Here is a 72,089-nt window from a genome sequence, read left to right on the forward strand (position 1 = left end):
CAGGGAAGGTGAGCTGGATCTCGAGGGAGAGCAGAGTTCGGAATTAATGTTCATTGGAAAGGCAGTATTTGATCTGTGAGAGTCAGGGTGGCTTTGTATGCAGGACATCTGCCACACTAATTTCAGGAGGTATTTTGAGGGGGTATTTCAGAAGACGGAATAAGTCAGGATAGTTGATATTGTCCGGCGTGGGCTTTAAATTGTAGTGACATGACCCTTATGGTAGGCTAGCCCAGAAGGTTAAATCACATGGGATAAAAAGTGAATTAGTAAACTGGATCCGAACTTGGTTTAGTGGAAAAAGACAGGAGGTGATGCAGGAAGGGTGATTTCGTATTTGGAAGTCGGTGACCTGTGGTGGGTCGGTTTGTCTGTGGTGAAACCTCTGCTACTTGGGGGTTCAGGTTAACGATAGATGGAATATGGTGGTACGATCAGAGAGTCTGTGGATGACAGGAAAGCTGGTGACGTTGAGGACAGAAAGAAAGTGTATCTAGGGCAACAATAAGCGATGGAACAGTTGGCAATTGGTTTTCCATCCAGTTAATCATGTGGTGATGCGTCTTAGGAAGTCAAACCCGTATTGGTCATCCACATCGAGTGGTAGAGTGCGAAGGAATGTAGATAAACAGAAGGGCCTAGTTGTTCAAGTCTAGAGTCAGAGGGTAATACGTCATTGAAACAGGGACTTCCGCCAAAACTGTTCCATGCCGAGAGAGTTTCTCATCGAAGCCATTCTCATAAACCATATTCCTCTAACCAGGGGTTCCCAACCTTATTGATGCTGTCGACCCCTACCATTCGTGGATCGCAAATATGAGGCACCTGCTCGGAACCTTCCTACATATATATCTGTCCACGTGTCTTGATAAGTGACGTTGACGTATCTGCTTCTAATAGCAGACACAATATGTAAAATGTGGCCTCAACAATTTCCTTTACTACTCCAACGTCCGTATTCAGTGCCCTGACGGATAAAGGCCGGCAAGCCAAATGCCGCCTTTACCGCCCTGCCGACCTGAGACATCCCTTTCAGGGGACCGCGTACTCAAACTCCTTTTGATAACTTGCACAAAGAATTCCAGCCATGTGACAGCTCTGGAAGATCATTCCACATAAATGCCATAGTTTGTGTCAGGAAAATTTGCCTCTTCAGTGTCCTCTCAACTCTTCCCCCTCGTCTTAAACCTGTGCACGCTGGTTCTTGATTCCCCAACCCTGTGAAAAAGACTTTGCATATAATCTACGAATGTGGGCCCCCCGTGATTATGTACACGTCTATAAGATCAGCTCTCAGTCTCCTACACTCCTGGGAATAAAGTCCAAGCATGACCAACCTCTTTCTGTGCCTGGAATACTGGCAGCGCCCTTGTAAACATTTTTGTCCAGTTTAATAATATCCTTCATATAGCAGGATGACTAAAACTGAACACAACATACCTCACCAACGTCTCGTACAACCGCACGATGACTCACTAACGCTGCACTTAGTGTCCTGCCTGATGATGATCCTCATCGCCACCTTGTCTACCTCTGTCGCCACTTTCAGGAAGCCATGAACCTCTACGCCCCTCTCTTCTACAAACATTTCGCTGATCACCACAATTGGCAAATAGAGTTTAATCGGGCAAACTGTGAGGTGATGTAATTTGGGAGTCAAATCAGGAGCAGAGGTATACAGTGGGGTGCTGAAGGCTGCTGATGAGCATAGGGATCAAGGGTTTAAAGTCCATGATTCCTTGAAAGTAGAAACACAGTTCGATAGATTGGTGAGGGTGTAGGGCGTTCTCGCTCTCCTACGTCGGGCAACGTATAACACAAAATACTCTGCAGATGCTGGGGTCAAAGCAACACTCACAACACGCTGGAGGATCTCAGCAGGTCCTGATGAAGGGTTCCGGCCCGAAATGTTGACTGATCGTGTCCACGGATGCTGCCCGACATGCTGAGTTCCACCAGCCTGTTGTGAGTGTTGCTCGGGCAACGTATATACGTAAGAGACGTTATCAAAACTCTAAGAGTTGGGGCGGGACGGTAGAGGTGTAGTTAGCATAGTTAGGACAACGCTTTACAGTACCAGCAACTGAGGTTCAATTCTGGTCGCCTCCTGTAAGGAGTATGACTGCGTGGGTTTCCTCAGAGTGCTCCAGTTTCCTCCCAAAATCCAAATACATATCAAATGGTTGATTAATTCGGCGTTGTAAATGGTCCTGTGATTAGGCTAGGATGAAATCGAGTGGATATATGGGCGGTGTGGCTCAAAGGGCCTGAAAGGTCTGTTGAACGCTGTAGATAGATCGATTAGATCGATAAGACAGATTTAATAGATAGATAGGTTAGACAGACAGTCAGACAGACAAATAGATCGGTAGATAGGCAAGATAGAAAGATAATATGGATCAGATAGATAGATAGGTAGGTAGGTAGGTAGCTAGATACAGCTGAACGGACAAGATACAGAAAGATCCGTGACAGATTAGGCAAATAAGATTGGTGCATATGGAGAAGGACACAAGGGCCTCAACGAACTTACAAATCAAAACATGAGCAGATAAGACGGTGGGGAAAGCGTACAGTTGCTTTCTTTACCCAGAATAGAGAAAATATGGGACAACAGCAGAATCAAAAGGGGTAGCAAATACAATACTCAAAGTTTTATATCTCAATGCACGGAGTATAAGAAATAAGGTCGATGATCTTGTTGCACTTTTACAGATTCTCGAGTATGCTGCTGTGACTATCACTGAATCGTGGCTGAAGGATGTTTGTAGTTGTGAGCTGACTGTACAAGGTTACACATTTTACCGGATGGATAGGAAGGTAATCAGAGGTGGGTGTGGCTCTACTGGTAAAAATGGCATCAAGTCAATAGAAAGATATGATATAGGATCGGACGATGTTGAATCCTTGTGGGTTGACTTAAGAAACTGCAAGTGTAAAAGAACCCTGATGGCAGTCATATATAGGCCACCCAAAAGTAGCTAGGATATGGACCAAGGATTACAACGGGAAATGGAAAAGGCGCGTCAAAAGCGCAATGTTACTATAGACATGGGATATTGCAACATGGAGGACAATTGGGAAAATCAAGTTGGTAATGAATCTCAAGAGAGTGAGTTTTTTGAATGCCTACGAGCTGACTTTTAGAGCAGTTTGGCGTCATGCCTTCTGGGGTTTCAACTCTACTGAATTAGGTGTTATGTAATGTACCGGAGACGATTAGGGGGCTTAGGGTAAAAGAACCCTTAGGAGGCAGTGATCACAATAAAACTGAGTTCAACTTGAAATTTGATAGGGAGAAACTAAAGTCTGACGTAGCAATATTTCAGTGGCGTAAGGGAAATTACAGTGGTATGACAGAGGAGCTGGCCAAAGTAAACTGGAAGGAGCTGCTTGACAGGGGTGGCGTGAGTTTTTGGGGGGTAGAAAATGAGGAAGGTGCAAGATAGATGCATTCCAAACACACAAAAAAATACTCAAATGGCAAAATGGTACAGCAGTGGCTGACAATGGAAGTCAAAGCTGATGAAAAAGCAAAAGAGGAGGTAAACAATAAAGCAAAAATTAATGGGAAGATAGAGGATTGGAAAGGTTTTAAAAACTTACAGAGAACAGTTAAAAGAATCATTAGGACGGAAAGATGAACTATTAAATCATATTAGCAAAGACTATCAATGTGGATAGTAAAAGCTTTTTCAAGTATGTTAAAAAAAGAGAGATCAGAGTGGATATAGGACCGCTAGAAAATAAGACCAGAGAAATAATAACGAGGGACAAGGAGCTGGCAGATGAACTAAATGAGTATTTTGCACCAGTCATCACTGTGGAAGACACTATCAGTGTGCCAGATGTTGTAGGGTGTGAGGGAGGAGAAATGAGTGCAGTTACTATTACAAAAGAAAAGATGCTCAAAAAGCTGAAAGACCTAAAGTTACATAAGTCACCCAGACCAGATGAACTGCACCCTAGGACTCTGAAAGAGGTACAGGTAGAGATTGTGGAGGCATTAGTTATGATCTTTCAAATATCATTGGACTCTGGCATGGTGCCAGAAGACTGAAAATTGCAAATGTTACTCCACTCTTCAAGAAAGGAGGAAGGCAGCAGAAAGGAAATTATAGACTAGTTGTCCTGACCTCAGTGGTTGGGAAGATGTTGGAGTTAAGTGTTAAGGATGACGTTATGGAGTACTTGTAACACAGGACAAGACAGGGTAACATCAACATGGCTTCCTTAAGGGAAAATCTTGTCTGACGAACTTGTAGGAATTCTTTGAGGAGATTACAAGCAGGATAGATAAAGGGCGTGTAGTAGATGTTATATATTTGGACTTTTGGAAGGCCTTTGACAAGGTGCAACATATGAGGATGCTTACAAGTTAAAAGCCCTTGTATTAAAGGAGAAGTATTAACATGGTTAGAGCATTGGCTGATTGGTAGGAAGCAGGGAGTGGGAATAAAAGGATCCTTTTCTAGTTGGCTGCAAGGGACTAGTGATGTTCGTAGGGGTCAGCATTAGTACCGCTTCTTTTTATGTAGAGTATCAATGATTTAGATTATGGAAAGGATAATCTTGTTGTCAAATTTGCAGATGATACGAAAATTGGTGGAGGGGCAGGCAGTGTTCAGGAAACAGGTAGGCTGCAGAAGGACTTAAACAGATTAGGAAAATAGGGTTAAAGTGGCAAATGAAATACAATGTTGGAAAATGCATTGTCATGCACTTTGGTAGTAGAAATAAATATGCAGACTATTTTCTAAACAGGGAAAAATCCAGACATCTCAGATGTAAAAGGACTTTGTGTTATCATAAGTTTGATGAGTCTGGGTCTGTACTCGCTGGAATTTAAAAGGATGGTGGGGGATCTCACTGAAAACTTTCGAATGTTGCATGGCCTATCTAGCGTGGAGAGGGTGCAAAGAAGATTCTGGGTGCGGGGGTTGGGAGGAAGGAATGGTGAGGGAATGCCGCACTGTTGGAAATCCGGTGAGGATGTGCCACATTGTGGGCGGTAAAGGTAGGGCGGTGAGGAAGCACAGCATTTGAAGTCCGATTGCTTTGTCCTCAAACTCTTCCGCCTTCTTCCCCCTTTTCCTTCCTTCCTCACCTGTCCAACCTCTCTATCGCTTTTCACATTCACCCTTTCTCCTGCTTACCTCTTGTCCCTCTCGCACACATCATCCCCTACTTCCATTCCCCACATCTCTCACCTCCACAATATCTCCCGTACCAGACCCAGTATGTCGCTCTCCGAGGACCTGGCCAACTCCACTGTTGGTGGGAATGTCTCTTGCAACAGTTTCATGCCTGAGGACTTCGAGTTAGCACCCGCCAACTTGTCCACGATTGCGCTCGCTATCACCTTGCTGCTGGGCGTCCCCGGCAACTGCGCAGTCATCTGGATGATAGGCTTCAAGATGGAGAGAAGAGTCCACACGGTGTGTTTCCTGAATCTGGCTGTGGCGGACCTGGTGTACTGCCTCACCCTTCCCTTCCACTTGGCCCTGTTTTTCGATCTGGGTTCACTTCCCCAAGATGAATCCTTCAGCATATGCGTCGTCATCATCAACATGTCCGCCAGCTCCTTCCTGTTGACCCTAATCAGCATCTTCCGCTGCCTGGCCGTCATTCGGCCCATTTGGTTCCGGCAACATCTGAGCCTGTCTTGGGTATATGCGTCCTGTTTCGGAGTCTGGGTCCTGGCCTTCCTCATGTGCCTGCCCAGCTTGATGCTTGAGCAGATTACCCTATATTTCGAGGATAATACCTGGATCTTTTTGGATGTAACTTGGGATGTCTTCATCTTCGGCCTCCCCATTCTAATCATGTCGATCTGCTATATCATGATAGGCCGGATTCTGCAAATGGATGATTTAGCCAAATCCCGGAAGCCCGTCCGCCTCATAGTGACCGCGGTCGTCGCCTTCATCATCTGCTGGCTTCCCAGTATTGTCTGCAACCATCTCTGAGGCCGTTCTCGATGGGTGGCTGTACGTTACCTTTAGTCTGGCCTCCTTCAACAGCGCCCTTAACCCCCTTCTCTACGTCTTCACCGGCCGTGATTTCCGCCGGGTCTTCAGGCGCTCCCTGACGGCCTCGCTCCACCTGACCTTCGCCGAGTTGGGGACGGATCTTCCACACCCCACAGTCACCGTGGAAAGACAGGCTTAAGGATACCCCTCGCGAACTCTCTGCCCAGCGACATGCCCTGACGACTGAGAAAGGGAATCACACACAAAGTGCTGGAGTAACTCGGCAGGTCAGGCATCATCCACGGAAAAGAACAAACAGTCGACGTTTAGGGCCGAGATCCTTCTTCAGGCTGCTCGCAGCGGAGGTGGTCGCCGTGAAAGTGTCTCCAAGGTGGTTCCCTCCACTTTTCTTCTGAAATAGACAGTATTGCACAGTGCATGAAGAGGATAGAACGTAAATCAGTAGAGCACAGAGTAGGCCAAATCTGTGTTGAAAAAGTTATTAAGCTCCTTCTGTCCCCACAAAATCTATGTCCCTCTTTTCTTAGATTTTCATGCGTCGGTCTAAGTATCTCCTAAACTTTGTACCGGGTTCCACCTCTGTCTCTGGGAGCTTATTCAAACCGTCCAGCGCTCTGTGTAAATGCTTGTCCTTCACATTACCTTTAAGCTCCCTCCCCGACCTAAGCTTAAATGTATTTAAGAGTATTTAACATTCCTAACCAATATTCCGAGACCTGGGCTTCGGTACCTCCCTTTGCAACTGGATCCCAGGCTTCCTCGCTACAGACCCAGTTAGAACGGATTGACAACAATATCTTATCCACTCTCGCTATCAGCACAGGTGTGCCCAAATATTGCGTGCCTACCCCCCTGCTCTGCTCAGCTTATGCCTGTGCTTGTGTGGTTACGAGCTGATCCAAAGCAGTATTTAAGTTTTCTGACGACATCACCGTTGTATGCTGATAGGCATATGGGAGGGAAATTGAAAATCTGGTAGCGTGGAGCCATAATTGAAACCTCACTCCTCACAAAACCAAAGAGTTGATCGTCGACTGGAGGAGGAAGAAAGCCTGAGGTCTATGAGCTCGTCCTCATTAGGAGATCGGAGGTGGAGCGGGTCAGTAGGTTTAAGTTCCCTGTCGTTATCATATTGAAGGATCTGTCCTGCAACCAACCCATTAGTGTAATCACAAAGAAGGCACAACAGCGCTACTTTCTTAGAAGTTTGCGTAGATTTGGTATGTCACCAGATACTTTGGTTACTTTCCATAGATGCACAGTGGACAGTATCTTGACTGGTTACATCACTGCCTGGTATGGAAAAACCAATGTCTAGGAACGGAGAAGCTACAAAATGTGGTGGGTGCAGCCTGGACCATCACAGGCGAAGCCCGCCCCACAATTGAGTCCATTTACACGAAGAGGCATCCCTTGTCGGAGAGCAGCCGAGATCACAGAGGGGGAGCAGTGAGAGTGGGTCTCACTGAACTCCCGTCGAAGGGAAGATTTAATTTTCTTCTTGGTAGGCATCCCTATCCTGAAGGACTCCATTTACATGGAAGACTGCCAGAGGAAAGCAGCATCTATCGTGAAATACCCCTCACATTCCAGCCCATACTCTCTTCTCGCTACTGCCATCGGGCAGGAGATACGGAAGCTTTTAGGTCGATCAACAGCAGATTTAGGAAAAAATATTGTCCTACAGTAATCAGGATCCTCAACTGGCTTGAATAACTTCAATCACCTCAACATGGCAGTGTTGCAGTTAGTACAACAGTCGGGGCGACACGGTAGAGTAGTAGTTAACACAACGCTTTACTGTACCAGCCACTCGGGTTCATTTCCCGTCGCTGCCTATAAGGGGTTTTACGTTCTCCCCGTGACAACGTGGGCTTCCTCGGGGTGCTGCGTTCTACTCCCACAATCCAAAAAGATGTACCAGTTTTACGCTAATTGGTCATTGTAAATTGCCCCTAAATTAGGCTAAGAATAAATCAGGGGATTAAAGGGCGGAGCGGCTCAAAGGGCCAGAAGTGCCCACTCCGTGTTATATGTCAATAAATAAATAAACATTGAACTGATGGACTGACTTCAATGATAATTTTCAATGATCCTTTACCACTCATGTTCTCGCTCTTTTTTCATTACTTGCACCGTGTCTCTTTGCACATTGGCTGTTCGTCAGTTTTGCTTATTTGTAGTTCTTCATAAATTCCATTGCTTTTCCCTCTAAATAAAATGAACCTCGTAGCAGTATATGCTACGAAATTTGTACTGCGATGATAAAATTGCTTTGGAATTTGATTTGAGTAAATTTCTCTGACTGTCTGACCTAACCCCGTCTCTCGTAATTTTCTGATCATCTACACTGTCTTACCCAGCCTTAACGCTCCAAAGAAAACAAACCAAGTTTGCTGAACCTGACGTAACACCAAAATCCCAAATTGTGCCGAACTAATTAAACGAGTGACCAAATGTCCAACTACACTAATCCTTTCAGGCTACACAATGTCCATATCCTTGCTTTCTTTGTGCATGCAAAAGTAAATTTATTATCAAAGTACACATATGTCACCATATATAATCCTGAGATTCATTTTCCTGCGGGCATACCTTGCAAATCTTTAGAATAGTAACAATAGCGGGATCAATGAAAGATTAGCCAGAGTGCAGTGGACAATAAACTGTGCACATGCAAATATAAATAAATAGAAATAAGTAACGAGAACACGAGATAATGAGATAAAAAGTCCTTAAAGTGAGAGCATTAGTTGTGGGAAACATCTCAGTGACGGCGCAATTGTATATAGTTACTCAAGAACCTGATACTGAAGGGTTAGAAATTGTTCGTGAACCTGCTGGTGCGAATCCTGGGGCTCCTGTACCTTCTACCTGATGGCAGCAGCGAGAGGAGAGATTGTCCTGGGTGCTGCGGATCTCTGATGATGGATGCTGCTTTCCTACGACAACATTTCATGTCGATGTGCGTAGTGGTTGTGAGAGCTTTACCCGAGATGTGCTGGGCCGAAACATCGGTCGGATTTTCCGTTCAAAGGCATTAGTGTTTCCGTGTCAGGATGTAATGCAGCCAGGCAATACACTCTGCACTACACAACTACAGTCGTTTGTCAATCTTTTAGATGTCATGCCGGATCTCCGCAGACTCCTAAGGAAGTAGAGGCGCCACCATGCTTTCTTCACAATTGCACGATGTACCTATCCAAGAAAATCCTCAAACGCCTCTATCGTACCTGCCTTCAGTGCCACCCTGGACAGCGCATCCCAGATATCGACCGCTCCGTGTGTGAAGAATTCTGCCGCCACATATAGCCTTTAAGCTTGCCCGTTTTACTTCAGGTTGTCGGGGTGAAGATACGTCTCTACCAAAGGAGGTGTAAGGCACTCTTTCCCTCCGCTAGCCTGCAGGTCACCCTTGGGCAAGGTGTAGCACCTGCTTAGCCACCCCGATCAGGGTCACGTGAAGCCATGGAAGCAGCTGGTGCATATCACAGGTCCTGGCTAGGCGACCACTGGCGCCAGGCTGACAAATTCTGAAGACTATTGATAATAGCTGGTGGCGCCGGTCTTTTAGAGACGCTGCCCAGAAGATGGCAAAAACAAACCACTTCCGCAGAAAGATTTTCCATGAATAATCATGCTCATGGAAAGACGGTGATCGCCCAGGTCATAGGAAACGGCACATAACGAACGACCGTCTGACTTTAAGTGCATGCCCTCTGCTACGAAACATTTTAATTCTGGGACAGGGATACCGTCCGTCTACCCTATCTCCACCTCACATTCTTTTATAAGCCTCGATCGGCTCTCCCCTTGGCCTCCACGACTGCAGCTTGTCCAATCTCTTCTCGTCACTCATATCATCTAATCCAGGTAACATCTCTGCTAACCCTCTTCTGCAAACTCTGCAAAGCTTCCAAGTCCTTCCTGTAAAAAGTCACCAGGATAAAACTCTACTCCAAACGCGGACTTGCTCTTGTCTCAACTAATGCAGACAAGCATAGAGTGTACTTCCTATCGGTATGATTTCCTTTCACCTTTGACCTTCTAAAATGCAACATCTCACACTTGCCTGGATTAATTTGCGTCTGCCATTTCTCCGCCCGTGTCTGTAATTGATGTAAATCGCGCTGTATCACTTAACAGAGTTCTTCACTGCCAACAGCTCCGCCTATTTATTTGTCACCTGGAAACCTAACAAGGTGCCAATCGACATTTTCGTCCAATTGAGTTACGGATATCACAAACAACAGAGGTCCCAGGGGAACACCAATGCAAACCTCCCGACGGAATACCGCCGCACCGACACAATCCTCTGACTCCGATGAGCAAACCAATTCGAATCAATTGTTGGTGCCTTTCATGTTGGATAATGAAAATGATGTAGAAGAGATTGCAGCAGTGTAATAGTACGCAACTTAACCTTGTAATAAACTTCCTTGTGAAAGTGCACGATATGACTCCGAGTGAAACTCCCTCCACACCGTCTCATCATACACTCCCGGGATCAGACATAGAGTGAAGCTCCCTCCACACCGTCCCATCAGACACTCCCATGTTCAGATACAGACTGAAGCTCCCTCTCCAACGTCCCATTACACACTTCGGGGATCATACGCAGAACGAAGCTCCTTCTACACCGTCCCAACACACACTCCTGGATTCTCACAGAGAGTGAAGCTCCTCCACACCTACTACACACTCTTGGGACAAATGCAGATTGAAGTTGCCTTCACGCAATCCCATCACACTCTCCCAGGGTTAGCCACACACTGAAGCCCGCTCCACACCGTCCCATCACACACTTTCGGGGTCAGACAGAGAGTGAAGATCCCTCCACACCGTCCCTTCAGACATTCCCTTGGTCAGATACAGACTGAAGCTCTTTGCACACGGTCCCGTCACACAATTCCAAAGTCAAGCACAGAGAAAAGCACCTTCCACACCGTCCCTTCACACACTCCCGATGTCAGAGACAGTGTGAAGCTCTCTCCACACTGTCTCAATACACACTACCGCGGTCAGACACAGAGTGAAGCTCACACCACACCGCCTCTTTATACACTCCCTGGGTCAGACATTCAGTGAGGCTACACCGTCCCATCGCCTACTCCTGGGGTTAGACACTGAGTAAACCCCCTTCACATTGTCCTATGATACATTTGCGGGGTCGGACATAGAGTGAAGCTCCTTCCACACCGTTCCATCTGATATTGCCATGGTCGGATATAACTTGGTTCTCCCTCCCTCGACACCATCCCATCGCACCCACGAAGGCTTAGACAACAGAGTAAATCTATCTCTGCACTATCTCATCGCACACACCCATCTTTAGACGCAGAGTGAAGCTCTTTTACACCGTCCCATCACACCATCCCGGTGTCAGACAGAGAATGAAGCTCCCTGCACACCGTCTCATCACGAAATCCAGTGTTCAGACAGAATGGATCTCCCTCCACACCGTCCACTCCCGGGGCAGGCATGAAGTGAACTTCTCTATGCACTGTCCCATCACACACTCCCAGGGTCAGACGCAGATTAATTCTCCTCCATTCCTTTGTACACAGCCGGGGACAGACACCGAGTGAAGCTCCCTCTACACCGCTCCATCACACAACTTCTGGTTAGAGGCACAGAGGGAAGTTCGCACTGTGTTGTTCCATAACACACTCTCGAGGTTAGACACAGTGTGAAGTTCCCTTAACTCGATCTTATCACACATTCCATAGAACGAGTGAGTGTCAGAGCTTCATTTTCCATGTCACTTTTCTGAGTCAGTATGATATCTCTCGTGACATCGACACGACGTCCTAAAACGGATTTTGGCATCTGCTGACTCCTCAGCACTGTTTGTAGCCAGGTCTGGTCCTTCAACCATCCTATGCTCTGGAAGTGCAGCTGTGTCATCATTGGACTGCCCTCCTTCAAAAGCAACCTCATGCCCCTTCTTCACATGTTCGCTGGCCGCGTTCTCCGCCGGGTCTTGAGGTACGTCCTGGCCATCCCTCTCTCTCTGGTATTTACCCAGGAGGGGCTAGAATTGCTCGAACCGACACTCTTCGTCGCGAAGAGTGTGTGCAGGAACCCCCCCCCCCCCACGCCCCCACCCACCCCCACAGATGGATCCTCGTCAGAGTGCATCTCCTGTGGATGGAGAAGGAGGATGTTCGGCAGCAAGCAGTGTTCGCAATAGAGGTCCCTACGCGAAAGTACTCCCGCTTTGCATACCGGATTTAGGGAGCAAATATGTATCTATTAAATCGTTAAACTAAATAAGTAACTCAAAAATAGAAATAAAAAAGTAGCGAGGTCGTCTTCATGGGTTGAATGCCCATTCAGAAATTCAATAGCAGAGGGAAATAAGCTGTTTCTGAATCGTTAAGTGTGTGCCTTCAGTCGTCTGTGCCTTCTTCATGATTGTAGCAAAGAGAGCAGGGCATGATCTGTGTGAGGAGGGTCCCTAATAATGGACGCCGACTTTTTGAGGCATCGCTTCCTGAAGGTTTCCTGGATACTACAGAGGCTGGTGCTCATGATGGAGCTGACCGAGTTTACCACGCTCTGCAGCTTACTTTGATCCTGTACAGTAGCTTCGCAAACCTCCCCCCACCCCTCGCGCGCACAGACACACACACACACACACACACACACACACCCATACCAGACGGTGATGCAGCCAGTTAGAATGCCCTCCACGGTACATCTGTCGAAATTTTCAAGCAAAGCTGGAGGCATATCAAATCTTCTCAAGCATAGCAGCTGCCTTGCCTTCTTTGTAGTTCCATCGATATGTTGGGGCCAGGTTAAATCCTGAACAGATATTGACGCCCAAGAACTTGGAAGTACTCCACGTTTTCCACTTTAGATCCCTCTATGAGGACTGGTGTGTCTTCCCTCGTCTTACCCTTTCTGAAGTCCACAATCAGGTATTTGGTCTTACTGACGTTGAGTGCAAGTTTGCTGTTGCGCTCGACTAGCTGATATATCTCACTCCTGCACGCTCTCTTGTCACCATCTGAAATTCTGCCAGCAATGGCTGTATTGCCAGCCAATTGATAGATGGCGTTTAAGCTATGCCTGCCGCATCTGCTTCTGCCCACCGTTCTGGCACCCAGAAGTCTGTGTATAAAATCAGGCATCGTAATACCCCTTTAAACTTACCCCTCTCACGTCAAAAATGTGCGCTCCTGTATTTGAAATTCCCAACAACAGAAAAGATCACTGACTGGCTACACGACCTTTGCCTCTCACAATTGCGTAAAGTTCCATCGGGGTCTCCCCTCAGACACCGAAGCTCTTGAGAAAACAACTCGAGCTTGGACTGTTCTGTGCAGTTCATGTTGCCCCATTACAGGAAGGATGTGGAAGCTTTGGGTAGGGTACAGAAGACGTTGGACAAAACTCAAATCCAGGAGCATCCTGGTGAACCTCCTTTATTCATTATTTTATTCAGATACTGCACGGAATAGGCCCTTCCGGGTATTCGAGCCACGATATAATCTGAGCCTAATATTGGGACAATTTAGAATGACCACTGTAAGAGGAAACCGGAGCAGCCGGAGGAAACCCACGGGGTTATGGTACAAATTCCTTAGAGGCACCAGTTCCAAACGTCCACGTCCTTCCTGTACTGGGACATCCGATACTGCACAAAGCACTTCGAATACAGGTTATCAAGGTTTTACACAGTTACTACGTGACTCCCTGACTATTATACTTAATCCCTCGACCAATAATCACAAGCATGCCTTACCAATCTATTGGGTAGCCAATTTCAGACAACTATGGATTTAGATCAGAGTATCACTCTGTACATCCGTGCTGTTAAGGGTCCTGCCATTAACTGTCTACTTTCCGCACAGAGTTGAATCTCCCAGCGTGCAACAGCTCACACTGAAGCAGATGAACCGTCATCTGCCATTTCTTCCCCCGCCCCCATCTTTAGCTGATCGTATCATGAAGGATCACATCCACCCTGCTCATGGACTGTTTGTCCCTCTCCCATCAGCTTCTAAACCAGGACAATCAGATTCAAGAACAGTTACTTCCCCCACGGTTTAGAAGAGCGCACTACTGGAAACAGCAAGGATATTGTGCCGTACCCTAAATTTCGCAGACCTCTGGCAGAGGACCCGATATTGAGGGGAAAATACACACGACCGATAAGGGGATATATAAATAAATATTATATATATAATTAATTTATTTATTTGTTTGTTTGTTTGTTTGTTTGTTTGTTTGCGCTGCGCCAGATCCGGAGTAACAATTCGTCCGTTATCCTTTACGCTTGTGCACTGGAAATCACATTAAACGGTCTTGAATCTTGGGTCTTGGATCTATATCCTGCTGTATCCTCTGACAATCTTCCTCACCGGCTGCACTTCCGCCAGCCTTTGTGTCATCTGCAAACTTACGAAGCCACCCAGTCCTGTCGAAGGGTTTCTGCCCAAAACGTCGACTGTACTCTTTTCCAAAGGTGCTGCCTTGCCCTGCTGAGTTCCTCCGGTATTTTCTGTGTGAAGACACCCATCTAGAATTTCATTCGTCATTTATACATCACACAAACAACAGAGGTCCCAGCACCGATCCCTGCAGAATGCAGCCAGAAAATCACCTCTCCGCAAGTGTCTATAGAAAATCTCATTCTAACTCCACACTACCAAGTCAACCTGGATCCCACCCAACTTGCACTTCTATTGAATATGAAGCAGAATAAATTCCAGCAGTGTAATATTTTGGGTTTTATCTTTGTAATGAACTGTATTTCGATTAAAGAAAATTTCAAGGATCAGATACAGAGTGAAGCTCTTTTACACTGTCCCATTACACATATTGGTCATGATAGGCCCGTAAGATATAGGAGCAGAATAAGGCCATTTGGCTGAGCAAATTTCCCTCTCTGCCCCAAACTTCTGCCTTTTCCCGTATCCCTTCAGGCTCTGACCAATCAGTACGTGGCTTATACAAAAAAAGGGTATTTTAGAACTAACATAGTTCTGCGGTTCCAAACTGAGTGACGTCTCTGTTATATCCTGGTGTCATCGGTCCAACCTCCTCCAACTGAGCTGATCGGACCGGCAAGGTGTGAATCGTACTCTGACCAGCAATCTATTGGCAATCGATCATCTATGACCCGGTCAGCACTCCGAACTCTCGCGAGACCAGCTTTCAGGTCCGCCGCACGTCGCCTTTCCGGGTCTACCCGGGACCGCTGACAGTCCCACCGTGGGTCGCTGCACCGTTCCTGTTCAAGAGCAGTTCCTTGCCGTCGCACCGATTAAGGATCCAAGTTCTACTGTTCCGAACTGCGTAGGAGGGCAAACTGAGTCGGAGATTCCGGAGAAGGTGAGCTGCCACTCCAGGGACAGCAAGGTCCATCTTGAGAAGAATGCGCCCCGGGAGGAATGCCGGAGTCGGGGTCTAAGGGGGCAGAACGCACGAAAGAGGGTGACAGAAAAGGGGAACAATACGGAGAGGAACGCCCGGGGGTTTTGAAAGCTTTCAAAGCTTTAAGGGTAGTTTACAGGAAGAGGAAGAGTCTGCATGTAGAGATAAGAGACAGGGCCGATCAGAACTGATGAAGCAAGCAGACTCTATGGCAACATTTCATATGAGAAGTCCGACTTCTTTCTAATCCATCCGGTGCTTCGGTAGCCTCCTCATGCACCCACCACTCTCTGTGTAAAAATGTTACACCGCACATTTACTTTAACTGCCCTCCCACCTGAAATCCATGTCATAGAGTCAGAGAGAAGTACAACACAGAAACAAGCCTTTCAGCCCACTGCCTACTCCCACCCACCTCCACCGGGACCATACCCCTCATATGCTTACCACTCATATACCTATCCAAACTTCTCTTAAACTTTGAAATCGAGCTTGCAGGCACCACTTACGCTACCAATTCAATCTTTCCACAGCGAAGCTAAGGAAATGGTACACGGGGCAGGTGTTCAGATCTGTGAATTATTGGTATCTCCCCTGGGTAAGGTACGACCTGTACAGAAGGAACGGTTACACCTGAACCCGTGGAAATCCAATTTCCGTGTGGACTCGTTGGCTAGAGTTGTTCGGGAGGGCTTAAACTACTTCAGCAGGGAAATGGGAACCGGGGTGATAGTGCTGAAGTTGAGGTAGTTGGTTTGCAAGCAAAGGCAATGTGTAGTGAGACTTCTAGCGAGGAAAGGCAGATGATAGGGTAAAATTGCAGTCAACAGGATGAGTTACAATGTGAAAGATGGACAAAATCGAAAAGGGTAAATACGGAACTGAGGGTGTTATATTTGAATGTATGCAGTATGTGGAATAAGGTAGATGAACTTATAGCACGTTACATATTGTCATGTATGATGTTGTAGGCATCACTGCAAAATGGTTGAAAAAAGATTATGGCTGGGACCCTAATGTCCAAAGATACGCAGACTATGGAAAAAGTAGGCAGGAGGGCAGCGGGAGTAGCATTGCTCTGTTAGTAAATAATGAAATCAAACCTTTAGAAAGAGATGACATAAGGTTGGAGGGTGTACCATCCTTGTGGATAGAACTAAGGAACTGCAAGGGTAAAACAACCACCCTGATGGGATTTGTATACAGACCCCTAAACAGTAGTAAGGATGTGGTCTACAAATTACAAGGGGAAATTGAAAATACATGCCAAAAGAGCAATGGTACGATAGTCATGGGGGATTTCAATATGCAGCTATAGATTGGGGATATCAGGTTGGTTCTTGATCCCAAGAGGGGAAATTTCAAGAATGGCTATAAGATGTCTTTTTAGTTCAGTTCACGGTTAAGCCCAATAGGGGATCAGCTATTCTGGATTGAGTGTTCTGCAATTACCTGGAATTGATAGAGAGCTTAAAGTAAAATAACCTTTGGGGGTAAGTGATCATACTATGACCTAATTTTTGCTGAAATTTGGGAAGGAGAAGCTAAAGTCAGATATATCAGTATAACAGTGGAACAAGGGGAAGTACAGAGGTATGAGAGAGGAGTTCGCCAGAACTGATTGGAAAAGAACACTGGCAGGGATAACAGCAGAGCAGCAGTGGCTGAAAATTCGGAAGGCACAGCATTTTCACATCCCCAAGAGGAGGAAGGGTTCTAAAGGCAAGATGACAGAACCATGGCTAACATGAAAAGGCAAGGCCAAAATAAGGGTCAAAAAGAGGGCACATAACAGAGCAATAGATAACGGAATTGATGGCTTTGCTGCAAAGTTTGCATATGATTCGAAGATAGGTGGAAGGGCAGGTCGTTTTAAGGAAGCAAAGAGGCTGCAGAAGGACTCAGACAGAATAGGAGAATGGGCAAAGGAGTAGCAGATGGAATACAGTAATGGAAGTGTTTGGCCATGCACTTTGGTAGAAGAAATGAAAGGGTTGGCTACTTTCCAAATGGAGAAACAGCTGAGGCACAAAGGGACTTGGAAGTCCTTGTGCAGGACTCCCGAAGGGGTTTATTGGCAGTTGAGTCTGTGGTGAGGAAAACAAATGTGATACATTAATTTCAAGACGCCTAGAATATAATAGCAAGGGTGTAATATTGAGACTTTATAAAGCACTACTGAGGCCTCCCTTGGAGTATTATGAGCGGATTGGGCCCCTTAGAAACACAGAAACATAGAAAACCTACAGCACAATACAGGCCCTTCAGCCACAAAGCTGTGCCGAACATGTACTTACTTTAGAAATTACCTAGGATTACCAATAGCCCTCTATTTTTCTCAGCTCCATGTACCTATCCAAGAGTCTCTTAAAAGACCCTATCGTTTCTGCCTCCACCACCGCCACCGGCAGCCCATTCCACGCACTCACCACTCTCTGCGTACAACGCTTGCCCCTAACATCCCCTCTGCACCTACTTCCAAGCGCCTTAAAGTTGTGCCCTCTCGTTCAGCCCTGGGAAAAAAGCCTTTGACTATCCACAAGATCAATGCCTCTCATCATCTTACACCCCTCTGTCAGGTCACTTCTCACCCTCCGCCGTTCCAAGGGGTAAAGGCTAAGTTCGCTCAACCTTTTCTCATAATGCATGCTCTCCAATCCAGGCAAAACATCCTTGTAAATTTCCTCTGCACCCTTTCTATAGTTTTCACATCCTTCTTGTAGTGAGGTGACCAGAACTGAGCACAGTACTCCAAGTGGGGTCTGATCAGGGTCCTATAGAGCTGTAACATTACCTCTTAGCTCTTAAGCTCAGTCCTACGCTTGATGAAGGCCAATGCACTGTATGCCTTCTTAAACAATCAACCTGTACAGCAACTTTGAGTATCCTGTGTACTCGGACCCCAAGATCCCTCTGACCTTCCACACTGCCAAGAGCCTTACCATTAATACTATATTCTGTCATCATATTTGACCTACCAAAATAAACCACCTCACACTTATCTGGGTTGACTTCCATCTGCCACTTCTCAGCCCAGGTTTTCATCCTATCAATGTCCCGCTGTAACCTCAGACAGCCCTCCACACTATTCACAACACCCCAAACTTTGTGTCATCAGCAAATTTACTAACCCATCCCTCCACTTCCTCATCTAGGTCATTTATAAAAATCACAAAGGTAAGGAGTCACTGAACAGATCGCTGAGGCACACCACTGGTCACTGACCTCCATGCAGAATATGACCCGTCTACAACCTCTCTTTGTCTTCTGTGGGCAAGCCAGTTCTGGATCCACAAAGCAACGTCCCCTTGGGTCCCATGCCTCCTTACTTTCTCAATATGCCTTGTACGAGATACCTTATCAAATGCCTTATATTAGAAAGCATGTTCTGAAACTGGAGAAGGTTAAAAGGGGGTTCACGAAAATGATTCCAGGATTGTCAAATGAACAGCGTTTGTTGGCTCTGGAACTGTATTCACTAGAAATCAGAAGACCTCATTGACGCCTATCGAAATGTGAAAGGCCTTGATGTGGTGGATGCGGTGAGGATGTTCCCTCTGGTGGGAGAGTTTAAGACCAGAGGCACATCCTCAGAATAGAGGGTCATCCTTTTAGAACAGAGATGAGGATGCATTTCTTTAGCCAGACAGTGGTGAATCTTTGAAATGAGTTGCCACAGGTAGCCGTGGAGGCCAGATCTTTATGAATATTTAAGACGGATATTGCCAGATTCTTGATTGGTCAGTCCATGAAGGGATACTTTGGGGGGGAGGGTTGATATTCCAATAATTTTCCCACTACCGATGTCAGGCTCACCGGCCTATAATTTCCTGATTTATTTTTAGAGCCTTTCTTAAACAGCGGAACAACATTGGTTATCCTCCAATCCTCCGGCATCTCACCTGTCGCTAAGAATGACTTAAATATCTCCGCTAGGACCGCTTCAGTTTCTGCACTTGACGTACACAGGGTCCGAGGGAACACCTTGTCAGAACCTGGGGATTTATCCACCTTAATTTGCCTCCACGCAGCAAACATCTCTTCCTCTGCAATCTGTTTAGAGTCCATGAATTTAATGTTGTTTTGTCTTACTTCTCTGTACACCCTATCCGGCTCCTAAGTCAATACAAATGGAAACAAAATGCATTTACGACTCACCCAACTCTTCTGGCTCCATGCATGGATTACCTTTCCGATCTTCCAGAGGACTAACTTTCTCTGTTGCAATCCTATTGCTCTTAACATATCTGCAAATTCCCTTTGGATTCTGCTTCACCTCGTCTGCTAATGCAAACTTGTGCTTCGTTTTAACCCTCCTAATTTATTTCTAGAGCGTTCTCTTGCATTTCTTATACTCCATAAGCACGCCATTTGTTATTACCTGCCTATACCTGCAATACACCTCTTTTTTTTTTGCTTAGCCAGTGCCTCAGTCTCAATATCTCTTGAAAACCAAGGTTCCCTACATCTGTTTACGTTACCTTTTATTCTGACAGGCACATACAAGCTTTGTAGTCTCGAAACTTCACTTTGGAAGGCATACCATTTACCAAGTACATCTTTGCCAAGTTTTATAAAGTTTTATAAACTTCTGTCAGGTCACACCTCAGTCTTCAACACTCCAGTGAAAGTAACTCAAGCTCTTTCCTGAGGGCCCCTAGCCTGTAAATTGGGCAGCATCCGGTCGAACCTGTTCTGCACCCTCTCGAAAGCCTCCTCCATGTCTTCCATGAAATGAGAGCTGCAGAACAGCACCCAGTGATCTAGATGCAACACAGGCAAGGTTTTATACAGCTGCAGCATGATCTCCTGCATCTTCCACTGAGCGATGAAGGCGAGTGTGTCGTACACCTTCTTCACTTCTGGAGTACTGCGGACATGCTCCCCAGATCCCCTCAGAACATCATTTCAGTAGAGTCCTGCCCTTCACTGTGTACTTTCTTTTCATGTTTAACCTTCCAAAGTTTGACACCTCACACTTGCCCGGAATAATCTCCATCTTCTATTTCCCTGTCCATAACTGTAACAATCTATTCCTTGCTCAGTCCTTTGACAACCTTCCTTACTGTCCACAACTCCAGCAATCTCTGTGATTTGAGCAAATGTACTAAATTGCTCATCTAGGTTTTCATACAAGTCTTATATACAGTATGTATATACATATATAGAGACACACATATATTGTGTGTGTGTTTGTGTGTGTGTGTGTGAGAGAGAGAGAGAGAGAGACAGCACACACACATTGGGAATGGACATTGGAAATGGTGAGGGTTGAGCTCCGTGGAAGGGGTGTGGGACAGCAGGAGTGCCAGGGGCAAGGGCGTGTCGAGAGTGCCGCACCCGCCACCCTCCCGCCCTGAGAGACAAAGCAAGGTCATTTGATTCCAAACAATTGGTTTATTTATCATTGTAGAATGTCTCTCTGATGCTTCCCGCTCACTCCTCTCTCACTTCCCCTTTTCACAGCTATGATTCTCATCTCCATGTCTCATTTTACTCTCAGTCCATAATAGAGACCCATATCAGAAGCCGAATTATAATCGCTCACATATGCCATTAAAATTTGTTACTTTTTTCTTTCATGGCGGCAGTATAGAGCAATACATAAAATTACTCCATTACTTTGCAAAACCCTTAGACACCCTAACTGTGTGTATATATATAGTCACAGTTGTATCACAGTTGATGTATCTATATTTTTCTAGAATGCAGAGGTCCCAGTATTGATCTTTGCAGAGGACCACTGATCACAGATCTCCAGCAGATCCCATGCATGTTGTATATTGAATGTGATGTAGTGGAAATCAGAAAGATTAAATCGTTTCAAATTTGGGTTTGTAATAAACTTTATTTTGATAAATTTTTAGCTCCCTCTCTAAACTGTCCAATTACACAAGACACTAAAGTGCCTCCAAACTTTCGCATCCAGCAGTTGCGGTACAAAGGTTTGCCACAGAGCTTCATTTTCTATGTTTCTGTGGTAATGAGTAATTTCAATGTTAGTTATTGGTGTTAATTAGAATTCAATTTCCTCAAACTGAGTTCTGTTGAACTGCGTATCAGGGAGCGATTTCTGCCCTTTTTCTAAACCCCCGCTGGCAGCTCTTTCCAGTCACATACACACCCCTTGTCAGGTTTGCTCGGACAAGTTCCTTCCAGTCTCTGCATAGATAGCAGGAGTCACCTGCTTCTCGATTCCATTTAAACTCAGCTCTCGTACACAATCTTCGTTCACTCACACGATCCTGACAGCTTCAGCCGGTTGTTCCTAGCTTTCAGTGACCTTCTTACTCTGTCGTATTCAGTATCGGTTCTCACTTATTTACTGGACCCGCCTGGCTATTAATTTTGCAGTTAACTAGTAAATTATCTTTCGCCGCTAAATTGTCTCAGCTGCTCTGTTTTTGGTTCAAACTTCCTCCTCATTTCCTAACAGTCCTCTCTGTGTAAAAATACCATGCTCCTCCTTTGAACTTCCCCTTTCTCCTTAAATGCTTGTCCTCCACCATTTGATATTACTAACCGGGGAAGAGATTCTACCTGTCTATATTATCTTTGGAATTTATAAACTTCTATCGGGATCTCCCCGGTCCTCCGGCGCTCCAGAGGAAACAACCTAAGTTTGTCCAACCTCTCAGGTCATGATAGGTACATTGGAATAGGATATTACACCCATTACAGAAGTATGTCTATGGGAGGAACAGGTATGGCAGCTAATTGTTCCAGGATCCAGGTGTCATAGATGTGCTAGAGCTGGAGGACAGAGAGGAGAGTGAGTTGCCTGACTGATGAAAGAGAACATCAGAGTAGGAGTCAGAGATGAAATTACAAAAGGATCCTCCAGTCAGCCTTTCTGGGTGGAGTTTAGAAATAAGAAGTGAATTATCAATTGCTGGGATTGTACCGTAGGCCCTCTAATAGACAACTGGAATTAAAGGAGCACATCTGCAAGGAGGTTGCAAAACGTTGCAGAAATGATAGCGTTCTCATCGTAGGGCACTTTAACTTTACAGATAGGCATTGTCATGGAGCTCTGGGCTTAGATGTGGTAGTTTGTTGGGTGTGTTCAAGGAGATTTCCTTATTCAATAAGTAGAAATCCCTACCAGGGAGAGGGAGATCCTTGTCCTGGGGGCAGGACACATGACCAAGGAGTCCGCGTGGGAGCACTTTGAGATGAGTGGCCATAATTGCACCAATTTTAAGTTAGCGATGATAAAGGACAGGTCTGATCCTCAGGTTGCAGTTCTGAATCGTGGGTGGTGAATGTTAACAGCATTAGAGAGGGACCTGTGGTAGTTAATTGGAGTAGGTTGGTTGCAAGTAAAGAGTCATCTGGCAATTGTGTGCCTTTTAAAAGAGAGATATTCAGACTACAAGTTTAGGTGTTCCTGTCACTGTGAAAGGCAAAGCTGGCAGGAGTAAGGAATCCTAGACGACGCGGGATATTGCAGCCCTGCCCAAGAAAAAGGTGGAGCCGTGGGTTAGGTACCAGCAGTTGCAGAAACTCGTTCCATCTACGGACCAACCTCTGGGTTAAAAATTTGCCCTCAGGTCCCTATAAAAACTTTCCCCTCCCAACTTAAACCTGTGCCCTCCAGTTCTTGCTTCGCCAACCCTGCGTGGAAAAACTGCCTTCACCCTATTTATGTCCCTCATGGTTTTATACACCTCTATACGGTCACCCCTCAGTCTCCTAAGTTCTAACAAATGAAGTCCCAACATACCCAATCTCCCTCCATAACTCTGTCTCCCGAGTCGTAGCAATATCTCCTCTGCACTCTTTCCAGCTTTCCTGCGGCAGTATGACCAAAACTGAGCACAATCCTTCGAGCGTGGTCTCACCACGTCTTGGTCAGCATCCTGTACTCGCTGGAATTCGGAAGAATGAGGGGACCCTCACAGAGACCTATCGGGTGTAGAAAGGCCTCGATAGAGTGGAGATTGGGGCTGAGAAGGAAATGGATCAGCCAAGATGAAATGGCGGAGCAGACTTGATGGGTCAACTGGCCTAAACTTCCACCGATATCTTGTGGTCTTATGGGTCGGGTACAGGCTGCTGCGAGGACAAGTGATGCGGGAGTGTATTCAAGTCGGAAGCCGAAAGAGCGAAAAGGTGACATGAGAGAGCCTTGGTAGAGGAGATGAATGAAATTCGAAAAATATTTCACAAGCGGTGCGCATAAAATGCTGGAGGAACCCAGAAGATCAGACAGTATCTGTGGAGAGGAATAAAGGTTTGGCGTCAGGAAATGTTAGTTCGGAGTAAGGGAGCAGACAATTCAATTTTATGACTGAAAAGGTACAAACTATACTTAGCATGTTAACAGATTACACTGAAATAGGTGTTGTCGCTGACGCTGAAGATAGTTTTCAGTATTTTTAAGGGATCTTGATCAGCTCGGTAAGTGAGCCGAGGACCAGTTAAATTTGGAAAAGTGCGACGTGTCACGTTTCGGGAAGACAAATGAGGGTAGACCTTTCACAGTGAATGGTACGGCCCTGGGGTGTATTGCAGAACAGAGGGATATAGGGGTAGAGGTAGATGGTTCCCTGAAAGTGGTGACACAGGTATACCGAGCAGTAAGGAAGGCACTTGGCAGTTCGGTCTTCATCGGTCAGGACACTGAGTACAGGAGTTGGAACGTCACATTGCACTGCAGAAGAAGTCGGTGAGACCACACTTCGGGTGTTGTGCTCAGTTCTGGTCGCCCAGCTATTGCAACGATGTCATTAAGCTCTGGAGGGGGCAGAGATTATTCTCCAGGATGTTCTTGGGTCTGGAGGGCTTCAGCTATAAAGAGGGACTGGACAGTCTAAGACTGTTTTCCATTGAATCAAGGAGGCTGCGGGGTGACCTTATAATGGCTTGCAGCTATATAGGACCCTGGTCAGACCCCACTTGGAGTACTGTGCTCAGTTCTGGTCGCCTCACTATTGGAAGGACGTGGAAACCATAGAAAGTGTGCAGAGGAGATTTACAAGAATATTGCCTGGATTGGGGAGCATACCTTCTGCGAATAGGTTAGGTAAACCCGGCCTTCTTTTTCCTTGGAGCGACGGAGGATGAGAGGTAACCTGATAGAGGTGTATAAGATGATGAGAGGCATTGATCATGTGGATAATCAGAGGCTTTTTTCCCAGGGCTGAAATGGCTAGCACGAAAGGGTACAGTTTTAAGGTCGTTAGAAGTAGGTACAGAGGGGATGTTAGGGGGAAGTTTTTTACGCAAAGCGTGGTGAGTGTGTGGAATGGGCTTCCGGCGGCAGTGGTGAAGGCAGATACGATAGGGTCTTTTAAGAGACTCGTGGACAGGTATATGGAGCTCAGAAAAATAGGGGGTTATGAGTAACCCGAGGTAATTTCTCAGGTAAGGACATGTTCGGCACAGCTTTGTGAGCCGAAGGGCCTGTATTGTGCTGTAGGTTTTCTACGTTTCTATAAAATTTTTATGGGTGTAGATAAGGTGGGAGCTCGTTGTCGTTTTCCCCAGGGTAGGGGATACAGGTTTAAGTTTAGAGGGGAGAGATTTAAAGGGGACCTGAGGAATCCTTTTACCCACCTGAAGGTGGTCTGTGTATGGACCGAGCTGCCAGGGGAAGTGGATGAGGCGGGTATATGGACAATATTTAAAAGACACCTGAGCAGATACAAGGATAGGAAAGGTGTAGAGTAGTGGACCGTGCACCTCAGGTTGGGAACCCCTGGTTTAGAAAGATATGGGGCTTGTTGAGATAGAAATCCTGGCCAGAAGATATAATTTGGGCCAAAGGGCCAATTTTGTTGCTGCATCCCATAGCTCCTACCCTCTAATCCAGCCAACATCCTGATGACCCTTCTCTGTGCCCTCTCCAAACTCTCTACATACTTGCTCTAAGGGGGTGACGAGAACTGCCCCAATTGCTTCAAATGTTTATACGACTAAAAATGACTTCCTGGCTCTTCTACACAATGCCTGACCGATGAAGGCACGCACTCTCTTCCACACGATCACTTTCAATGAACTGTGGACTTGGGCCACAAGATCGCTCTGTTTTTTTTTTAATTCAATTATTTACTTATTGAGATATAGAGCGGAATAGGCCCTTCTGGCCTTCGAGCCGAGTCGCCCAACAACCCCAGATTTTACCCTATTACAATCTACAGTGACTGATCAACTTACCAACCGGTACGAATTTGGACTATGGGAGGAAAACAGACACAGCCACAGGGAGAAAGTGCAAACTCCTTACATGCAGCGGCGGGAACTGAACCCAGATCGCCGGTACTGTAAAGTGTTGTGCCTGTATACTTTCCCCTTACATTTGACCTCCCAAAGTGCATCACCTCGCACTTGCGCTGACTAAATTCCACCTGCAATTAATCTGTCCATACCTGTAGCTGATCTATATCCTGCCATTTCTCCTGACAACTCCTCTGTGGTCCACAATTCCACCAGGCTTACTGTTCTCTGCAACTTACCAATCGGTCCCCCTGCACACGTTTTGGTCAAATAATTTTGGGAGGCGTGATGAAGAGGGAGAGCTGCGCCGCGAAAAGGGCCGTCAAAATGGAGAGCTGCACCCTTCTCTCCATCCTTCCCTCTACTGTCCCCCCGCTCTCTGCTTCCTTGTACCCACTCTCTCTTCATTCCACCTTCCAGCATTTCCTCCTCCTCCCCTGCTCTTCTGCTTACTTCGCGTCCCTCTCCCCGCCCCCACCCCGGTTCTCTCTCTCTCTCTCTTCCCATTACCTTCCCTTTCTCCTTGTCCCCTCTTCCTTCTCCTTCCCCTTTTGGCTCTCTCTGTCACCTAACCCCTGCTTTTTCCTGTCTTCTCATTACCCTCCTTCTCACATTCCCCTTTCTCTCACCCTCTAACTTCTCCTTTCTTTCTCCGCACACGCTTCTCTCCCGGTAGCCTCCGGATCCCTTCCTCCCCTTCTCCTCTCTCTCTCTTACCGTGCCTTTCGTTTCCTCTTCCCCGTCACCCTGCTTTTCTATCACTCCCTCACCCTACCCCGTCTCCTCTCCTTCTATCCCAATCCCCATAATCTCCGTCTCTCCTTCTCTCCTTTCTTCTCCCATCCTCTCTCCTTCCCTGTTCCTTCCTCCCCAATCTCCCTCCCCTTCTCCTCCATCCTCACTCCCCTTCCCTCCATGCCATTCTATTCTCACGTCCACCATATCTCACCCATTAGACCGACTATGCTGTACTCCGAAGACGAAGATGAGGACGCCTTCCTTCACAGACCCATTAAAATCAACTCGTCCTCAAATGGTGAACCCTACGAAGAAATGGGAATGGCACTGTCAACGCCCTCCATCTTGTCAATTGTCACCTACACACTGACGTTCTTGCTCGGTGTCCCCGGCAACGTCGTCGTCATCTGGGTAATGGGCTTCAAGAAGACTGGCGGCATTAACAGAGTTGGTTTCCTGAACCTAGCCGTGGCAGACCTGACATACTGCCTCGCCCTCCCCTTCTTACTGGGCAACGTGGCCTCCAAAAGTTCCTGGCCCAGAGACAACGTCTTCTGCAAGCTCCTTCCCGCCGCCATCGTCCTCAACATGTCCGCCAGCGTCTTCCTGTTGACCCTGATCAGCATTGACCGCTATCTGGCCGTCTTTCAACCCTTGTGGTTCCGGCTACGGAGGACCGCGGCCTGTAAGCACATCACCTGCCTTGCGGCCTGGAGCCTTGCCTTCCTCATGTGCTTGCCCACCCTGCTGACACGGCAGGTGGTCAGCTATCCTGAGACGGGCTTGATGTACTGTAGCTTCAAAAACACCGGAACTTACTTCGGGGAACATACCAAAGTCGTAATGGAGGCTACTCGGACCGCTTTAGCGTTCGTCCTCCCCTTACTGATCATGGCATCCTGCTACCTCCTGATCGGCTGGAAGCTGAAGAGAGACAAACTTGCCAAGTACAGAAAGCCCATCCGCATCATATCGGCCGTGGTCACTGCCTTTTTTCTCTGCTGGCTGCCATATCACATTTGTGGTCTAGCCCAGGCTTTCTCCACCCATCCTGAAGCCTTGATCTGGGACAACCTGTCCGTGGGCCTGGCTTCCCTCAACAGTGCCCTGAACCCCATTCTCTACGTCTTCGTCAGCCACAACTTCCGCCAGGTTTTCAAGCACTCCCCGATCACCTTGCTCCTCCAGGCCTTCGCCGATCAGCCGGATGGAGTCGATTCACAGCAAGCCGATCAGTCTAACCAACGTGAGAGCCAAGTCTGAAGGTGAACTCCTGTTCTCCCATGGTTCCCACACTACCCCCCCACCCCTTCCCACTCCCCCACGTCCCGCTGTCGTTGCCTGATGCCATGGGGCCTGCCGATTCAGGAACCCGGTCTAGTGAACCAAAACTTCAGGGTCGTTAGTCATCGTTCTTCTGCTAGTGACTGGATTATCACTCCATCATCTACCCAAATGCTTTACCCAAACTGTTAGGAGGCACCCTGTCAAAAAACCGCCCCCACGTCCACCTTAGTGACGTCTAAGTGACTCCACTCCAAGTTGGTTTGCTGGTTTCTGGGAAGATCCTCCTCCTGGATACGGTATCCAGATATGACGGCATGATCGCTCCATAATTTCCTTCCCTCCACCTCCAGCAGGTTCCCCTATCAAGCTTTCTCTCAGCCTCCCCCGCTCCATGGAGACGCGACCCGGCCTCTCCGATCTCTCCTCGTAACCGAACCACGCCATCCCCGGCAGCGTCCTCTGAAATCACCCCTCCACTCTTTCGAATGCAGTCATCTCATCCTATAGTGTGGGGACCAGCTGTGGGCTGGCCAAAGATTTATAGAGTGTGCTTTCCTAATCTCCTAATCTAAGGAGGAATGAACAGGTGGGAGTCGGCGGTCGATGACATCTGGATCAGCAAACCATTTGCTGGAGAAAAGCGAGGTTACAACTGAAACAAAATGGAAAATAAAACTTAAACTAGCTGTTTGCAAATGAGAAAACTCTCACATTTCTGATTAAAATCCAGTTAATTCGAGTTTATTGTCACGTGCACAAGTCTGGTGAGGCAGGGCACCACGGGCAGATAAGCAACAAGCTGTACACAGAGGTTGAACAAAATTAGATTATTGCCGGGGCCTGAAGGGAGAACTAGTGACAATTTATAAATTTATAGAAAATAGAACATAGAACTGTACAATACAGCAGAGTACAGGCCCTTCGGCCCACAATGTTGTGCCGAGCCTTAAACCCTTCCTCCCATATAACCCCCCACCTTAAATTCCTCCATATACATGTCCAGTAGTCCCTTAAATTTCATTAGTGTATCTGCCTCCACCACTGACTCAGGCAGTGTATTCCAGGCACCAATCACTCTCTGAGTAAAAATCCTTCCTCTAATATCCCCCTTGAACTTCCCACCCCTTACCTTAAAGCCATGTCCTCTTGTATTGAGCAGTGGTGCCCTGGGGAAGAGGCGCTGGCTATCCACTCTATCTATTCCTCTTATTATCTTGTACACCGCTATCATGACTCCTCTCATCTTCCTTCTCTCCAAAGAGTAAAGCCCTAGCTCCCTTAATCTCTGATCCTATTGCATACTCTCTAAACCAGGCAACATCCTGGTAGATCTCCTCTGTACCCTTTCCAATGCGTCCACATCCTTCCTATAGTGAGATGACCAGATCTGGACACAGTACTCCAAGTGTGGCCTAACCAGAGTTTTATAGAGCTGCATCATTACCCCGCGACTCTTAAACTCTTTCCCTCGACTTATGAAAGCTAACACTCCATAAGCTTTCTTAACTACCTTATCTACCTGTGAGGCAACTTTCAGGGATCTGTGGACACGTACCCCCAGAACCCTTTGCTCCTCCACACTTCCAAGTATCCTGCCATTTACTTTGTACTCTGCCTTGGAGTTTGTCCTTCCAAGGTGTACCACCTCACACCGGGTTAAACTCCATCTGCCACTTCTCAGCCCACTTCTGCATCTTACCAATGTCTCTCTGTAATCTTCGAGAATCTTCTACACTACCCACAACGCCACTAACCTTTGTGTCGTCTGCAAACTTGCCAACCCACCCTTTTACCCTCATATCCAGGTCGTTAATAAAAATCACAAAAAATAGAGGTCCCAGAAGCGATCCTTGTGGCACACCACTAGTCACAACCCTCCAATCCAAATGTACTCCCTCCACCACGACCCTCTGCTTTCTGCAGGCAAGCCAACTCTGAATCCACCTGGCCAAACTTCCTTGGATCCCATGTCTTCTGACTTTCTGAATAAGCCTACCGTATGGAACCTTGTCAAATGGCTTACTAAAATCCACATAGATCACACCCACTGCACTACACACATCTATATGCCTAGTCACCTCCTCAAAGAACTCTATCAGGCTTGTTAGACATGATCTGCCCTTCACAAAGCCATGCTGACTGTCCCTGATCAGACCATGATTCTCTAAATGCCCATAGATCCTATCTCTAAGAATCTTTTTCAACAGCTTCCCACCACAGATGAAAGGCACACGGCTCTATAATTACCTGGACTATCCATACTACCTTTTTTGAACAAGGGGACAACATTCGCCTTCCCACAATCCTCCGGTACCATTCCCATGGATAACGAGGACATGACGATCCTAGCCAGAGGCTCAGCAATTACTTCCCCCGCCTCGTGGAGCAGCCTTGGGAATATTCCGTCAAGCCCTGGAGACTTTCCGTCCTAATGTATTTTAACAACTCCAACACCTCCTCTCCCTTAATATCAACATGCTCCAGAACATCAACCTCACTCGTAATGTCCTCACTGTCATCAAGTTCCCTCTCATTGGTGAATACCGAAGAGAAGTATTCACTGAGGACCTCTCTCACTTCCACAGACTCCAGGCACATTTTCCCATCCTTATCTCTAATCGGTCCTATCTTCACTCCTGTCATCCATTTATTCTTCACATAATTGAAGAATGCCTTGGAATTTTCCTTTGCTCTACTCGCCAAGGCCTTCTCGTGACCCCTTCTTGCTTTCCTCAGCCCCTCCTCAGCTCTTTTCTTGCTACCCTATATTCCTCAATAGATCAATCTAATCCTTTCTTCCAGAACCTCATGTATGCTGCCTTCTTCCACCTAACTAGATTCTCCACCTTACTTGTCATGCATGGTTTCTTCACCCTCCCAATCTTTATCTTCCTCACCGGGACAAATTTATCCCTAACATCCTGCAAGAGATCCCTAAACATCGACCACATGTCCATAGTACATTTCCCTGCAAAAACACCATCCCAATTCACACCCGCAAGTTCCAGCCTTATACCCTCATAATTTGCCCTTCATCAATTAAAAATTTTCCTGTCCTCTCTGATTCTATCCTTTTTCATGATAATGTTAACGGCCAGGGAGCGGTGGTCACTCTCCCCCAGATGCTCACCCACTAAGAGATCTGCGACCTGACCCGGTTCGTTACCTAATACTAGAACTAGACTTGCATTCCCCCTTGTTAGCCTGTCAACATACTGTGACAGGAATCCGTCCTGGACACAATTAACAAACTCTGCCCGGTCTAAACTGTTGGAACAAATCAGGTGCCAATCAATATTAGGGAAGTTAAAGTCACCCATGATAACAACCCTGTTATTTTTGCACCTTTCCAAAATCTGCCTCCCAATCTTCTCCTCTGTATCTCTGCTGCTACCAGGGAGCCTATAGAATACCCCCAATAGAGTAACTGCTCCCTTCCTGTTCCTGACTTCTACCCATACTGAATCAAAAGAGGATCCTGCTATATTACTCACCCATTCTGTAGCTGTAATAGTATCCCTGACCAGTAATGCCACCCCTCCTCCCCTTCCCCCACCCCCTCCCCTTTTAAGGCATTGAAATCCAGGAGCATTGAGAATCCATTCCTGCCCTGGTGCCAGCTGCGTCTCTGTAATGGCCACTACAGCATAATTCCATGTGTGTATCCAAGCTCTCAGTTCATCACCTTTGTTCCTGATGCTTCTTGCATTGAAGTACACACACTTTAGCCCTTCTACCTTACTACCTTTACACCCTTTATTCTGCTTCTCTTTCCTCAAAGCCGCTTTATATGTTAGATCTGGCTTTACTCCATGCACTATACTTGCAGTTCTCGCATGACCTTTATCCTCCTCCACCTCACTATCTGCTCTAGCAGTCTGGTTCCCCTCCCCCTGCAAATCTTGTTTAAACCCCCGAAGCAGCACTAGCAAGCCTTCCCGCAAGGATGTTAGTCCCCCTCCAGTTCAGGTGCAACCCGTCCCGTCGGAACAGGTCCCACCTTCCCTGGAACACGGCCCAATTGTCCAGAAACATGAAGCCCTCCCTCCTGCACCAACTCCTTAGCCACGCATTTAGCTGCATTATCTTCCTATTTCCAGCCTCATTAGCACATGGCACGGGTAGCAATCCTGAGATTGCAACCCCAGAGGTCCTGTCCTTCAATTTTGCACCCAACTCCCTATATTCTCTTTGCAGGACCTCCTCCTTCTTCTTATCCACCTCATTGGTCCCGACATGGACCATGACATCTGGCTGCTCACCCTCCCTCTTGAGAATACTGAGAACTCGATTCGAGATATCGCGGATCCTGGCACCGGGGAGGCAACAGACCATCCGGGATTCTCGATCTTTTCCACAGAATCTCTTACCTGTCCCCCTAGTTATCAAATCCCCTATCTCTACTGCTCTTATCTTTTCCCTCCTTCCCTTCTGAGCTGAGGGTCCAGTCTCGGTGCCAGAGACGCAACCACTGCAAATTGTCCCTGGTAGGTCATCCCCACCAACAGTATCCAAAACAGTATACTTATTGTTAATGGGAACGGCCACAGGGGTGCTCTGCTCATTCTGTCTACTCCCCTTCCCTCTCCTGACAGTCACAAATTTACGAGTAGGCGTAGATAGGGTAGAGAGAGAGAATAAGCTTCCCCCAGGAGAAAAGCCAAATACAAGAGGGCTTTGCATCAAGGCGAGAAGCCGCGGGGTGGTGGGGTGGCGTGGGGGAGAGGATGGTGGTGTAGGAGTTTTCTTCAGAAGACTGAGTGGTGACCTCATTGAAAACTACGGAGTATTGGAATGACTCGACAGAGTAGCTGTGGAGCGGATGTTTCCTATGGTGGGGGTCTCTGAGATCAGAGAACACAGCCTCAGAACAGAGGGGCATCCTTTTAGAACGGAGATGAGGAAGAATAACTTTAGACGGAGAGCAGAGAATCTGTGGATTTCATTGCCACCGGCAGCTGTGGAGGCCAGGTCACTTGGGTGTACTTGATAGATTCTTCATTAGTCAGGGCATGGAGGGATATGGGGAGAAGGCAGGAGATTGGTTTTGAGAGAGAAAATGGATCAGCCATGATGAAACGGTGGAGCAGACTCGATGGCCTAATTCTGCTCCTATACCTTCTGGTCCTTGTAGGAGGTTTATCGGGTAGTTTCCACCCGGAGTGGTGGGGTGGTGTTAGAGGCAGATACAACAGATTTAAGTGGCTTAAGAGGCTTGTAGATGGTCTCACGATCGTGCAGAGAATGGCGGGGTACGGAGCATACAGAAGGGATTTACTATAGTTGAATCCGTATCATGCTCAGCACGGATATCCCTCTACACAACTGCAACCTTCCAACTCTCCTTCTGCGAGGAAGAACGAGGACACTGGACTTCATGCGCTCAAATCGGCAGCATCAAGCAATTTGCTGGAGATGAAGAATCGGCGAGGTTAAAACTGCATCAAAGTGGGAAAATAGATGTAAATAGATTCATTTTCAAAAGTCTATACACTGTCACATTCCCAATTAAAGCCAATATCGTGTTTATCCTGCATACGTCCCGTGAGATAGAGGTACATTGACTTCTACAGACTCCAGTAATTTTCCCCATTCCACTTCTCTCTTCTTCAAATCCCCACTCTGGCTCCCGATTTACCTCTTCTCTTCTCCTCACCTCTCCCTGGTGCCCGTCCTCTTTCCCTTTCTCCCATGCTCCACTTTCCTCTGCTATCAGATTCCTTCTTCTCCCTGCAATTAGCTTTTTCATCTAACAGCCCCAAAAATCTTACTTCATCCTCCCACCACCCCCCCACCTTCCCACCACCCCGTCACCCACCTGGCTTTACTAGTCAGTTACCTTCCAGCTTGTATCATTCCGCTCCCCGCACCATTTTTATCCTTGCTTCTTCCCCCTTGCTTTCCAACCCAGATGAAGGATGTCGGCACGAAACGTCGACTGTTTGTTCCTCTCGATAGATGCTGCCTGACCTGCTGAGTTCCCCCAGCATTTTCTGTATGTTGCAATGACAAAATAAATGATTGCAGCAGCATCACAGTCGGGTCGGAAATGATTGGTAGAGAGAGACCATAAGACCAGGGGCAGAATTAGGACATTTGGGCCATCGTGTCTGATACGCCATTTCTTCATGCTGCAGCGTGCACAAAATGCTGGAGGAACTCAAAAGGCCAGGCGACATCTATGGAAAAAAGTACAGTCGACGTCTCAGCCCGAAACCCTTCGGCAGGACACATACGGATCCATTCATCACATTCATTGTGGCTGATCCATTTTCCCTCTCAGCCCCAATCTCCTACCTTCTCCTTGCATTCCTTCATGCCGTGACTAATCAAGAATCTATCAGCCTCTGCATTAAATACACACAATGATTTTTCCCAATGAAATTCCTACTCACCTCCGTTCTAAAATGACGCCCCTCTATTCTGAAGCTGGGCTCAGACTCCCCCGCCATGGGAAACATCCTCTCCACATCCACTCTATCAAGGCCTTTCAACATTCGATAGGCTTCACTGAGGTCACCCCTCACTCTTCTGAATTCCAGTGAGTAGATGGCTAAAGCCATCAAAAACTCTTCTTATTGAAAAACCCTTTCAATCCCGGGATCATTTTCATGAACCTCCTTTAAACCTTCTCCGATGTGAGGACATCCTTTTTTTTAAAAAGGGGCCCAAAACTGCTCATAATACTCCAAATAACAGAGGCTGCGGGAATTACTGGTAAAAATCAATAAAATGTTATGACTGATGTGTGGATGGAATTTGCCCCGCTGCACGCTCGGGTGGGATCCGGGCACTGGCACTTCAACCGGCTGCTGGAGGACAGCCGATTCCGGAATTCGTTTCGAGGCTTCTGGGTCACCTGGAGGGAGAGGCAAGGGGATTTCTGCTCCCTCCGGCAATAGTGGGATGTAGGCAAAACCAGATTCCGGTTTTTATGTCGGGAGGACACGAGGGGATGTCTGTTGGCACGTGGCCAAGTGGTTAAGGCGTTCGTCTAGTGATATGAAGGTCGCTCATTCGAGCTTTGACTGAGGTAGCGTGTGTGTCCTTGAGCAAGGCACTTAACCACACATTGCTCTGCGACGACACCGGTGTCAAGCTGTATGGGTCCTAATGGACAACATCGGTGGTGTGGAGAGGGGAGACTTGCAGCATGTGCAACTGCTGGTCTTCCATACAACCTTGCCCATGCCTGCGCCCTGGAAAACTTCCAAGGCGCAAATCCATGGTCTCAAGAGACTAACTGCCTATTATTACACTAGGGGATCGACAGAGGCGGGGGCTCTGAGATTGAGCGGCTTGGGAGAGAGTAGCTTGACCTAGAATCTGATCGCTGGGGACCAATAGTTATGACAGGAATACCAGGAGAAGAAGGACTAAATGAGGGATCTGCAGTTCTAGCAATCCAGAACGCGTACGTGTGTTCACGGATCCAAATGCTGCAGAATTTGGAGCTTGGCTCACCCTTCTTCTATTCGTTGGAGAATTGGCGCGGAGTCCAAAACCAGATAGTTGCATTTCTGGCTGCTGATGGCCCTTCCGTCATAGACCATGATGAAATCAACGCAGAAGTCCGCTCTTCCTATCGGATTTTTGATGAGTTTAGGTCGGGGGACTGTGAGGGCCATGGCAAAACCTTCAGCTTGCGCCTCTTGAGGTAGTCCATTGTGGATTTTGAGGTGTGTTTAGGTTCATTATCCTGTTGTAGAAGCCATCCTCTTTTCATCTTCAGCTTTTTTACAGACGGTGTGATGTTTGCTTCCAGAATTTGCTGGTATTTAATTGAATTCATTCTTCCATCTACCAGTGAAATGTTCCCCGTGCCACTGGCTGCGACACAAGCCCAAAGCATGATCGATCCACCCCCGTGCTTAACAGATGGAGAGGTGTTCTCTTTATGAAATTCTGCACCCTTTTTTCTCCAAACATACCTTTTCTTATTGTGGCCAAAAAGTTCTATTTTAACTTCATCAGTCCACAGGACTTGTTTCCAACATGCATCAGGCTTGTTTAGATGTTCCTTTGCAAACTTCTGATGCTGAATTTTGTGGTGAGGACACAGGAAAGGTTTTCTTCTGATGACTCTTCCATGAAGGTCATATTTGTGCAGGTATCACTGCACAGTAGAACAGTGCATCACCACTCCAGAGCCTGCTAAATCCTCCTGAAGGTCTTTTGCAGTCAAACGGGGGTTTTGATTTGTCTTTCTAGTAATCCTATGAGCAGTTCTCTCGGAAAGTTTCCTTGGTCTTCCAGACCTCAACTTGACCTCCACCGTTCCCATTAACTGCCATTTCTTAATTACATTATAAACTGAGGAAACGGCTACTTGAAAACGCTTTGCTATCTTCTTACAGCCTTCTCCTGCTTATTGGGCATCATTTATTTTAACTTTCAGAGTGCTAGGCAGCTGCTTAGGGAAGCCCATGGCTGCTGATTGTTGGGACAAGGTCTGAGGAGTCAGGGTATTTATAAAGCTTTGAAATTTTGCATCACCTGCCTTTTCCTAACGATGACTGTGAACAAGCCATAGCCCTAACAAGCTAATTAAGGTCTGAGACCTTGGTAGAAGTTATTTGAGAGCTCAAATCCCTTGGAGTGCCCAATCCTTTGCATGGTGCTCCTTTTCTTTTTTTTTGCTCTAAAATTGTACAAAACAAAAATAATACACTAATCTTGCTTAAAATGTTGAAAAGAATGTTTCACCTTTAACTTTATGACTTTTGCAGATCAATAAATCTTCTACTCACTTAACTGTTCACAGTAACAGAAATTTTGAGCAGGGGTGCCCAAACTTTTGCATGCCACTGTATATATTATAGCACTGAATTTGTAATAAAGATATTTTATTTTTAAAAAGTCAAACACAAGAGTGAAGCACTCTCCACAGCGTCCCATCATACCCTCCCAGGATCAGACACAGGGTGAAGCTCCCTCTACTTTGTCCTATCACACATTCACACGATCAGACACAAAGTGCAGCTCCGGCAACCGTAAGGTAGGCCAGGTACAGTACCAGGTGCTGCGGCATGGCACTTGTCAATGGTGCTCACGTTCGACAAGTGCACACGATGAAATGATTTTTGAATAATCGAATCCCACACTGCGTGCCTACAGTGACAATATTGAATTTACCCATTCTAGAGTCCAAAACCTATGTCAAGACCTTCGGCCTCAGTAGTTAAGTTGTTTAAACCATAAGGCCACAAGATGTGGGAGCAGGATTAAGCCATATGGCCCATCGAGTCTCTTCCAGCATTCAATCATAGAAACATAGAAAACCTACAGAACAATACAGGTCCTTCGGCCCACAAAGCTGTGCGGAACATGACCTTACCTCAGAAATTACCTAGGGTTACCCATAGCCCTCTATATTTCTGAGCTCCTTGTACCTGTCCAGGGGACTCTTAAAAGACCCTATCGTATCCACCTCCACCACCATCGCCGGCAGCCCATTCCACGCACTCACCATCTTCTGCGTAAAAAACACACCCCTGACATCTCCTCTGTACCTGCTTCCAAGCACCTTAAAACTGCGCCCTCTCGTGATACCGATTTCAGCCATGGGAAAAGGCCTCTGATTATCAGCACGATCAATGCCTCTCAACATCTTATACAACCCTGTCAGGTCACCTCTCATCCTCCATCGCTACAAGGGAAAAAGGCCGAGTTCACTCAACCTATTCTCCTAAGACATGCTCCCCAATCCAGGCAACATCATTGTAAATCTCCTCTGCACCGTTTCAATGGTTTCCACATCCTTCCTGTAATGGGGTGACCAGAACTGCTCACAGTACTCCAAGTGGGGTCTGACCAGGGTCCTATATAGCTGCAACATTACCTCTCGGCTCCTAAACTCAATCCCACGATTGATGAAGGCCAATGCACTGTATGCCTTCTTAACCACAGTCAACCTGCGTAGCAGCTTGAGTGTCCTATGGACTCAGATCCCAAGATCCCTCTGATCCTCCACACTGCCAAGAGTCTTATCATTAATACTATATTCTGTCATCATATTTCACCTACCAAAATAAACCACCTCACACTTATTTGGGCTGAACTCCATCTGCCACTTTGCAGCCCAGTTTTTCATCCCATCAATATCCTGCTGTAACATCTGACAGACCTCCACACTATCCACAACACCCCCAACCTTTGTGTCATCAGCAAATTTACTAACCCATTTACTAACCCTCCACTTCCTCATCCAGGTCATTTATAAAAATCTGGAAAAGTAGGGGTCCCAGCATAGATCCCTGAGGCACACCGCTGGTCACCGACTTCCATGCAGAATATGACCCGTCTACAACCACTCTTTGTCTTCTGTGGGCAAGCCAGTTCTGGATCCACAAAACAATGTCCCTTTGGATCCCATGTCTCCTTACTTTCTCAATAAGCCTTGCATGGAGTACCTTATCAAATGCCTTGCTGAAATCCATATACACTACATCTACAGGTCTACCTTCATCAATATGTTTAGTCACATCCTCAATAATTTCAATCAGGCTCATAAGGCATGACCTGTCATTCAAAAAACCATGATGACTATTCCTAATCATATTATGCCTCTCCAAATATTCATGGGTCCTGCCTCTCAAGATCTTTTCCATCAACTTACCAACCACTGAAGTAAGACTCACTGGTCTATAATTTCCTGGGCTATCTCTACTCCCTTTCTTGAATAATGGAACATGCACAACCCTCCAATCCTCCGGAACCTCCCCCGTCCACGTTGATGATGCAAAGATCATCGCCAGAGGTTCAGCAATCTCCTCCCTCACCTCCCACAGTAGCCTAGGGTACATCTCGACCGGTCCCGGTGACTTATCCAACTTAATGCTTTCCAAAAGCTCCAACACATCTTGTTTCTTAATATGTACATGCTGAAGTTTTCCGTCCGCTGTAAGTCATCCCTACAGTCGCCAATATCCTTTTCCATGGTGAATACTGAAGCAAAGTACTCATTAAGTACCTCTGCTATCTCATCCGGTTCCATGCACACTTTTCCACTCTCGTGCTTGATTTTGTCCTATTCTCTCACGACTTATCCTCTTGCTCTCCACATACTTGTAGAATGTTTTGTGGTTTTCCTTAATTCTGTCTGCCAAGGCCTTCTCATGGCCCCTTCTGGCTCTCCTAATTTCTTTCTTAGGCTCCTTCCTGCTCGCCTTATAATCTTCTAGATCTCTATCATTATCTAGTTTTTGAACCTTTCGTGAATTCTTCTTTTCTTCTTGACTAGATTTACAACAGCCTTTGTACGCCACGGTACCATCCTTTCCCTGTCTCATTGGAACATACCTATGCAGAACTCCACGCAAATATCCCCTGAACAAATGCCACATTTCTTCTGCACATTTTCCTGAAAACATCTGTTCCCAATTTATGCTTCCAAGTTCCTGCCTGATTGCCTCATATATCTCCTTATTTCAATTAAACGCTTTCCTGACTTGTCTGTTCCTATCCCTGTCCAATGTTATGGTAAAGGAGATAGAATTGTGATCACTATCTCCAAAATGCTCTCCCACTGAGAGATATGACACCTGACCAGATTCATTTCCTAATACTGTACCAGATCAAGTACAGTCTCTCCTCTTGTAGGCTTGTTTACATATTGTGTCAAGGAACACACTTAACAAACTCCCCCCCCCTCCCCCATCTGAACCCCTCGCTTTTGGGACATACCAATCAACATTTGGGAAATTAAAATCTCCCACCACGACAAACCTGTTATTATTACACCTTTCCAGAATCTGTCGCCATATCTGCTCCTCGATGTCCCTGTTACTATTGGGTGGTCTATAAAAAACACTCAGTAGGGTTATAGACCCCTTCCTGTTCCTAATTTCCACTCACAGAGACTCCGTAGACAATCCCTCAATGTCTTCCTCCTTTTCTGCAGCCATGACACTACGTCTGATCAACAGAGCCACGCCCCCACCTATTTTGCTTCCCTCCCTGTCCTTCCTGAAACATCTAAAGCCTGGCACTCGAAGTAACCATTCCTGCCCCTGAGCCATCCAAGTATCTGTAATGGCCACAATATTAGCTCCAAGTACTGATCCACGCTCTAAGTTCATCCCCTTTGTTCGTAATACTCCCTGCATTAAAATAGACACATCTCAAACCACCGGTATGAGCGCATCCCTTCTCTGTCACCCGCCTAACTTCCCTGTTGCACTGTCTCCAAGCTTTATCGATTTGTGAGCCAATCGCCTCTTCCTCAGTCTCTTCAGTTTGGTCCCCACCTCCCAACAATTCTAGTTTAAACTCTCCCCAGTAGCCTTAGCAACCCCAACCCCCCAGCCACGATATTGGTCCCCTGGGATTCAAGTCAACCTATCTTTTTTGTACAAGTCACTCCTGCCCCAAAGGAGGTCCCAATGATCCAGAAATCTGAATCCCTGCCCCCTGCTCCAATCCCTCAGCCACGATTTATCCTCCACCTCATTCTGTTCCTATTCTCACTGTAAAGTGGCACAGGCAGTAATCCCAAGATTACTACCTTTGTGGTCCTGCTTCTCAACTTCCGTCCAAGCTCCCTGTAATCTGCTTTCAGGACCTCCTCCCTTTTCCTGCCTATGTTGTTGGTATCAATATGTACCACGACCTCTGGCTGTTCATGGCTGATCCTTTTATTCAGCTCCTCAACCCCAGTGCCCGGCCTTCTCGCCGTAACCTTTGATGCCATGCCCACTAGAGAACCTATCAATCTCTGCCTTAAATACACCCAACGACCTGACCTCCACAGCTGCATGTGGCAACAGATTTCACAAATGCACCACCCTTTGGCTGAAGAACTTTCTCTGCATCTCTGCTCTGAAAGGGCGCCCCTGTATCCTGAGGCCATGCCCTCTTGTCCTAGACTCTCCCACCATGGGAAACATCCTTTCCACATCTGCTCTGTCTAGGCCTTTCAACATTCGAAAGGTTTCAATGAGATTCCTCCTCCCCCGCCCCCCCCCCCGCCCCATCATTCTGAATTCCAGCGAATACAGGCACTGAGACATCAGATGTTCCTCGTATGATAACCCTTTCGTTCCTGGAATCATCCTTGTGAACCTCCTCTGGACCCTCTCCAATGCCAGCACATCTTTTCTAAGATGGGAGGCTCAAAACTCAAGGTGAGGCCTCACCAGTGTCCTGTAAAGGCTCAACATAACCTTCTCGCTCTTGTATTCTCGTCCTTCTTGAAACGAATGCTAACATGGCATTTGCCTTCCTCACCACCAACTCGACCAGCAAGTTAACCTTCAGGGTGCTCTGCACAAGGACTCCCAGGTCCCTTTGCATCTCAGATTTTTGGATTTTCTCCCTGTTTAAAAAATAAGCTGTACATTTATTTCAACTACCAAAGTGCATGACCATATGCATGTTTAACAGAATGGTGGGACGTTGCCAATGGCTATTCTTACAAATTTAATTAGCAACATCTTATACCACAACAGATTTGACTTATAATAATGAAAATGGTTGAAAGGGGGCGAGATCTTTTTGGGAGACTTCGAGAGAAATGTGCGTGGCTCCATGGAAGCGTAGCGGTTAGCACAACGCTATTGCAGCTCGGAGCGTTGGAGTTCAATTTTGACATCCTCTGTAGCACGTTTGTACGGTCCTTCGTGCATGCGTCAGGTTCCTCCGGGTGTTCCGGTTTCCTCCCACAGTCAAACGATGTATTGGTTAGTAGGTTAATTGTAAGTTTTCCCGTGATCCAGCCAGAGTTAAGTCAGCGGGTTTCTGGGGCGGCGCGGCCCGATGGGCCGGAACAACTGACGGGGACAGCTCGGGAGACTAACCATCGTAGAGAGATCCTAGGTCGCTGACACAGAGACGAAACCACCACTGAACTCATTTATCGAGAGGGGCTCATATCTAAATGCAGGCGATGGGGTTTGGAATGGTGAAACTAAACTGACAGTTCCGTCACGGATATGTTTGTAAATACACCAAGAATATTGGAGTGCTTGGGAAGATTCGCGATGAATAACCAGTGGGGCCTCGGAGAGTACTGGAAAATAGAATGTACTCGGTGTAGAAGGGCAGAATATGCCATGTAGGTGGAGCAGGAGGACCTCGCTTTACATGGTACGTCACATACCATACACTGTAGGTGAGGAAAGCATTGACTTCAGTATACAAGGGTAGGATTCATACCATGAATTTCATGTGAGAAATAGAGGGACCTCAGTGTTCAAAGGTGAATGGTGCAGAGTGCTGAGGAACAGAGAGACCTTGGTGTACGAGGATAGGACACACACCATCAATGGTGAGGAGTATTGAGAGACAGAGGGACCACGGTGTACAATCATAAGACACACACCATTAATGGTGAGGAGTATCGAGGGACAGAGGAACCTCGGTGTATAATTATAGGACACACACCGTGAACGGTGGGGAGTGTCGAGGGGCAGAGGACCTCGGTGTACAAGGGGTAGGACACACACCATGAATGATGGGGAGTGTCAAGGGACATAGGGACCTCGGTGTACAATCGTAGGACACATGCCATGAATGGTAGGGGGGTATTGAGAGACAGAGGGAGCTCAGTGTACAATCATAGGACACACACCTAGAATGGTGGGGAGTGTCAAGGGACAGAGGGACCTTGTCAATGCTCAGTCAGCTCTCCCTGGGGATTAGAAGACTGAGGTGGGCAAAATGATCAGTTGAAGATTAGGAAACTTTTCCCCACAACAGTAGGTCTTATCCAGGGTAGAGTGGGGTTAGGGTTTTAAGGTGAGATGTATAGAGGAGAGCTGAGTGGGATTTCTTTTCCCAAGAAGGGGGTGGCTGAGTTATGAAACGCACTGCCTGAGGGGTAGTGGAGGTGGAGACTCCCAAAAGATTGAATGTCACTTGAATATCCGAAACAGAGAAGGGGGCCGAGCCAGGAGGTTGGGCGGTGAGAGAACATATTGTGATATCGATACTGTAACTCTGAAACGGTACATTAGAATTTAAATCTAAGAATTTTGATGACAAGAGCTAAAAGTAAGATACAAGCTGAAATAGGTAAAGAACAATGAGATTTGTGAAAGGTACAAGAAACGCAATATTGATGTTAATGATGCTAAAAGAACGAGCTATTCAAGTGCAAAAAGATTTGTTGGTTTGCTTTATCGACTACACAAAAGCATTTGATGATGTGAAGCACAATAAGTTATTCGAAATATTACAAGAAACTCTAGATCTAGATTCGAAAGACCTCCTCCTAATCAGAGATCTGTACTGGGAACAAACTGCTGCTGTAAGAATAGATGGAGAAGTGAGTCAGTTTATGAAAATCAAGAGAGGCGTTAGACAAGGGTGTGTTCTCTCCCCTAATTTGTATAATGTGTACAGTGAAACAATATTTAAAAAAATAAGAGACATCTTGGGAATCAAAGTTGGCAGTGAAAACATCAATAATTTTAGATATGCTGATGGCACTGTGTTAATTGCAAGCACGGGGGAAGAACTACAAAACTTAATTGATATAGTTGTTGAAGAAAGTGCAAAAATGAGTCTATCTATCAATTGCAAAAAGACAGAATGTATGGTGATATCCAAAAAGAAGGAGAATCCTATCTGCAGGCTGAGAGTAAATGGGGAGGACATAAAACAAGTACAGAACTTTTGCTACTTAGGAAGCTGGGTGATAACAGATGGCAGATGCGACTTGGACATCAAAAGAAGAATAGGGATGACAAAAGACTCCTTTTCGAGAATGAAGAGTGTACTGACCAACACTAAACTAGGCATGACAACCCACCTCAGAGCACTGAAATGTTACGTTTATCCAGTTATGTTATATGGCTCAGAATGTTGGACAACATCTAGTAACATGAGGAAACGAATTGAAGCAGCAGAGATGTGGTTTTTGAGGAGGATGCAAAGAATACCATGTACGAAACGAATATCTAATGAGGATGTCATGAACAGAGCAAGCACAAAAAGAGAAATAATGTATGAAATCATGAAAAGAGAGCGTGACTTCATTGGACATGTGATTAGGAAAGGGGAGTTAGAATGCACGGTAATTATGGGAAAGCTTGAAGGGAAGAAAGCAAGAGGAAGGCCAAGACAAATGATGGTGGAGACAGCAGCCAGAGAACTGGAAATGAATACCAATGAATTGATCCACTTGACCCGAAACAGGGGTGCGTGGGCCATGGCAGTCAAAGCTCAAACTGGGCACGGCACCTGATGATGATGATGATGAAAATCCATGAGATATAGGAGTAGATTTCAGCCATTTGGCCCACCAAGTCTGCTCTGTCATTTGATCATAGCTGATTTATTTTCCCTCTCTACCCCATTCTCTTGCCCTCTCTCCATAACCCTTAATACCATTTCTAATCAAGATCTGATAAACCTTCACTTTAAATATACTCAATGATTTGGTCTCCAGATTTGTCTGTGGCAATGAATTTCACAGATTCACCACCCACTGGCTAAAGAAATTCCTCCTCATCTCTGTTCTAAAGGGACATCCCTCTATTCTGAAGCTGTGCTCTCTGGTCATAGACTCTCTGCATCCACTGTCGAGACCTTTCAATATTTGGTAGGTATCAGTGAGAGCCCCTCATTTTTCTGAACTCCAGCAAATACAGGTCCAGAGCCATCAAACACTCCTCATACGTTAACATTTTTGTTAACTCTATGGTCTCTTGTTTTTGATAGCCTTATCCCAGGATAAAGATTTTGACTACCTATGCTTCTTGTCATTGAATGCTCCTCTGTTAGTCAGCACCTGAGTCTCTCTACTTCCAGGTAAAACAACCCCTGCCTATCCAATCGCTCCCCATAACTGAAGCTCTCAAATCCAGGCAACATCCTCTGGTATCCCCTCTACATTCTCTTCAGCACATTCACATCCTTCCTGTGTGTCGATCAGAATAACTCACATTACTTCGTTTGGACAACCCAACGGCCAGAGATACCCAGGGGTTGGTGCAGTTTTGCAAACCTCTAAAATGGTTCAAAATAAACTTCTCCTCAATTGACCTAGAAGCCTTTTCCCATTACAGAGCTTGGAAAAGCGTGTCCATTTCAGGAGTCTGACATCAGAGGAAACCGTTCAAAAGTCAAGAACTTTATAAAACTCTGGTTAGGCCATGTCTGGTGCATTGCATGCATTTCTGGTCACCCCCACTATAGGAAGGAAGTTGAGACTTTGGAGAGGGTGCAGAAGAGGTTTACCAGGATGCTGTCTGGTTTAGAGGGCACATGCTATCATTAAGAGACTGGGAAAACTTGGGTTGTTTTCTTTGGAATGGAGAAGACTGAGGAGAGATCTGATAGAGCTTTATACTGGGCATGGCACCTGATGATGACCACTCCGTCCCTCTGGAGCTGCAGTTGCTGATGAGGGGGCTCCCAGTGGCGGCGAGCTTGACCAGATTGTCGTTGTGACCGCTGGAGAGCGACATGCCTTGGGGAGAGATTGAAGAAGTGAGCGCGGCAGTGAATGGCGAAAGGAGGGTGGACGGATGGAGAGAGGATAAAAGAGTTGAGCAGTGGACGGTAGGATTGTGAGGAAGTCAGTGGGAAGGAGTGAGTACTGAAACTATCGAGATGGGACATTAAGAAGAAGTCAAAAGAAAGAACTGTTGGGACCTTCGGCAACGTGGTGCTCCCTCCAGGCCCTACGCACAAGTATCGCTCCCATATTGCCCCTCCCACGAGGGCGGCTTTCCCTCACGGATACTCCCATATCGCGGCACTCTCTTGTCTTCCCAGACGTGCGGCGCTCACGCCTCACGACCCCTGCCAGAGTCCAGTGCTCTCTCCTCACCACCCCTTCCCAAGCACACCTCTCCGTCGCCCCCTCCCCCACCTCCACTGGGTTCATCCCCTTCTCTACCTCGGCCATTCAAGTGACTGTCTGGATACTGGTTCAATACTGTGAGAGACTATGCCCCAACCACCCCCTACGGAGTTCCAAATCCCAAACACGACACCATGTCCCCACCCACTGGAGGAAACATTCTCCCTCAGGTTCTCGCTACACCTGTCACACCTCCCCCTTGTCCCCTGGGTTTAGACACCCCTGCTGCGGGCTATGTTCCTGATTCAGCAATCTGTGTCTGCAACACATCATTGTATTCCCAGGCTCGTACCTCAAATCCAATATTACCAATATTGCCTACCACATGCTCTATGTGTGTGTGTGTGTGTTTACGTGTGTATCTGTGTGTGTGTGTGTGTGTGTGTGTGTGTGTGTGTATGTATCTGTGTGTGTGTGTGTGTGTGTGTTTGTGTGTGTGTGTGTGTGTGTATCTGTGTGTGTATCTGTGTGTGTGTTTGTCTCAGGCATGTCTTCCCCTTGTATCCCAAAGTTTCCCTTATCCCCAGACCTCACGGAATGTAATAGCAGACAGGAAGGAACTTAACTCTGTGTCTGACCCCGACAGTGTCTCATGGGACAGTGTGGAGGAAACTTCATTCTGTGTCTGACCTTGGGAGTGTTTGATGTGACGGTGTGGAGGAAGATTCATTCTGTGTCTGACCCAATGAATGTGTGATAAGACAGTGTTAGAGGGAGTTACACGCTGTGTCTGACCTCAGGAGAAAAAGATAGGGCAGTGTGCAGGGATCTTTACTCTGTGTCTGTCTCCAGGAGTGTGTGATGGAAGTGTGTGTATGGAGTTGCACTCATTGTCTGACACCGGGAGTGTGTGATGGGACGATATGGAGGAAGCTTCACTCTGTGCCTGACCCTGGGAATATGTGATGTGATGGTGTCGAGGGAGCTTCACTCTGTACCTGACCCCATGAGTGTATGATAGGATGGTGTGAAGGGAGCTTCACTCTGTGTCTGACTCGAGGGATGTGTGATGGAACAGTGCGGAGGGATCTTCACTGTGCCTGACCCTGGGAGTGTCTGATGGGACAATGTAGAGGGATCTTCACTGTGCCTGACCCTGGGAGTGCTTGATGTGAACACGTGGAGGGAGCTTCGCTCTGTGTCTGATCCTGGGATTGCATGACGGGATGGTGTGGAAGAATCTTCACTCTGTGTCTGACTCCTAGAGTTTGTGACGGAACAATGCAGTGAAAGCAGCACTCTGCTACCTCGAGAAGGGTCTAGGCCTGAAACGTTGACTATTTGTTGGTTTCCATAACGTGGTCTGACCTGCTGAGTTCCTGCATCATTTTCGAGTGTCAACCTGGATTTCCAACATCTGCAGAATCTCTTGTGTTCGCTCTGTGTCTGACCTTTTGGCGTTATGATTAGACCCAGTGAGAAACCTTATGACTGAGCTTAATCTAATCTAATCTTATTTTATCTTATCTAATCAGGCTCTGGAAACTTCATTAACGCAGCTTTCTAGTTCTCGGCTTCAATGTAGGGTCGTTGTTTCACGTCTCCGGGTCTCAGGGATCGGATGATGCCCGTAGTTTAAACGTTCGCTGTTGCAGAGCCAGTTTCGGACACCAGGTGGAAACATTGTCAGGGGGATGTCAGTGACGATCTGGATGGCCATTTCAACTGCAACCATTCCAACGCGGTAATGCACCATCAAGCTGGGCGCCAACCATCTCAAAACAAGATGAAGAAGAAGCACTATTCCAACGCGATACACAAAAAAAATACTTGAGGGACTCAGCAGGGCAGGCAGCGTTTGAGGAAGTTAATAGGTAGTCCATGTTTTGTGCCGAGACACTTCTTCTGGACTGAGAAGGAACGGGGGGGGGGGGGCGGCGATGCCATAAAATAGAAAGGGGGAGGGAGGGGTTATTAGAGACCACCATCAACCAGGACGTGCCCTCTTATTGCCACCATCAAAGAGTAGTTACGAGAGCCTGAAGACACACGCTCCAAGTTTTTAAGGAGAGCTTCTTCCCCTCTGCCATCAGATTTTCTGAACGGACCATGGACACTACCTCACTTCTCTTTCCACCACTTGCTTCATTTGATTTTATATATCTAATTGTAATTTATATTATTTGTTACTGGTCAATTGGCTGGCGATTCCTGTGACACTGCTGGTTCCAAACTGTATCAGTCTCTGCCGGTCCTTTGGATGCACGGAGAGGGGTAGTCTGCTACACGGGAAACAGCGTGCTCTTCCTAATCGCACTGCCCTGGCGTGCGACTCTAGACAGATAGGACGCAGCACCCGTGGTTGACCCTGACCAACGGAGGCCTCAGAGCTACCGCAAAACAACAAATTTTATGCCAGTGATATTAAACATGATACTGATACCCAATCTGCTGTAGCGCCAGTTTCGGACACTAGATGGAGACATCGTACAGTAATAAGTGCAGGAGATTCAGCAGATACTAGAAATCCAGAGTAACACACGCAAAATGCTGGAAGAAATCAGCAGGTCAGGCAGCATCTTTGGAAAGGAATAAGCAGTTGATGTTTCGGGCTGAGACTATTTATTAGGCTTGTTGTGTTTGTAGAAGGATATCTGGGAACAACATGAAGCTAAATTTAGCTAATTTCCTTCTGGCTACAAAGGATCCATATTCCTTCATCACCCCCACGTGTCATGGTCCGATCCATGAAGTCCGCATTCTGGTTCACTGTCCTTGTTCATTGTCATCGACCCTTGCTCCAGGTTTTCCTGTCTACCCTGTTTCTGTTCCTGTTCAGCACTAATTGAGGCAGCTGATTCTCGTTGGGGCTGCTGCATAAATACCTCCAGAGCCCAAGGCGTGGCTGCTGGATTGTTCTTGTCCTTACTCCTCGTATCCCTTCCCCTGCCTTCTGTTTCCTCGCCTGAAGCCTTGCCTTGTCTTGTCAGTAACTCCCGCCTCGCCTGAAGTTCTTGTCTCGATTTGCATTGCCGGAAGCCTTGCCTTGTCTTGCCGGTAACTCTCGCCTTGCCTCGCCTGAAGTCTTGTCTTGGAGCCACCCTGTATCTATGTCCCTTCCTGTCTCTTGCATCTGTCGGGTAAGCCAAACCAGATTGCCGTTACCCTGCGGTGGGTCCTGTCCCTTCCTGTCCCTTGCCTCCGTCAGGTGGAGATCCATGACCTGCCCAGGTGATCCGCTCTCTGTTCAGGTGATCAGCACCCTGCCCAGGAGTACCGCACCCGGCCCAGAAGGAGCTTCAAAACCCCAGACCTCTAGCCAAGCCTCGCCTCAAGTCTCTGGTCTCCAGCCTCGCCTCAAGTCTCAAGCGTGAAGACCCCAGCCTCGTCCTGCCTGCCAGCCAAGTCACATCCTTGCCTAGTTCTGGGGTCCAAGCCAGAGACAAGACCCAGGTTCTGGGTCCTTGTCCAGTCTCTGGCTCGGAGTCCAAGCCCGGGCTCCTAGCTCTCTTGTCCAGTCCTGTTCCGGGTTCCCAGTTTTCGTGTCCATATCCTTGCCCTCGCCCTGTATCCTAGTCCTGTCCCTAGTACTTCAGTGTTTGTGTCTTGCACTTGGGTCCGTTCCCAGCCACCGCCTTATGACACCACCAAACTCAACTGAGACTTCAGACGGCTTGGTGAGGCCACTTTGGGCCGCTTCTCTTCGAAAGGATGTGCTGAAACTGGGGGGTATTCAAAGGAGGTTTACGAAAATCGTTTTAGGATTAAAAGCGCAAACACAAGGAAATCTGCAGATGCTGGAATTTCAAGCAGCACACATAAAAATTGCTGGTGAACGCAGCAGGCCAGGCAGCATCTCTAGGAAGAGGTACAGTATAACTCACCTTCCCCGGGCTCTCCAGCTCAGTTCGACTTCCTGGGCAGTCATATTCAGATCTGAAACTCTTGCGACCAAAAGGAACGAATCTTGAACAAGGACCTGCGCAGTGACTCAAGTTGGGATTGTCCGAGGCTGCAGGGCGAGACACGCAGCAAACCTTCTGGGGAAAGTGCAGATTGGTGGCTGTGACACGTCTTATATTAAGCAAGAAGTTAGTCCCCTTCAGAAGAGATTCACACCCTGTTTAAAATGACAAGTCACTCAATATGAGGAATTTTAACGAATGGTGCGAGGAGATAACACTGAACTCGCTCGGCTGAGAGCAACAGAACGTACCTGACTTCCTCAAAAGTGCGTGAATGGACGGTGTAGATGGAGCTTCACTCAGAGTCTGATCCAAAGAGGCTGTGATAGTCATGGTCATAGTCATACTTTATTGATCCTGAGGGAAATTGGGTTTCGTTGCAGTTGCACCATAAATAAATAAATAGTAATAAAACCATAAATAATTAAATAATAATATGTAAATTATGCCAGGAAATAAGTCCAGGACCAGCCTATTGGCTCAGGGTGTCTGACCCTCCAAGGGAGGAGTTGTAAAGTTTGATGGCCACAGGAATGACTTCCTATGATGCTCTGTGCTGCATCTCGGTGGAATGAGTCTCTGGCTGAATGTACTCCTGTGCCCAACCAGTACATTATGTAGTGGATGGGAGACATTGTCCAAGATGGCATGCAACTTGGACAGCATCTTCTTTTCAGACACCACCGTCAGAGAGTCCAGTTCCATCCCCATGACATCACTGGCCTTACGAATGAGTTTGTTGATTCTGTTGGTGTCTGCTACCCTCAGCCTGCTGCCCCAGCACACAACAACAAACATGATAGCACTGGCCACCACAGACTCATACAACATCCTCAGCATCGTCCCACGATCCTCAGCTTTACCCGACAGGATGGCACAGAGCAAGCTTCACTCTGTGTCTGACCCTTGGAGTTCTGGAGCAATTCCGCAGGTCAGGCAGCATCGAAGGAAATGAATAAACAGTCAACATTTTGGGCCAGGACCGATACGGAAAGGGGAAGGTGCCAGAATAAAAAAGTGGGAGAGGGGAAGGGGGACTAGCTCGAAGGTAATGGGTGAACCAGAAGGGTTGGGAAAGGTAAAGGGCTGGAGAAGTAGGATTCTGATAGGAGAGGAGAGTGGACCGAAGCAGAAGGACAAGAAGGAGGGGACCCAGGGGGAGGTGAGGAGAAGAGGTAAGAGACCAGAGCTGGGAATAGAAGACGAGAAGAGGGGGAAGGGGAAAAAAGTTACCAGAAGTAAAAATCAATGTTCGCGCCATCGGGTTGGCGGCTACCGAGACAGAGTATGAGGTATTGTTCCTCCACCGTGAGGGTGGCCTCCAGGTGGGCAAAAGAGGAAAGCATGGACTGGCATGTCCGAATGGGAATGGGGACAGAAATTAAAATGGCTGGCCACCAGGAAATTCCGCCTTTGGCTGACGGAATGGAGGTGCTTGACCAGGTAGACTCACAAGTTAGGTCATGTCTCACCAATGCAGAGGAAGCCACATTGGGATTTATTCTAAATTTTCTATACAAAGACCGATAAGAGTCTGGAATAGACCGTGGTAGCAACAGATACCATAATGGTCTATGATAATTAGACAGACTCATGGAGGGGTATGGACCATGTCCGGAGAAAACTGATTAATTTAATTGATCAGACTGTTCAACGCAATCACAGTGAGTCAAAGGGCCTCATCCTCACCATATTGGTCCTTCTTCCATGTTCTTGGTGTTCTGTGCAGCACTCTCCACTCCAGGTCCCCGATGAAAGGAGGCAACCCACCCTCCCATGTCGTCAAGGGGTGTCGATCACCATGATGTCCCTCAGCCCCTGGTCTTCGAGGAGGTGGAGGGGTCAACCCTGGACCTTCCTCGGGGAAAGCCTGGTGCAACGAGGTAGCCAGGGAGCCCTGGAGACCCGGCGCAAACCGCGGCCTGTGAAGATTGAGACAAGGAGGTCAGGTGTGCTGTTGAAGGAGGCCAAGCCAATGGTAACATACCTGCAATCCCAAAGGGTGGGGTGGTAGGATGGTTGTAGGCCCCCACTCGGACACAAGTAGTGATAAGGAGAAATCAGATGACAAAACCCATTTTGAGGAAGTTGGGTTTTGACAACAAGAGAAGACAATGACTTCGCTCAACAGAGAAAAACAAATAGTTCCTTTATTTATGAGAAGTAACATAGAAGATGAATATATGTGTCTATTCCGTGCCCCAGGAGTGTGTGATGGGAAGGTGTGGAGCGAGCTTCACTCTCTGTCTTGCCCCGGGAATGTGTGATGGGACGATGCAGGGGGTCTGTCTCCGGGAGTGTGTGATGGGATGGAGTGAAGGGAGCGTCACTGTGTCTGGCCCTGGGAATGTGTGATGGGATGGTGGAGAGGGAGCTTCATTCTGTGTCTGACCTCTGGAATGTGTGATGGGACAGTGTAGAGGGAACTTCACTCTGTGCCTGACCCCCAGGATTGTGTGACAGGATGGTGGTGAGGGAGATTCACTTTGTGTCTGACCAGGAATGTGTGTTGGGACGGTGAAGAGGGAGCTTCACTGTGTGACTGACCCCCAGAGTGTGTGATGGGACGATGTCATGGGGGCTTTACCCAGTGTCTGATGAGGCGGTGTGGAGGGAGCTTCGCTCAACCCCTGATTTTGGGAGTGTGTGATAGGACTCTAAGTTTGACCCTGGCACTGTCTGGTGGGACAATGTAAAAGGCACTAACACATTCGACTTTACTTATGAAAGAACCTTTCCCTAATGTTACACTGCTCCAAATTGTTCTATGTCTATTGTCAAGGTGCCTAGGATCCTTGGTGAAGTGGATTGTCCACTGAAGACATGGGGTAGTGGTGAAGGGGTTATTCTGGTGAGAGGTTTGTAACCAGTATTGTTCCACGGGAGTGTCAATGCTGTGGGCTGCTCTTTGTCAACGATATACTTGGAACAGGAGGCATAGGGACAGAATTGGGCTGTTCTGGAAAGTGCAGCTCTTTGACATCTACAGACAAAGAGTTAAAAAAATACACATGGACTAAGATGTTAACTGTCCTGTGCTATCACCAGTGGGGTCATCAGTTGATCTGCCACCTGTCTACAGGAGCTTCAGCCCGCTTATGATCAAGACTCCCTCGAGGTGGTGGGCCAGCAGTGCTAAAGCACCACCTCCCACTGGTGAGCTTAGAAATTTGGCATCTGCCTCTATCAGAGTTGTTGGTCACTTCCATCCAACAGATAGTCTGCTCTTCAGGTGTCTATGCAACTACTCAAGGGTTTGCAAGATATGTACACACTGTCTGACTATCTTCCCCTCTGGACATACTTGGTCCACACCCATGCTGATCCTTTCTCTGCTGCCTCAGCTACAGCCCTGCTGGTTGACTTGATCTCTCTTCTATATAAGACCATCAGGCATGGAATTATAATTAGTCCATTAGGGCCATCGAGTCTGCTCAACCATTCCATTAATGATCAGGTGTACTGGTGCACCTAATAAAGTGACCACTGAGTGAAGGGTATGGGCGGAGAAATGGCAGATGCAGTTTAACCTGAAAAAAGTAGGAGGTGTTGCCTTTTGGAACCTCAAATGTAAGGGGTATGTGCACAGTTAATGGTAGGACTGACCTACAGAGGTCTACTGGAGTCGGAAGACATAGTTCCTTGAAAGTGGCCACACGATTAAATTGGCTGATTCAAATCTTACAGTTCCTTGCCTCCAAGTGTTGCGTAGCTACTAAGCCCAGCGGAGTTATTTCTACTGGGAAGAGAAGGGGGAAGGCGGATTCATCATCATCATCATTATGTGCCATTCATATGACATCATCATTATGTGACGTATCATATGATATCGTCATTATGTGACGTGTCCTATGACGTGGGCGATCGTGGTCTCCACGACCGTGATTTTTCTACAGAAGTAGTTTGCCATTGCCTCCTTCTGGGCAGTGACTTTACAATTCAGGTGAACCCCCCCCCCCCAAACACCCATTGTCGGCCTGGGGTCAGTGGTCAAGTAATCAGGCCTTGTGATCTGTACCGGCTGCTCACACGACCAGTTCCCATGGCTTCACATGACCCCACTCAGCTGCTACACCCTGCCCAAGGGTGACCTGCAGGCTGGCGGAGGGAAGGAGTGCCTTACACCTCCTCTGGTAGAGACCACACCTCTTACCCCAAAAGGCAAATTGCTGCTGCTTTAAAACCCGTCGGTTCAGGCAAGGTGGCGCGCGTTAGCCGCAGTTGACAGCTCACCTAGGAGAAGGCAAACTCTGATCTGGAGCCCCTGCTGCCTTGCGGCTATGCCTACCCATGGGGAAGGCTTCGGGAGTAGACTCTGAGGGAAAATCCGGTGCCGACGTCCCTAAGGCACTACTACGTTGAGTTCAACTCTGACGGGCAACTCCTGCGACACCACTGGTTCCAAACTGTATCGGTCTCTGCCGTTCCCTTTCAGCTGCACGCCAAGGGGGCGCCTGCAGCCTGGGCAACAGCTTGCTTTCCATATTGAACTGCCCTGCCTCGTGTGTTATGTAGACAGCCGGGACTCAACGTCCATGGTTGACCCTGACCAACAGTGGGCCTCACTCTCTCTCAGTAACTAGCCCATCTGGCCCAACAAGCCCATGTGACCAATTAACCTGCTGACTGGCACGTCTTTGGACTGTGGGAGGAAACCAGGGCACCTGGAGGAAACCCCCACATGGTCACGGGGGAGAACGTGCAGACTCCTTACAGATGGCGCTGGAACTTTATGCTGTTCGCTGGATCTGTGGTACTGTTCCGCTAATCACTGTGCCGCAGTCGTGAAGCCTGTACAGCCTGCTTGCCTTTATTGGTCAGGGTATTGAGCATAAGAGCAAGGAAGATCAAATGCAGCTGCATGAATTGTCGACAAGACTACACTTGGAATTTTATGCGCAGTTCTGGGCACGCACCATTACAGGGAGGATGGGGAGACTTCAGAGAGGCGCCGAAGAGGTTCTCCAGGATGTTGTTTGGATCGGAGGGCATAAGTCCTTCAGAGAGTTTGGGTTGCCTTCTGCGGAGCGTTTTCAAAGCTGAAGGGAGATCTGAGAGAAGTTTATGAAATTAGGAGAGGTGTTCACTCAGGTACAGCAGTCCACCAGCAAGTACCTCATCAGCCAATCATGTGGCAGCAACTCCACCTGCAAATACCTCATCAGCCAATCATGTGGCAGCAACTCCATGCACGAGGTGAGCGAGGGGCAAGTTTTAGCGCAGATGGTGGAGGGTGCCTGGATTGAGCTGCCAGGAGTCGTGTCGGAGGCAGTCGATGGAGAGGTGTTTGAGAGGCTCTCAGTCACACACGTACACGTACGGAGAATGGAGAGAGGTGCGCTTATGTAGTCATAAGGGGCCGGTTTGGTGGTTGTCTCTCACGTCCAACAACGACAGGAAAAACTGAGTGTGGGAGAGGTTTGAAAGTGGGACAGTGGGGCAGTTCCACTCTCTTGAACTTGGAAGTCCAGGTCCAGAAAAACAAATGAATGTCACATACTGAGTCTTCCTTGGATGCGTTGGATGACCATGACTTCCTCCATGCCTCCTCAAGCCCTTCGCTCTCCACGGAGCGTTGAAGAACCGCCTTCCTGGACGTTGGATCTCATTTGCCCATTCCACTGACTTTGCATGCTAAGCCAGGCACGTCCTTATCTCATCGGGGAATGGGGCTACTCTCACCTGGTTTAGCCCGCCTATCGAAGCAGTGTACCGGGGTGCGGCCAGCGTTGCACTCAAACAGGGGCTTGGGGAGGCAAGTAACCAGTGGGGAACAAAAGTGAGTGAGCTGCCCCAGACTGGTCACAACAAGCCCCTTCCCCAGAGGTTCTGGCTCTCCCATACACCCCAGGAACTAGTTTAACTCGGATTTTAATTAATTACTATATTAATCAGTTTGGAACCACATCAAGGGCCTGTTTCTGTTCTGTCCTTTTCTAATGTTCTCTGTTCTGTTCTTGGTCTCACCGTACTCCGTGATTTTCTAGGAGAAACAATCAAACTTGGACAACTCTCCCTGTAGCTAAATCCCTCAGATCCAGGCAGCATCCTGGTGAATTTCTTAACTCTCTCCAAACCCTCCCTGGAGTGCATTGAGCACTCCAAATGTGAATGAAGCAAAGTCTTACATAGCTGCATCACCACTTTTGACTTTTATATTCAACACCACGACCAAAGACGTCAAGTGTGCCATACACCCCCTTTAACACAAGCCAAAATAGAACTCAGGAAGGGAATGAGGAAAGCCGAGAGGGACCATGAAAAGTCCTTGCCAAGTACGATTAAAGTGAATTCCAAGGCATCCTATACATTCATCGAGAACAAGAGGATAACTGGAGAGAAGATGGGATCACTCCAGGGTAAAGAAAGGAAAGTTTGCTTGGATACAGAAAACTTAGTCAGGTTCCTAGTGAGTACTTTGCTTCTGTATTTACCAAGGAAAGGATATAGAGGACCAGGAGATCAGTGCTGAGTATATATTTATATGTTAGGTTTTATAGAGGTCAGGGAGGAGGAAGTGTTGGGCCTCCTAATATTAAGGTGGATCGATCCCCTGGGCCCGATGGGATTTACCCCAGGGTATTGAAGGAGGAACGAGATGAGATTGCCGGGACCTTTACCAGTAGCTTTGTGAGCTCTCTGGACACAGGCAAGGTCCCGGAGGACTGGCGAGTGGCTAATGTTGTATCTCTTTAAGAAGGGAACAAGGGAAGTATAGACTGGTGAGTCTCTGGTCAGTTGGAGGGGAATTGCTGAAGGAAATTCTTAGGGATAGGATATATGAGCCTTTGGAAACTCATGGCATAATTATGGAGAGCCAGCATGGATTTGTGTGGGGCAGATCATGCCTTACCAACTTGATTGAGTTTTTGACAAGATGATGAGAGAGATTGATGAGGGTAGGGCAGTGGATGTTGTCTACATGGATTTTAGTAAGGTGTGTGACAAAGTCCCTCATGGGAGGCTGATCCTGAAGATTAGGATGCAGGGAGTCCGTGGCGAATTGGCTGCTTGGATTCAAAACTGGCTTGCGCATTGAGGACAGAGGGTGATGGCTGAAGGGACTTATTTGAGCTGGATGTCTGTAATTAGCAGAGTTCCGCAGGAACATAGGGATTGGTGCTAGGACCTCCGCTGTTTGACCTGCATGAAAATGTACTGGGTTAGTAAATTTGCAGATGATACTGTCACGTACCCCATGACGGGAATAAAGAACCAGCAGAGATGGAAAACACTTTGGAGTCCAGTATTGCTATTAACTAATAATATTTATTAGTAACTACGCAATACAGTAATATAAATGTGGATAAATCAAACAGGTTAGCAATGATTATATATCAGTAAGTAAATCAGTAAGTGTGGAAATATATGTGAAAAACCAAGCTTCTTCAAGTCTAAGAGTAAAAAGATACAGTCTTACGATGATGAGTGAAGTTCAGTTCAGTTCAGTTCGTGGTATTGAGTTGAGTAGTGATGGAGAGAGAGAGAGGGAGAGATTTGAGTCGTCAGGTGAGCTGATGCCGTCAATCTTCTCGTTGTCCTCCGAAATCCTTTATAAGTCACCGACTGTGACCACATGAAGGGGACCAGTTTTCTGTGGTGGAGCTATCACCCAGGCAAGGGTGGACACATGGACAACTCCCTACCGGTCACTGCCTTTTCTCTTCACTGCAAGAGCCACTGGTCGATCTGCCTGATCGATCCTCCAAAAACACATTTTTCTGCGGGCACAGCAAAGCTCTTTCAGTGTCCCAAAACATGTGTCTGAGGTCTATCATCTGACCTCCTATTTTATCCTCCCGTGCTGAGCATCAACTGTCACTCAAATAACTCCTCCTTCCTCTCTCTGTGTAAGAAATGTACAAGCAGACGATGTCCTTGGAGAAAGCATAAACAACCTGTGAGCAGTCTTCGTCTCTCTCTCTTTTAAAAACAAGTTGTTGGTGTTAAATAACTCTCTCGCTCTCTTTTTTCAAAGCACAGTTAATAGGGGTAAACAAGCACAGTTCATAGCGGTAATTCAGGACCCCGTCACGCCCCCTTTCTTCAGAAAACAAATTTTTTTGACGAAGGCGAAAATTTTTTTAGTTGAAAGGTAAATTACAGAGTTTGAAACAATACAGGTAAAATCATCAGATGACAGAGCAAAAATGTGTATAATTTCCAACTTAACATCTGGATAAGCAATCAGCTATAATATTGTCAGTACCTTTCACATGTTTGATCATCAGATCGAATTCTTGCAATATCAGACGCCAATTTAACAACCTTCTATTCTTATCCTTCACTTTAGTTAAAAACTCCAACGGATTATAACCCATGTAAACGACAAGTGGTCTCTGGACAACAGAGAGAGTTTGAGGTCTCTGGTCATAGACCTCAAAATGTTGTAAAGTCAGAATGCGTACTAGCAATTCTTTTTCAACAGTTGAATAACTGCCCATTAAAGTTCTTTGAGAAATCAGCTTCAATGTCATTCACTCCTTCCTGTAACAGTACTGCCCCAGCAGCTTCGTCACTAGCGTCTGTTGCTATCGAGAATGGTTTTGAAAAATCAGGTGCTTTGAGCACAGGATGATAACACAGGATGGTTTTCAGCTGTTCAAATGCCTCCTGGCAAAGGTCATTCCATACAAATCTTTCACTCTTCCCTAGGAGTTTTGTTAGGGGGAGAGCGATGTCAGCAAAGTTCTTACAAAACTTATGATAATACCCAACCATTCCTAACAACCTTCTCAAAGCTTTCTGGCAGGCCGGAACAGGAACCTCAGCAATAGCTTGAACCTTGGCCTGTACGGGAGCCAGTTGGCCCTGGCCTACCACATAACCCAGATATGTAACAGAGGCATGGCCAAACTCACTTTTAGCGAGGTTCACTGTAAGATTGGCCTCGGAAAGTCTGTCAAACAGTTTTTCTACAGCTGCAATCTGCTCTTCCCAGGTGTCATTCCAGACCACTAAATCATTAATATAAGCCCCTGTGTTTCCTAAACATCCAATCACAGAATTGATCATTCTTTGAAATGCCCCAAATGCTGATTTCTTTTTAGCCCTCTCTGTAAAAGGAACACCCTAGCATCCTTTTAACAAGTCAATCTTTATAAGGTATTTATCCTTCCCCACTCTATCAATTCAATCATCCACTCCCTTTCCTTGTTCTTTCTTGTTTCTAATTTCTTGTTAAACCATTTTACTTCTCTCAAAGTTCGTTCTGTGAAGATGATATTTCATGAGCTCAGCTGAATTTATAATGACCTGTGCACCTGTGCACCATTTCAGACCATCAGAGCATAAATCTTTATGTTTGCCAATTGGTTCTTTCTCTTGTTTTTGCGGTGTAGGGTCCAACTGATGGACATTATCAGTAATATTTTTCAAAACGATGGAATTCTGACATTTTGGTGAGACTAGATTCAGTGAGTAAACATGTTTTTTCATCCCATTATCAGATTCCACGACTCCATTTTGTTCCATAACAATTCTCCCAGCTGCAATTCTAACAAACGAGTGTTTTATTTTAATTTAACCATTCTGTAAACTTTCCTTTGAAAGGACACAAATCTTATTAAATCTCTTCCAGAATTTGAAAACATAACTAAACACACTGACACCTTTCCAAATCAGACCATAGTTCTCTGAGTAAGGTTAAAGGTCCTTTTGGCCTGTAACTGAACACAGGTTCCAACAAACTACCCTCCAATGGCTTTTCAATCGAATCTCCAACAATAAATAAGAGTAGGGGAACCCCCTCATCCCAATTTTTCCCATTTCTCAACCCATATGCTTTAATCATAGTCTTAAGAGTTGAGTTGAACTATTCCAAGGCTCCCTTGGACTCTGTGTGATATGCAGATAACACCATGTGCCTCGCTTCCAATTCTCTAACTATCCCCTGGAATGTTCTCGAAGTGAAGTTACTGCCCTGGTCAGATTGAATTTCTTTGGGCAGACAAACCAGTGTGAAAAACTTACTGAATGATTTCACCACAGTCTTGGCCTTGATATTTCCAAAAGACTCTGCTTCAGGGGACCGAGACACAGCACACATAATTGTTAACACATACGGATAACCAGCTGCAGTCTTTGGCGATGGTCCAACACAATCCACTATGACCCTAGAATAAGGTTTACCAAAAGCACATATCGGTTTAAGTAGTGTTACCTGAATAACCTGATTATATTTGCCCTCAACTTGACAGGTATTGCATGTCCTATAAAAATTCACAACATCCTTCTTTAAACTAGGCCAGTAAAATTCCTTCATAATCCTGTTCACTGTTTTTCTCACTCCATAAGGTTCACTTAAAGGCATACTGCAAGCCATGTTTAAAATTTCAACTCTATAAACTGTCGGAAACACCACGTGACTTGCAGGCACAGTGGCTGGTCTCCACTTCCTCATCAACATCCCATCTTTAAGGTAATGTCCCACTGACTCTCTCTGAACCTCCTCTTCTGTGAGAGCTACCTCCTTTAAAGCCACCACTTCAGAATCTCGCTTCAGTTCCTCTATAAATTCCTTCCTCAATAAGGACAAACCTTCCTCCTACACCTTATTCTCATCAGCTTTACTACCCTCTAAGTCCTGCTAAAATCTGGAAGGTAGAAAAGTCTATGACACATCATCATCATTTAACTCTCTGGTTTTGCTATCACAGGCCTCAACAGCAGCTTTGCTCATCAGTTGAACAGCTATATCGACCTTACCTTTGAGAGGTGTCAACATTCCTCCATTGTTTACTAAACTTAGTACAATCACCAGGCTTATAAGAACCATGTATACATTATGGAAGAGACCAAACAATCCGTTCATCTGATTACAACCTTCACTTCAACTTGCTTCCATAACATCACACTAAATAACATCCTGATGACCTTGCAGGTGTATACCTCCAAATGTCCAAACAAAATTCAATAGAGTAGCACATCCTTTCTCAGAAGGCCCTTGTCCTGCAAGCAGGGTCAAAGGTCGCACAACCAATCCAACCTTTCCCAGTACTTTATCCAAAAGTCTAGGAATAGCACTTTTTTCATTACTTTTATTAAAACTGACCTCATTAATTTTCACTTCATCACTAACTTTTAAAACACTGTCTAAAACAAGTGACTGAGAATCCTCACATTCCACTGGTATCAAGGTTAACCCCTTATTCACTGAACCAAGATGATCTGACACAAAAAAACTGCATTCTTTTTCAACTAAGTCAGACACCTCAGACTTTAACTGAGCTTCAACACAAGGTTCCGAACCTTGTGAACTCACAGGTACTTCAACAACCTGAACACAGGCAATTGGGACAGCTGCCTCTTCTGGGTTGTCATCAGTTTCAAATTCAAGGTCACCCTGAACCTCCCAGCTCTTCTCTGGCAAACTTTCATCTGGAGTAAACTCAAGCTTGTGGGTTAAAACAATTTCGTCTGCTTTCTTAGCAGACCCCCGTAGAGTGGCAGCATCCTCTGCATTTAGGTATGCCCTTACATCATCAGGAACACAACATTTAAATTCATCAAACAAAACAAGCCCTTCCGAGCTGTAAAAATCGTCAGGGTCTGACACTAAACCTCTCAGCTGCCACATCTTCCTTTTAAACTGTCTCTGTCTTTCTGCCTCTTCTCTCTGTTTACTTGCTTCTCTAGTCTCACGGACCCTCCTCTTTTCTGCTTCAACAGCCTTGAGCTGTTTTAATTTCAATTGGAATTTCAACCGAACCTCAGCCTCAGTAGGTTTCCTTCCAACAAACAACTCTGACGCCTCCTCATCAAACGTTCCCTTATCTATATAATGCCGGGCTATTATCGTCTGCATCTGAGCTGTCTTCATTTTAGTGGTCACCTTTAGTCTTAACTTTTGAGAAATTCCCGACAGCACAACCCTTGTAACATCATCCAACGCTTCTGGGGTTGGTTCCAACAGAAACTTCTCAACACTAACATCCATTTCTGCTGTATTTCCACACAACCAAATCAAAAGTGATTTTCCCCAATCAATTCAAACAAGCCTCCCACAATTTCTTCATATCACAGATGCAGGCCCCAATTTTGTCACATACCCCGTGATGGGAATAAAGAACCAGCAGAGATGAAAAACACTTTGGAGTCCAGTATTGCCATTATTTAATAATATTCATTAGTAACTACACAATACAGTAACATAAATGTAGATAAATCAAACAGGTTAGCAATGATTATATATATAACTAAGTATATCAGTAAGTGTGGAAACATATATGAAAACCAAGCTTCTTCAATTCTAGGGGTAAAAAGATACGGTCTTATGTTGATGAGTTCAGTTCAGTTCAGTTCATGGTATTGAGTTGAGTAGTGATGGAGAGAGGGAGAGGGGGAGATATTTGAGTCTTCAGGAGAGCTGATGCCGTCGATCTTCCCGTTGTCCTCTGATATCCTTTATAAGTCACCGACTGTGAACACACGAAGGGGACCAGTTTTCTGTGGTGGAGATATTACCCAGGCAAGGGTGGACACATGGACAACTCCCCACCGGTCACTGCCTTTTCTCTTCACTGCAAGAGCCACTAATCAACCTGCCTGATTGATCCACCAAAACCCCACTTTTTCTGCGGGCACAGCAAAGCTCATTGTGTCCAAAACATGTACCTGAGGTCTATCATCTCACCTTCTATTTTATCTTCCTGAGCTGAGCATCAACTGTCTCTCAAGTAACTCCTGCTTCCTCTCTCTGTGTAAGAAATGTACAAGCAGGCAAATATCCTTGAAGAAAGTATAAACGACCTATGAGCAGTCATTATCTCTCTCTCTCTCTCTTTTAAAAACAAGTCGTTGGTGTTAAATAACCCTCACTCTCTTTTTAAAAGCACAGTTAATAGGGGTAAACGAGCGCAGTTCACAGGGGTAATTCAGGACCCCGTCACAATACCAAGACACCAAGGAGGATGAACTTAGAGCGTGGATTAGTACGTGGAACTATGATGTTCTGGCCATTATAGAGACTTAGATGTCTCAGGGGCAGGAATGGCTGCTGAGTTTGCCAGGCTTTAGATGTTTCAAGAAGGACAGGGGGGGAGACAAAAGAGGTGGGGGAGAGGCACAGTTAATCAGGGTTGGTATCATGGCTGCAGAAAAGGAGGAAGTCATGGAGGGATTTTCTACTGAGTCATTGTTGGTGGAAGTCAGAAACAGGAAGTGGGCAATAACTCTACTGGGTGATTTTTTAGAAATCCCCCAATAGTAACAGAGACATTGAGGAGCAGATGGGAAAGTAATGAAACATGGGATCTAAGGAGACCTTGCTTTGTGGATCCAGAAATCGTTTGACCAAGGAAGGCAAAGGGTGGTTGTGGATCTGCGAGATCTTGGGGTCCATGTCCCTTGGACACTTAAAGCTGCTGCGTGAGTTGACAATGTTGTTAAGAAGGCGTATGGTATGTTGACCTTCATCAACTGTGGAATTAAGATCAACAGCCATGAGGTAATGTTACATGTATATGTAATACCCTGGGAAATGTTTCACTGCTAATGTAATGGTATTTCTGTAGCAACAGTGTTTGGGTCATGGCTAGAGATAACTGGAGCTTTGGAATATACACCATCCAATGAAGGGAGTGTTTTTTTCTTGTTGTGTGCCTGAGAACAAGGTGATCTGAGTCTTTTGTTCGGCGAGAGATGAACAGAGAAGATGTCTGAAAGGAGAAGTTGTAGCCAGCAGGATGGAGTGGACTTGGAGTCGACAAAGCCCAGGGAAATCGATGGAGGACCAATGGAAGTGAAACCGTGAGCTCCAACTTAAGCACATTAGACTGCCTCACTAAAATGGGCCCTTTTCTTTTTGTTTTCTTTACTAACCCTTTTGTCAAATTAAGAATTATAAAGCTAAATTGTTTAGTTCCCATATGGTGTACTCTCTGTTATTTCATGGTTCTGTTATTTCTGTTATTTCATGATAGTATCATTTTGTGGTAGTGTTATTTGGTAGTATACTGTCTGTTATTTTGTGTTACTGACCTGTAACGGGGGAACTGATCACACAGCATCCACACAAGCAAGGGGTTTTGCACCTCACATTCCACACGTTTGGTGGGCCAGAGACAAAGTACCAAAACACATTGATGAAGGTCGAGTAGTGGATGTAGTGTATATGGATTTCAGTAAGGCAGTTGATAAGGTTCCCCATGCGAGGTTCATTCAGAAAGTAATGAAGCATGGGATCGAAGGAGATGTTGCTTTGTGGATCCAGAATTGGTTTGACCAAAGAAGGCAAAGGGTGGTTGTGGATGGTTCATATTCTGCATGGAGGACGGTGACCACTGGTGTTCTGCAAGGATCTGTTCTGGGACCCCTCCTCTTTGTGATTTTTATAAATGACCTGGATGAGGAAGTAGAAGCGTGGGTTTGTAAGTTTGTTGAAGATACATACGTTGGGGTTGTTCTGGATAGTCTGGAGGGTTACGCCCTAGAGTTACGCCACCAGCCAATCCTCTGGGTTACATATATAACATGTGGTTAGATTCCACTTGCAGTACTGTGTTCAGTTCTGGTCACGTCACTACAGGAAGGATGTGAATACTATAGAGAGGAGATTCACAAGGATGTTGCCCGGATTGGGGAGCATGCCTTACAAGAATAGGTTGAGTGAACTTGGCCTTTTCTCCCTGGAGCGACAAAGGATGAGAGGTGACCTGATCCGGGTGTGTAAGATAATGACAGACATTGATCATCTGGATAGACAGAGGCTTTTTCCCAGGACTGAAATGGCTAACACAAGGGGACATAGTTTTAAGGTGCTTGTATGTAGGTACAGGGAGGAAGTCAGAGGTAAGTTTTTCACACACAGAGTGGTGGGTACATGGAATGCACTGCTAGTGAAGGTGGTAGAGGTGGATACAATAGGGTCTTTTAAGGGACTCTTAGATATGTACATGGCAATTAGCAAAATAGAGGGCTATGCGGTAAGGAAGTTCTGGGCAGCTTCTAGAGTAGGTTACTAGGTTGGCACAACATTGTGGGCCGAAGGGCCTGTACCGTGCTAGATTTTCGAAGTTCTATGTTCTATAGGTGGAGATATGGATAGCGTATGGGACTGGCAAAGCATTCAATGCGATACACTGATGATCAGTTGCAGATATCGGCTGAGAAATGGCAGGTGGAGTTTTACCCAGATAAATGTGAGGTGCTGCACCTTGGTAGGGCAAATGCTGGCAGACAGTGCGCTGTTCAGGGCAAGATTCTTGATAGAGTTGCTGAGCAGAGAGATCTTGATGTCCAAGTTCATAGATCCATGAAACTGTCTACACAGGTCAACAGGGTGGTTAAAAAGGTTTATGGGATGTTTGTTTTTAGTTCGCAGTGCATTGAGTTCAAGAGGTTGAGATACAACTTTATAAAAGTCAGGTTAGGCCACATCTGGAATAATGCATACAGTCCTGGTCACCTGGCAGAGGACGTTGAGCTTTGGAGAGGGCGCAGAAGAGGTTTACCAGGATGCTGCCTGGTTTTGAGTGCATGTGCTATCAGGAGAAGGTGGAAAAACTTGGAGTGTTTTCTTTGGAGCGACAAAGGTCCAGAGGAGATTTGATTGAGGTTCATAAGATTATGAGACACATAGATAGAATAGACCAATCCTTTTTTTAAAATGCCTCATGGTCATCTGGATTAAACTTCATCCGCCATTTCTCTGCCCACATTTCCAACTGTCCTCTATCTTGATGAATTCTTTGACACCGTGACTCACTATCAACAACATTAGTCTCACATTTAACAATCAGCTAACTACACTTTCGTCCGGATGATGGAAATGTGATTTAAATGAAACCTTTTGGATATTGAAAGGCCGAGAGATAATGGACGTGGAGAGGATGTTTCCTATACTGGGGGAGTCTGGGACCAGAGGGCACAGGTTCAGAATAGAGGGACTTCCCTTTAAAACTGAGGTGAGGAATATTTTCTTTAGCCAGAAGGTGGCGAATCTGTGGAATTCTTTGCCACAGATAGCTGTGAAGGCCAGGTCATTGGATATATTTAAAGTGGAGGTGGATAGGTTCTGGATTCGTCAGAGCGTTAATGGGAAGAAAGCAGGAGATTGAAGTTGAGAGGAATCATAATCGATGTAAAGGTGGAGCAGACTCAACAGGCCTCATGGCCTAATTCTGCTCCTATGCCTTGTGTCCTCCAGCTTCAGTTTTGAATGCAAGTTCACAATCACCATTCATCATCATATTCCGGAGCAGTTTACCATGGGGGGCCTTCTTAAATGCCTTACTGAAGTCCATGCGGACAACAGCCACTCTCCCACCCTTGCCGATTGCCTTTGTCACCTCCTGAAAAAGCTCAGCCAAGCCTGTCTGCCATGACCTGCTCTGTAAAAGGCCATGCTCACATCCCTCCTCTTCATTGACTGGGGGGTCTCTCAGGACACCCAGCACCACCACCTCCTTAATCTCAGCGTTCCCATGCAAATTAGCAAGGCCCACACCATGCTCACTACCTTTCTTGTCCTTTTCCACGCTAGATTCCAACACAAGTTAGTCGCACGGTACCCCACCCCTGTCCAGTTATTCCAAACATAAGCACCTCCCTCGGTTCCCGACCCTCAAGTCCTCAAAAAGGTGGCGTCTGTCATTAAGGACCCCCATCACCCAAGCCACGCCTTGTTCTCATTGATACCATCGGGGAGGAGGTACAGAAGCCTGAAGTCACACACTCAATGATTCAGGAACAGCTTCTTCCCATCTGCCAGCAGATCTCTGAATAGGCATTGAACCCAGGAACACTACCTCGCTGCTTTTTTACTTCTATTTTTGCACTACTTATTGAATTTAACTATTATATATATACTTGCTGTAATTCAGTTTTTTCTCTATTGTTTGTATTGCAATGCATTGTACACAGTCAATAAATTTCACAACATATGCCAGAGATTCTGATTCTGGTTCAATACAATACCTTGAGATTCTCTTTTATCTCACTCACCAAGGAGACTTTTGGCCACCTTCTTGAGTTCTATCCTGCATACATTTGTCTCTCATCCTCACTGAGGGGTCGTTCTCTGATAACTGCTGCGGGATTGGACCCAGCGATCCACTGTCAAGCCTGTGTGGGGTGCCTTCAGTTTAAACATCTGCTGTTGCAGAACCGGTTATGGACAGCAGGGGGAGACATTGTAGAGGGATAATCTGTGCCGAGCAACCTGCTGAAATCAGCTGAATCCTTTCTGTACGTGACCCATATCCCACCATTCCCTGCACAATCATGTGTCTATAAACACTCAGTAAACACTTTATTCGGTCCCACCTGTACTGAATAAAGCAGCCACTGGAAGAGTCTAATCTGCACTGTACGTCAATAAATTAATTAATTTAACAGTCCGGTGCGTCCACTCCCACCACCACCCATGGCAGCCCACTTTTGGCCCCCAACACTCTTGGCCGGCACATCCCCTTTAAACTTTCCTTCTTCTCCCCTTCAAACGAAGCCCTCCTCCTGGTGGGGCGTGAGGAGAAAATGATCGCCACTGTCCATCCCATCCCTGCCCTCATCATTTTATAAACTTCCGGTGAAGTCTCCCCTCAGCCCCCGGAGAAAACGATCCAGTTCTGTTTGCCCTCCCCATTCAGCTCGATCTCTACCAACCCCTGGTGTTGCTGCAAGCTTTTCCTTGTAAACCAGGGGACCCCATCCTTTTCTATGCCATGGTCCGATTCAGCAAGGGGTCTCCCCGGACCCCAGGTTGGGAAACACTGGTTTAAACAGAAGAGGTTCTGCAGCTGTTGCTGACTCTTCCAGAGCAACACACACAGAATGTTGGAGGAACTATTGTTCGCTCATTATGCGCCACGTCGTCTGGCATAGGCGATCGCGGCCTTCGATCAAGATTGTTCTTGGCAAATTTTTCTGTAGAAGTGGTTTGCCATTGCTATCTCTGGGTTGTGACTTTACAAGACACGTGACCCCAGCCATTGTCAATACTCTTCCGAGACTGTCTGCCTGGCGTCAGTGGTCGCATAACCAGGACTTGTGATATGCATCAGCTGCTCGTCTGACCATCCACCACCTGCTCCCACGGCTTCATGTGACCCTGATCGGAGGGTCTACACCTTGCCCAAGGGTGACCTGCAGGCGAGTGGAGGAAAGGAGCACATTACAGCTCCTTTGGTAGAGACGTATCTCCACCCCACCACCTTAGAAACTATGGAAAGAAATAAGCAGTCATGTTTATTCATTTACACAGATGAATGAACATACCTATTTACTCATTGTATTAATTATGTTTAATAATTTTATTTTTAATGAATAAACAGTCCTGGTGAAGGGTCTCGGCCCGAAACACCGACTGTTTATTCATCTCCACAGACACTGCCTGACCTGCTAAGTTCCCTCATTTTGTGTCTGTTGCCCCTGAAGTCTTTCGTTATACCTGTACCTCACCAGATATGGACATGAGAATACACTGGAAATGATGTGATTTTTAATTGGAACTGTGACAGTCAGGGCATATTTGCAAACAGTTTATCGAAGGCTTTCTTCTCTGGTTCGCTTCAGTTATAACCCCACTTCACTCCAGCAAATGCTTTGCTGATCCACATTCCAGTGCCTGCCATCTCTTGTGTTCTCGTTCTTCCTCACACCAGCGAGGTGACGGAGCAACTTCAGAAACCTTTGGCCAGCCCACAGCTGGAGTACAGTGTCCAGTTCCGGTCTCCACACTACAGGAAGGAGGTGACGTTGTCCGGGACAGAGGGTTTCGGTTACGAGGAGAGACCGGAGAGGCAGCGTCTGTTCTCCCTGCAGCGGGGGAGGCTCTGGAAAGACCTGATGGAGGGGGCTGGGGTGGGGTGGGCGGGGTCAAAAAATCACATCGCGATCGAGCTGTCCTATCTGGTCGCCGTGGCAATGAGAAAGCCGGGCCCAAGAGGCAGTGAACCAACTTGGCCTGGACTCACTCAGAGAGTCCTTTGAACTGGAACAAGTTTTTTTTGATAGGACGCTATCTGGCGACTGCGGGGAAATATTCAGTTAGTTGCTCAGGGGATGAACAGATCACTGGCAAATAGTTGGCTGGGGAGGGGGGAGTCAGTGGTTTGCTATCAGCCGAGGATTCTGGTTCACTAGGCCTTGAACAGTAGGCCTTGTAGGACTGGAACAATGGCAGGCAAAGTGGGGGAGGGAATGGGTGTGTTAATGGCGGGAGGTGACAGAGGGCAATATGGAGTATAGGGTACCAATAACAGGACAGAGCGAGGAGCCTGCACTGGGGGGACCAGAGGGAGAGTCCTCACACACTGGCAACCGTCCTGGAGATGGTCTTGATGTGGGTGCTGCAGGCTGACTCTGTCGGCTCCTCAGCAAAGGCCAAACGGAGCGAGCTGGACAGGGAGCGCCGGAAGACCTGGCGGAAGTCACGGCCGGCGAAGACATAGAGGATGGGGTTCAGGGCGCTGTTGAGGGAGGCTAGGCCCACGGACAAGTTATCCCAGATGAAGGCCACTTGATGTTTGAAGAAAGCCTGAGCTAGGCCAAAGATGTGGTATGGGAGCCAGCAGATGAAAAAGGCGGCAACTACAAATGCAATGAGGCGGATAGGCTTCCTGGTCTTGCTGGACTTGGCGAACTTGCCCCTCTGCAGCTTCTGGCCGATCAGGAGGTAGCAGGATGCCATGATGAGGAAGGGGAAGATGAAGGCAAAGAGGGCCCGTGTCACCTCCACCACCTCCTTGGTCCGGTCTCCAATGTAAGTCCTGGTGTAGCTCAAGGTGCAGGCAATTAAGCCGAGCTCAGAATCTATGTATATCTGCCGTGTCAGCAGAGTGGGCAGGCACATGAGGAAGGCGAGGCCCCAGGCTCCAAGGCAGGCCGCACGCACCCAAGGCAGGGACCGGTGAGTCTGGGACCAGATGGGTCTAGTGACGGCCAGGCAGCGGTCGATGCTGATCATGGTCAATAGGAAGACACTGGCGTACATGTTGAGGACGATGGCTGAGGGAAGGAGCTTACAGAGGACGTTGTCTCTCGGCCAGGTGTTTCCCAGGGCAATGTTAGCCATCTGGAAGGGGAGGGTGAGGCAGTAGGTCAGATCTGCCACAGCCAGGTTCAGGAACCACACCGTGTTGACACTCCGTTTCATCTTGAAGCCTGTCACCCAGATGACAGCACCGTTGCCAGGGACCCCCAACAGGAAAGTGAGCGTGTAGACAAAGATGGACAAGCTGGAGGATGCTGGCAGTTTGGTCCTGTTATCCATAATTAAGATCTCATCAGTGTAGTTTTCAAAGAAAGTAGTATTGAAAAAGTAATCATCTCCAGAATAGTACATGCTTAGCCTGGAAGAGAAGATATTGTGGAGGTGAGAGAGGTTGGGAATGGAGTGAGGGGACAAGAAGAGAGATGGGTGGGGGAAAGAACAGAGAAGGAGAGATAGGGAGGAAAAAGAGGAAAGATGGGGTCAAAAAGAGAGGTGCATGGGAGGGGAGAGGTAAGTGAAGATGATGGAGGATGAAAGGGAAGAGAAGGTAGAAAGGGAGGAGGAGGGGAATGAATAACAGAGGAGGAACTGAAACGGGTGGATGAGGATGTGCGAAGGGAAGGTGTGAAGGGAAGAGAGATGGATGGGTAAGGGGAGGATGATGGGTCCTGAAAGGAGGAAGGAGGGGTAAAGAAGGCGGGGAAGGGAGGACAGGTGAAGATTGGTGAAGATGACAGGGGATGAGAAATGAGGACAGATGAGGGAAGGGAAGAGGAGATAAATGGGAGAGGGAGGGAGTAGACAAGATGAGGGGAGGAGGGGAGGGAAGGGGAAGAGGGAGGGGAGGGGGAAGAAGGAAGGGGAGGGGAAATGGGAAAGAGAGAAGGATGAGGAAAGTGGAGGGTGAAGGATTCAGGGAGAAGGAGGAAGAAAGAAGAAAGGAGGGGAAGGGAAGAGGAGGAAGAGGAGAAAGGGGAGAGGATTGGGAGGATGTTGGAGGAAGGGGAGGAGAAAAAGGAGGGGAGGAGGTGGAGGGAAGCGGTGGAGGAGGGAGGTTGAGGAAGAGGAAGGAAGAAGAAGAACGAGGGGGAAAAGGAAGAGGGAGGGTAGGGAAGGAAGAGCAGGAGGGAGGGGAAGAGGAGGGGAAGAGAGGGAAGGAAGAGAGAAGGGGAGGAAGAGGAAGGGATGCAAGGGAGGGGGTACAGGGAGGAGGAGGGTGGAAAGGGAAGAAGTGAAGGAAGGAAGAGGGGAGGAAGAGGAGGGAAGGAATGGAAAGGGTTGGAAGGGGAGGGAAGAAGAGGAGGAGGGAAGAGGTAGGTGAACAGAAGGGAAGGGGAGGGTGAACAGGACTGGGAGTTGTAGGGAAGGGAAGGAGGGGAGGAAAAAGAGGGATTGGAAGAGCAGAGAGGGGGAGGAAGAGGGGTGGAGGAAAAGAGAAGGGAGGAGGAGGGAAGGTGAGGAGGAGGGAAGGGGAGGGGAGGGAAAAGGAGGGTAGGAGGAGGGAAGCAGAGGGGGAGGGTAGGGGAGGGAGGGGAGGGGAGGGAAGGAGGAGGGAAGGGGAGGGGAGGAGGAGGGAAGGGAAAGGGAGGAGGAGGGATGGGGAGGGGGAAGGGAAGAGGATTTAAGCTGGAAGCATTGCATAGGAGATGGAAATGGAGGAGTGAAGCTAAAGGGAAGGAGAGAAGGGATAGAGATGGGGTGCGGTGAAGGGAGGTTGCAGTAAGTGTCAGGGACAAGCAAAGAGAAGCAGGGACAGAGGATGTGAGGTGGAGTGGGAGAACGGTTGAATGCAGGAACAGTGGAAAGAATAAGGAGAGAAAGAGGGGAACGTGAGTGACAAAGGGTGGAGGGTTAGGGGAAGAGATGGAGAGGTGGGAAGAACAAAAAAGGCTGGGGTGAAGGTTTGAAGTGGGTGGGACGGAGACGGGTCCTAGGTGGAGTTAGGGAGAACATAGGCCAAGGACAACAGAGGGGGCGGGATGAAATGGGAGGGAAAGGGTGGGGTGGAAGAGGGGATGGGAGGGGGAATGATCAGGAGACAAGGAGGGGCAAGGAAGAAGGTGCCAGGACAGGAAAGGGAAAAGAGAATCGGTAGTGGGAATGCTGAAGGGCTGGAGGTGGAGGGGAAATGAATGGATGGAGGTGTGGGGAGGGAACACGGAGAACTGGTGAGGAAAGAAGCAGCAAAATGATGGAAGAAGGAGAATGGGGAAGAGGGAGGAGATGGGGAAAATGGATGGTGAAGAGGAAGAAATTTGCATAAGAGGGAGTGGAGATGTGGAAGGAGGAAAGGGGGAAAGAAGGGGTAAGGAAAAGAGGGAAGGGGAGTGGAGGTGAGAGGATGAAAGGCAAGATTGAGGTGAAGAGGGGGATGAAAGAGAAAAAGAGAGAGAACGGGAAGAGAGAGGGAAGAAGAGAAAGAGGGAAACATGAGAGGGAAAGGAAAGTGGGGGAAGAAGAGAATGCGGGAAGAACAAGAAACAGAGAAAGAGAAAGGGGAGGAGTGTGAAAGAGGAAGAAGGAAAAAGGGGAAAGGTGGAGAGAAGAAGAGAATGGGGAAGAGAAAGAGGGAGAAGGAAAAGGGGAAAGACAGAGGGGAAGGAGGAAGAAAATGGCATTACAGAGAGGAGAGAGGAAATATAAATTGGGAAGAGGGAGGGAAGAAGGGGATGAGGAAGAGCTGGGAAGAGGGGAGAAGAAGGAGGAAGGAGAGGTGGGAAAGGGAGAGAAATGTGGGGAGGAAAGGGAAAGGGGGAGAGGGAGGAATATGAGAGAGGAAGAGGGGGAGGGGAGCGAGGATATCGAGTGCAGAAGGA

General features: G+C 47.0%; 3 protein-coding genes across 4 annotated transcripts in view; 2 read left to right on the plus strand and 1 right to left on the minus strand.

Annotated features, from left to right (window-relative positions):
- The first annotated feature begins 5,240 nt into the window (after positions 1-5,240).
- On the plus strand, positions 5,241-6,171 carry LOC140189921 (C3a anaphylatoxin chemotactic receptor-like). The gene is given in 2 exon segments (XM_072246268.1): positions 5,241-5,980; positions 5,982-6,171. Coding segments are annotated over 2 exon segments (930 nt in total).
- Positions 6,172-15,065: 8,894 nt separating this feature from the next.
- LOC140189973 (C3a anaphylatoxin chemotactic receptor-like) lies at positions 15,066-28,330 on the plus strand. Its single transcript, XM_072246357.1, has 2 exons — positions 15,066-15,338; positions 26,558-28,330. The coding sequence occupies exon 2, from the start codon at positions 26,565-26,567 to the stop codon at positions 27,600-27,602; it is 1,038 nt and encodes a 345-aa protein (XP_072102458.1). The 5' UTR covers positions 15,066-15,338; positions 26,558-26,564; the 3' UTR covers positions 27,603-28,330.
- A 39,315-nt stretch (positions 28,331-67,645) lies between these two features.
- LOC140189966 (C3a anaphylatoxin chemotactic receptor-like) overlaps positions 67,646-72,089 on the minus strand; it is a 5,267-nt gene continuing 823 nt past the window's right edge. Inside the window, exon 2 of one of the 2 annotated variants that reach the window (XM_072246346.1) lies at positions 67,646-69,541. In XM_072246346.1, the coding sequence (XP_072102447.1) occupies positions 68,587-69,435 (849 nt within the window). In that variant the 5' untranslated portion in view covers positions 69,436-69,541 and the 3' untranslated portion in view covers positions 67,646-68,586. Of the gene's footprint in view, positions 69,632-72,089 lie in introns of both variants that reach the window. The other variant, XM_072246345.1, reaches the window with a different exon arrangement.

The sequence above is a fragment of the Mobula birostris genome, chromosome 29 (genome assembly GCF_030028105.1).
Source record: "Mobula birostris isolate sMobBir1 chromosome 29, sMobBir1.hap1, whole genome shotgun sequence".
Taxonomy (NCBI): domain Eukaryota; kingdom Metazoa; phylum Chordata; class Chondrichthyes; order Myliobatiformes; family Myliobatidae; genus Mobula; species Mobula birostris.

What these genes read in the sequence shown, in the direction of transcription:
- LOC140189973 (XM_072246357.1), top strand. Translation starts at nt 26,565, where the DNA reads ATGCTGTACTCCGAAGACGAAGATGAGGACGCCTTCCTTCACAGACCC.